The 72,089-nt window shown below is 33.9% G+C and overlaps 3 protein-coding genes across 5 annotated transcripts; 1 reads left to right on the top strand and 2 right to left on the bottom strand.

Annotated features, from left to right (window-relative positions):
* Positions 1 to 23,831: 23,831 nt before the first annotated feature.
* On the bottom strand, positions 23,832 to 28,554 carry LOC127868504 (uncharacterized). 2 transcript variants are annotated; one of them, XM_052410334.1, is made up of 5 exons: positions 28,487 to 28,554; positions 26,546 to 26,698; positions 25,994 to 26,112; positions 25,652 to 25,727; positions 23,832 to 25,103 (listed from the first exon to the last, which is right to left on the bottom strand). In XM_052410334.1, the coding sequence occupies exons 2-5, from the start codon at positions 26,616 to 26,618 to the stop codon at positions 24,799 to 24,801; spliced, it is 573 nt and encodes a 190-aa protein (XP_052266294.1). In that variant the 5' UTR covers positions 26,619 to 26,698; positions 28,487 to 28,554; the 3' UTR covers positions 23,832 to 24,798. The 2 variants fall into 2 exon arrangements, with proteins under 2 accessions (XP_052266294.1, XP_052266293.1); XM_052410333.1 differs by lacking the exon at positions 28,487 to 28,554 and adding an exon at positions 27,017 to 27,609.
* Positions 28,555 to 30,671: 2,117 nt separating this feature from the next.
* Positions 30,672 to 42,927, bottom strand: LOC127868502 (meprin A subunit alpha-like). Its single transcript, XM_052410331.1, has 11 exons — positions 42,787 to 42,927; positions 40,555 to 40,573; positions 39,906 to 39,985; positions 39,634 to 39,709; positions 39,292 to 39,427; positions 36,975 to 37,150; positions 36,463 to 36,550; positions 35,672 to 35,880; positions 32,832 to 32,969; positions 31,858 to 32,108; positions 30,672 to 30,811 (listed from the first exon to the last, which is right to left on the bottom strand). Exons 1-11 carry the CDS (start codon positions 42,847 to 42,849, stop codon positions 30,728 to 30,730), a joined length of 1,320 nt encoding a protein of 439 aa, XP_052266291.1. The 5' UTR covers positions 42,850 to 42,927; the 3' UTR covers positions 30,672 to 30,727.
* Positions 42,928 to 46,895: 3,968 nt separating this feature from the next.
* Positions 46,896 to 67,846, top strand: LOC127868501 (uncharacterized). Of its 2 annotated transcripts, none has more exons than XM_052410329.1 (20): positions 46,896 to 47,121; positions 50,342 to 50,449; positions 51,360 to 51,441; positions 51,787 to 51,838; positions 52,659 to 52,766; positions 54,558 to 54,606; positions 54,946 to 55,004; positions 55,142 to 55,177; positions 55,569 to 55,621; positions 57,061 to 57,121; positions 59,375 to 59,446; positions 59,829 to 59,885; positions 60,476 to 60,675; positions 61,292 to 61,337; positions 62,116 to 62,181; positions 63,230 to 63,289; positions 63,575 to 63,657; positions 64,504 to 64,570; positions 65,268 to 65,292; positions 65,708 to 67,846. In XM_052410329.1, the coding sequence occupies exons 4-20, from the start codon at positions 51,797 to 51,799 to the stop codon at positions 65,740 to 65,742; spliced, it is 1,119 nt and encodes a 372-aa protein (XP_052266289.1). In that variant the 5' UTR covers positions 46,896 to 47,121; positions 50,342 to 50,449; positions 51,360 to 51,441; positions 51,787 to 51,796; the 3' UTR covers positions 65,743 to 67,846. The 2 variants fall into 2 exon arrangements, with proteins under 2 accessions (XP_052266289.1, XP_052266288.1); XM_052410328.1 differs by having other exon boundaries at positions 46,897 to 47,230.
* The last annotated feature ends 4,243 nt before the right edge of the window (positions 67,847 to 72,089 follow it).

The following is a 72,089-nucleotide window of genomic DNA, read 5'->3' as shown; positions in this document are numbered from 1 at the left end:
TTGTGTAACAAAACAGCCACATCTATAGGTCAAATGTTAAACACATTCCAAAATAACCTTTGAAACGTTCAGGGATTTAATATTTGAACCCCTTACCTTTGAGGTTTATAAGAAGAAAAATTATGAAAAATTAATAACGAAAACTGCCCCTTCGCTGCATATCATTTTTAATGGTGATATATTTTTTAACAAACTGTCTTGAAGATAAAACAATACAAATACATTCTAAGGTGTTAACACGTTTTACTATAGACATATGAAAAAAACTGCCTTTACTAAGTACGGACGAAACTTAACGCACATGCATTAAACCCCGTTTTCCCAGAGCGAGGCTCATTTGCGTTCGTCAGATATAAGTTGCTTTTGTATGAAGTTTAAATACAAGTTTTACAATTTGATGCGGTAAGCTGTTTGATTTACCCAATATCGATTGTATTCAACTCTTAGAAATAGATTGATAGGGTTTAATTTTTTTATATCACATATCGTTTTGCAAAAAGATGTTCACTTGGTGACTAAGCAACACTTGTTACAGTTTGTTCATGCGACTGAATTGAATGATTATTAATATCGAATATATTTAATAATTTTGTTAATTGCTACATCGACCAGTTTTGTTCTGAATCAGATACGTTATACCATTGTTATGTGAAACAATCTTAATTGTATGTCTAATACATGCTCGAGCGCACAGAGACTACAGTAGAATGGATTGTGAACCACTTAAACACATGCGTGTTCATTAAATGAAACATTGTATACTTAGTTTGCGTCAAATCAAAACAAAATACAAATGAATGGCTTTTGATAAACAGCAAACAATTCTCGTATAGTTTCTGTATGCGATTCTTAAATGATGACATGTACTATAATTCTAGTTAAACGTACGATAAAATATTAACTCGTGGAAGAACGCTCTTATTCTGGAAACACGATTTTATTTTGAATACCGTGTCGGTAAAGACGAAGTCCATAATCTATTATAAATACAGGTATTAAAAAAGGACTATCCATCCCTAAACATGAATTACTTTCAAAATCAACACAAAAGGACAAGAGTAATATAATTCCATTTATTTCAACACAAAATTCAAAAAAATAAAGAACTGTTTGGCGTATTAAATAACAACATTGACATTCTAAAAACGGACCCGGTTATGAATAAAATAATTTCAGATCAGAAGATAATAAAATGTAAGCGACAGCCACCGAATTTAAAACGTCTGTTAACCAAATCTTACTGTTCATCTCAAGAACCAAGAGTATTAAAATGTAACGACCCTAGATGCGCCCATTGTGGTTATATTATTGCAGGGAAATTCTTTTGATTTTAATGGCAAAGTGTTCAAAATAAAAACTAATATGTCATGTGATATACAAAATGTGATTTATGTATTAGTATGCAATGGGTGCAAAAAAAAATATATAGGCCAAACTGGCGATAAACTTAGAAATAGACGATCCATGAACAACAAATGCGAGACCCCTCAACAAGACAGATGCCCTTAAGTAAACATTTAGATGAATGTTCACATTATGAACCAAAATTTACAATATTTCCATTTTATAAGCTATTTTCGAACAATATTTCAGCTAGGTTAGCCAAAGAACAACATTTTATACATGTATTTAAACCCCAATTAAATTTCATTTGAATATTTATTGACGTTATGACGTCATAATTGATATGACGTTATCTCCATGACATTTTGACGTTGTAATATACAATGTATTGTATTATACCCTAATGAGGAATATTTATAGGTAATTAGACGTTTCACTGTACAATACATAGATATATTTGGACGAGCACACAGTTTGACGTCATATTGGACGAGCCGTTAGGCGAGTCCAATATGACTTCAAACTGTGTGCGAGACCAAATATATCACGTATTGTACAGTTTAAACGTCTAATAAGCTTTTTATTCTATATCCCTTTCTTCAGCTCTTTGTTTTATTTTAATTTTGATTTTTAAATGCCTTAATTGCATCTATGCTTTTTTCAAGACAAGCGCACGTGTGAGTAGAGATGACACAAATGTTAAATTGAAGAAAATTCATTAAAAACGAGACGTACCAAAATAGCAACAGTTCGCTAAAACTGCTACAAAATTTTGTTGTGACAATACACAATCAAAATTAAGATTACCAAAGAACAACAACAACATGTATAAAAGCATAATAATTATTGCTTATAAGGGTAATTTAAAAAAGGAATAACGAGAATTCCTTTTCGAACTATTTAAATAATCTGCATTAAAATTAGTTTTTCATCAGTAATATTTTGTTACTGAATAAAAATATAACAACAACAATAAAAACAAAAACAAAAAATAACAAAGGCACAATCAATAAAAAAGTACATATCGATGGTCAGAATTTAAAATGCCGAACTTACAAAAACACAAGTTTTCAGGTGACGTATTTTTGTTAAATATTTCTTGCACAAAATCAAATAAATATTATTTTAACATTTTTAAAAGTGACTCATGATGGAGCGTGTTCGTATGGAATTAATTTGACGTTAAGTTAATAAATCTGCTGTAAAATGTATCTTCGTCATTTAGACTTGCATTAATGTGATGTTTCGGCAAATTGGACAGCTAATTGTAATAGATTTTGTTTCAATAGAATAAATTATTCCACTGTTTTCTATTAGATATAGAAAAGCAATGCGTGTTTTTCTGTTTTACACGGTGGCACAGAGGTGACAACCGCAATTCTTTATTTATATTGTGGCCTCAACTTAGTAACTTGTGGGAACAACCTATAAAGTTGTGGGAACAACATCATAAGTTGTGGATTCAACTTAAAAACTTGTGGAAACAACAAAGTACGTTGTCTCCACATCTTATTAAGTTGAGACCTCAACGTCATAACTTGTTCCCAAAACTTATTAAGTTGTGGCCTCAACTTAGTAATTTGTTCATTCAACTTATTAAGTTATTCCTTCAACTTAATAACTTGTGGGAACAACTTATTAAGTTGAGGCCTCAACTTAGTAATTTGTTCATTTACTTATTATGTTATTCCTTCAACTTAATAACTTGTGGGAACAACTTATTAAGTTATGGCCTCGGCTTAGAAACTTGTGGCGACAACTTCATAACTTGTTCCCACAACTTATAAGTTGTTGCCTTGACTAAATAACTAACTAAGTTGAAGCCACTACTTTATGTGTAACCGATCAGATCGGCCGTTTCGCCATAGAAAACCTGGTCAAAATCGGGCTTGAATCGGTGTGAATATGCGCCTGACCAACTGAGCTACATGTAGATGGCTCGACTACAATTATGACCCGTGCTTTGTGAAAAGGGAATTTAATACATGTGCGTAAAGTGTCGTCCCATATAAGCATGTGCAGTTTGCTCAGGCTCATCAGGGACAAAACTTTCCGCATTAACTGGATTTTTTATTAGAAGAGATTTTCAGTACACGAAAAAAACCATATAAGCGGAAAGTGTCGTCCCTGATTGGCCTGTGCGGACTGCAAATGTAAACAACACAAAAGAGGACGTCACTGGATGTATGAACCCATAAACGTGCGACATTGTTTCAATATTTGTATACAAATCAGTGCCGATACGAATATGCATTGCTGGTCAGATACCCATACAGCCAATTGTAGTGAAAGTACAAAAACATACATAAAATGTAAAACAAAAACTTGCGTCATTAAGAAACGGTTGCCCCTACCGTCCACATTCCACTTTTTTTCTAAAAGTTTTTCACAAACAAGTAGATTTATGGCCGATTTTGTTTTATGATGTAAATGTGAATTTGACACATACAGTGTACACGCAAAACTCCGTCTCATGGTGGTAGCTAGTGGTACGTTATTTTAAATTGCACTACGATTGTCATCATTAAGTCCGGAAAGGCCTCTTAGTATGAACTTAATTTAGCTATGAGGATATACTTATGCAGCGGACGGGATCTATTTGATAAACTGCGAGGACCGTCAAAGATCATTCGTGTGAAGTTTAGTAAATATCTATTCAGCGCTTAAGAAGGCCACGAAATTTGAAGCAATCATTGTTGATGACAGAAGAACACGATGGCCTCTTCTTGACGACGGACTCCGAACAACCATCCAACTGGAATGCATTAATTCAGAGATATTTATACAAGATTCATGGTTTAACAAAACCACAAATATACGACATTTCTTAATTAAACGAGTCAGGGCCGATAAGGTATGTGTACCATAGACTTGTTTCCAGCAATATACAAATGTACATATTAACCCATTTAAATTGAATCTACAACATCACACCGAAAATGTAAAAAACAAGGGTCCTTTAGACACCGGTAATACCACATTCCATTTTGCTCTCACAAATGTATTAATGAAAAAAATAAGCTGTTTTATGGTGACGACAGACGCCGAAAAACCATCCACCGAATCAATTGAGTCGTAGTATATGGGTTCTATGCCATATTTATCCAGCTAAGCTCACGACAGATGTAAGCATTCGCACAAATTGGTCAGGGGCTACCTCGACAGTGACTACCCCGTCCCCGAAACCTTGCGTAACGTTTTAAAGGGCAGGTAGCTCCTGACCAAACTGGGCGAATGCGCAATTTCACATGACGCGGTTAAAATAATATCACCATTAATGCTCAGATGAGCGAATGAAAACTGCAATGAAGTCGAAAATCGTGATAGAAAGCCCAAGATGAAATTGAGATACGAAATGTTCACACTGAAGTCAACCGCAAACACAATTGCCGTAGGTAGAACGATAATTAAGATATTAAAGTCTTATCATGATTGTTTGGGTCACTGTTTAACGCCATTTATATCAGCCAGAGATATCATCTTGTTCAATTTGTAACTCTACGTTTATGACAATGATGCGAAAGAATTCGATAAATATAAGTTAGTGATACATAAATAGCAACTCAATTTTCACGTAGGTAAAGCGGTATAATTGTTTTTATAAATATCATGAACGACCCGTTATTTATACTACTTCAGTACAAAATATACTACTCATCAGTAACACTAATCATTGCAACATCTTAATATCTTTACATTAAAACTTGCATTGACCAACTTTGGATAAAAAAACGTGCAGGGTGCCACAGTATACGGGGCCAGTTGGGGAAGGGTTACTGCCACTAAATGAGACGCGTTCTAAAAAAACTGGACATAATGCATGTGCATAAAGTGTCGTCCCAGATTAGCCTGTGCAGTCCACACAGGCTAATCAGGGGCGACTCTTTCCGCCTAAATTGGATTTTTGCTAAGAAGAGACGTCTTTTAAACGAAATATTTCATAAAAGTGTCGTCCCAGATTAGCCTGTGCAGTTTGCAAGGCTAATCAGGGTAGTCTGTGCAGTTTGCACAGGCTAATCAGGGACAACACTTTCCGCACATGCATTATGCCCAGTTTTCTCACAATACGACTCAAATAGATAAAGAGTTTCTTTTCAATAACTTTAATAGGGAAGGAAATATTTTGATGAACATCGATGTTTCTTTTCAATAACTTCAATAGGAAAGGAAATAATTTGATGAACATCGATGTTTCTTTTCAATAACTTCAATAGGAAAGGAAATAATTTGATGAACATCGATGCGTTTGTTTGTGTAGGTAGCTAACACGCAAAACAAATGTTGGATTGCATTTGAGATCAGTACGGTCAAAAGCACTGTTACTGAAAAGTGAAAAAGGAATTTATTTAAATACGTTTTGTAAGGTTGGCGGTATTTTGCATTGATGCTGTGTTGAGCTAGTGTAAATGCATACGTAGCAAAATATTCTACTTGGAGGCTGTTGGGTAAAGGTAACAGTTTCCAAAATAAAAAAAATAGTTATATATGTGCCGAGAAAATTTCGTTTGTGTTTCGTTCGCTATTATCAATTATCAAAAGAACAATTTAAAACTAATATAAACTTGGATTGATAAATAAGAGAGGTGCATATAAGAGAACAACTGAAAAAGTCCCTGTCAGCAAATCAACGGTGATGAACAGATAAAAAAACACACTTCAAGCGTAAAGATAGGTACGTGATAATTAAACCGTTGTCTTTGTAATATCTTCATGTTGATGCAAATGTTTCACAGTTATACCCCGAGGTATGGATCTGAAAAACGATATTAACGCACGGCGCAACACGAATCCTTATAAAAGCCCACAATTTGCGTGTTCGGTACGCACATTACCCTGGAAGCCGCTAGTGCACAAAAGACGCAATTAACCGGTAAGTTTATAGAAATTACTTGTTTATTAATCAGTTAAGCTATACGTTTATTGGAACAATTAACTGTTAGAATAGATAAATTAAATACGGCATAATACAAACGCTCATTCGAAAAATCACTAATTTAACTATTTGCAATATACTGAGTATATAAAATACAATAGTCTTTTAAATTTGAAAAAAAACTATGCATATTGTTAATAATTTATGTATTATCAAACATTTGAAATATCCTAGTTCAAAAAGGGAAATATCTATATTTTATGTCAGTACAGCACTACTCCGTTTATAGTGTTGTTTTTTTTTTGTTTAAATGTGTGTATTAATAAACAACTTCTAATTTCCGTATACGTATAAAATGACGCGACAGTTCTGCATGATGTTTAGTACAGTCGATTGGTGTATAGCGGATTTTAGTGAGTAACGAGGTTAAACGTTTTATGCAAAATACTTTTATCTATGTTTAGATTTATTGTTTTCTATGAATTAAATACAAAAAGCCTATCATTGTTAAGTCGATTCATGTTTTTGTTGACGTGTGTCAATGTTTACAACTGTTTCTTTTTTTCGAAAGCAAAACAAGGTCACGTTATGTACACACCGTTTTTGTGACAACATGAAAAGTGCAGACGAATGGTTTCTTGAATTTTGCAGATTTTGTTTGGTAAACATAATGTTCATTGATGTAATATATTTTAGTATTATGTGTCCTTTACAAAAGTAAGAATGCTCAGAAACCAAATTGATGCGTACCATATAAAATAAGCATGAAAGCTGCAACTCGGGATTTAATGAATAACGGACATGTGGTGACCCATATTCAGGAATGTGGGGATTGTCTCAAAATAAATATAAACTCAATTGAAGTTGTCCTATACCCATGTGGTTAGCGTGTGGCTATGATATTAATTAGTGAAAAAATCATTTTTAATGAAAAATAATCAAATTATAACGAAAAATCGATTTCTCGGAAAACAAATGTTTCACTATCAAATCTATATATAACAAGGTATTCAACTCAAAATGACCCGAGTATAGGGTTCATCGCTTTGAACAGCCATTACTTCATCAATTATGCAGCGATTTCCATGAACTTGGTCTTATTAAACGCAGAAATGAATTTTCTTTCTGGAAATGTACATATATTGCAATTATTTTTTACAATTATTGTGTCAAATTTCAAGAAATCACACGATACACATGTAATCCGATAAAGACCTAAGCGATCCGGTAATGGCTGAATCAGTGTACCATGAAATTCGCGGTGTAAACAAATAATATTTTTTCGGAAATTTAAAACCGCTGGCATGTTTCAAAAGGAAAGACATGTGTCTATCTAGGTTTAATGGTTTAATTACTGAATGCATGGTGTTGACGTTGAAATGAGACTCGAAGTCCTTAGCTATCCGTTATACAACAATCGACTGTCCATGCACATTTACAGGGTGCATTATCAACGGGGTTTTCAGGGGTTTACACAAGGGCTGGACGAAATGTAATCACACCGTAAAGAACTTTATTTTTGCAAATATCTCAAGTTATTGAAATACATTTGTGAAATTATTTGGTGCATACAAGACAGTTTGTCTTGCAGTTTGTGCCAATGTCTTAAGGTATAAGAATAAATCATTGAATATACGTCTGAAATCGTTGAAAAAAGTATACGTTCCGTGAAACATAACGGTGTTGTTCAAATCGAATTTTGAACAAGAACACATACTTATTAAATAAAGTAATTCTGACCTACTTCACATTGCCATAAGCAGCATATAAAGCTGTCTTTTATGCACTTCTTAAATTCTCAAGAAAAATTGTTTTAAGAAGTTATTTGAAATAAAACACCATTCACCGTCGTGTTAAAATCCATTAAAGTTAAAAGATAGAACTCGACAAAGTCACGTGATCCTGCACCCTAGTTTTAATATATGCTTTTGATGAAGGTTTTAAAAATACAATTCGTCTTTAAAGCATGTTGTAATGCATTTTTCAATAATAATTATACATTGGATTAAACATTCGTATAAAATACTAACAACCAATCGTTCGGTATTTAATAATTCGAATCCTATACGATATTGAATATTATCCTTTTTTTTAAATTTTCTTCATTGGCATTTAAACAAAATACATGTGCACGTATAAAATTGCTTCGAGTCGATGTAATATACTTTAAGGGGCTTTGATTCTGAAAAGCATTTCAGGAGAAGTAACATGGCAGCCATAAGTTGCAAGATTCTAGCCCTCACAGCTCTGGTCACCATGGTGCAAGCATCATCCTTAAGTAGCTTTACGCTTGGAGGAAAAGAACCCATGGATTCCAACGACCTCGAGGTTGACGAAATAGCGAATTTCGCTGCCAACGACATTGGGTCCGAGTATTCAGTGGAAAGCGTCTTGAAAGCCCAAAAGCAGGTGGATATTTGAAATATTCCATTACATGTCAAGTAAAATGATTTAGTTCGCATGTGTCGCGTTCATGTTAGTGAGCTATATTTAAAAACATTCCTTCTTGTATTTTCAATTTAAATGAACAGATTTATATAGGTGTACATATATTTCATTGTTCTTTATCAAATGTAAGACAGTAACTATAACAATCCTCTATGAAAACACTATATGTTTTGAGTAGATGAAAGCGAAAAAAACAACAACATACAATTACATATTACATATAATTAAGGAACAATTGTTAATTTGGCGCCCAAATTTATATTTCATTATCTAAAGGTAATCAACAATTGAAACTGCAACGCTTGTTTTTTCACAGCTTGTGAATGGAATCAATTATTTCCTGACAATCAGAATTTCCAAATCTGAGTCTATCCAGGTAAGTTCCAATTTCAAATACTTATAACCTAGTAATTAGTGTACCTAAGATGCATGTTATATTTTTTTAAAGCCATAATTCCGATTTTAACTTTAAACACAATGAAAGTACGATATGTATATTGTCACTAGAGATTATTTTAAATACAGTACATGTATATTCGTACAAAAATGTTAAAGCACTCTGAGATGCATTTATTATATGGTTCGAGTTTTTTTATATATGATAAGAAAATTAACTAATTTCAAGGCAAACTTTCGTGATTGGCTCTAAGGTTGTCATCGGTCATTGTTTTTCAGTTGACCTCGCAAGTTCGATTCCCTTTCGAAAATTAAGGATCTTATAAGTGTTGAAGTTATATGTTCCTTTTTTCTTAGATTCTTAATTGTATCTTTATATTTTTCAAAACATTTTATTTCGAGAATGCAAATGAATACATATACATTTATAAGAAATAACACAAGAATGTTATGCAAATAGAAATGAACAAAATAACCTATGCAGCACATCAAAGGTTTTCTATGCAATGCTTATACTTGTGTGTTGAAAATTTTACATTTACATTTACATTTATATATTTACATATTTACATTTAAGGAATTTCAAATAAAAAAAATGACATTTTTGCAGTGTGTATTGAAAAAAACACACACGGATATTTAAATTGTACTATCAGATGAAAAAGGCATAGAGAAAAACATTAATAGCTTCATATAATTATATATACATTTTTCAGTGTGTTTAGTCAAACAATGAGATATATATATATATATATATATATATATATATATATATATATATATATATATATATATATATATATATATATATATATATATATATATATATATATATATATATATATATTTAAAAAATACGTCTTACAATTACCAAAAAATACTAACATATTCATCAAATTCAAATTTTGTGTTTATGACACAATTGCATTCAAAACGTTCCATTCACTGTCAAATGATTCTAAATTATTTTTTGAAATGGATATTTTTCTCAAGTTATAATATTCATACTTAATGTATTTATTGGCTCCAGTTATGCTTGGAATGCATTTACTCATTTTGTACTTGTATAAGCATAGCATTATTAACAAAATAACATTATGTATGACACTATCATACTTTTTTTAATATCTAAGAAGAAACAGTGTGATATTGATGAAAGGAAACGATTGTCTTGGAAACATTTCATTAATAATATCTTTAGATATCTGACATTCCCAGAATAAATGTTCTCAACATTTATCACCGTGTTTTACAACAAGAACATAATGGATCTTTATACAGTTGTGACGAATATACTCTTGTCCTAATTGAGTTATTCTAGTCTTCAGAATTTCTGGAAGTTTTTGTATTTATAGTGCAAACTTAACCCATTTATGCCTAGCGTCTAGAAAAAATGCCTTGGCAAATAGCGTAGATGCGCATGATGCGGCGTATCATTTGGGTCTGCGCTGTTGGCTTAAAGGAATTTCTGTAAGAAATATTCTAAATATAGAAATAAAGATACTAGACATCCCTAATTTTGGAAATAAATTGATCTAATTAAGAAGAATGGGGGAGTCCACTTGGCATAAATGGGTTAAAATTATTTTATTTTCAATTGCATTTATAGGCGAGGACCTGTGACGTCTTGGTATTCAACCCACCCGGAACGGAAAGCTATAGTCTGACTTCCTTCTCATGCTATTAGATGTATTAGATCTGCCTTTCTGGGGTCGTATTCCAGAAACATCTTAAGTCATTTCTTAAATATTTTCACTAAAGTTCCAAGTTATAATGTTTTGTATTTCCTTACTAAATAAAGACATGCATGTTTTTTTGGTATTCCTCAAATAACACTGACAAAATGATGTTTGTTTGATGTAATGTTCGATGCCTAACTATTGCTGTATGAAATGAAACACTTAACAAAAATTCCCAATTTAAGGATAAAAATAAAATTTAACTTAAGATGCTTCTGGAATACCATCCCTGATCGCCATTTGAAATCATTTAAACAACCATTTATGATAAAAATTTACCTTATATAATGCATGTTTTTTTCTTAAAATGATCACATACTTAACCGACAAATCTCTTGACACGTACTATTGTTCTTGTATACTTCTTCTAACATTTTTTATCTATGTTTCATCATATTATGTATTTTTTCTGAATATTGAATACACCAATAAAATGAACGTACAATGTATTAATTTGCGAGTTATTTATGAACCGCGATGGTTACCGTGTACGCTTGTGTATATTAGTACTATTTAGAATGCCAGTTTAAAGGCAAACGCGCGCCTGTTACTTTATCAAATCTTATTTAACCGACTTTGAAAGTGTCGTTTTTAATAAATATATTTTATTTCTATTTGAAAAGTAATACTTGTTTTTAAATCAGTGTTGGTTTTCATGGTATTGAAAGTTGCGAACACAATAATAAAAAGTGTTTTTAAGTGTGTGTTTCACGTGCTCTTTGGTCGGTCTTAATGTAAGGTAAATGGTCATAAATACAGGGCGTTGGAATGATGCAACTTTGGGTTCATTTTTGTTTGTATTTGAAGTTTTTAATGAGAACGCAAACAGCAATGTTCTTACTATATTGAATTAGAACAGTTTAAATTATGTTTTGTTGCGAAAATGTTCTGCAAGATAAACAAAAGGAACTCAACCTGTAACAGCCGGAGAGAATATTTGAGCCGCGTTCTGATAAAACTGGGCTTAATGCATGGGCGTAAAGTGTCATCCCAGATTAGCCTGTGCAGTCCGCACAGGCTAATCAGGGATGACACTTTCCGATATAATAGTATTTTTAGTTTCAAGAAAGTCTTTTCTTACCGAAAATAAAGTTTAGGCGGAAAGTGTCGTCCCTGATTAGCCCGTGCGGACTGCACAGGCTAATCTGGGACGACACTTTACGCACATGCATTATGCCCAGTTTTTTAAGAACGTCACTCAAGTGTACTCTAGTTCTGCATGGTAGCACTGGAGAAAAAATAAGTCTTTTCTCACCAATTAGTTTCACTCTTTTGTATTGAAGCCCATTCGACAGCTGTATAAACAATAATAATATCGACTTCAGCTGCAGCATGTATAACCTTACATTTTATGATTTTAAAACTGGTACCAAGAAGATTGACGAAGTTCTGTTTGTTTGCAGAGTTTGTTACAAATGGTCGTTCTTTGAACTTAAACAGAACTCTCGTCCCCATACTACCATAACTCCGAAGTTGATTTTTTTCAAAAATCATGGGCGTATAGCCACAAAACCAATGTATTTTATGTAGAAGGGATCCTCCATACAGTACCATATCATCATATGGGTCGTGTTTTAGAAAACTGGGCATAATGCTTGTGCGTAAAGTGTCGTCCCAGATTAGCCTGTGCAGTCCGCACAGGCTAATCAGGGACGACACTTTCCGCTTGTATGACATTTTTCGTTAAAATGAAGTCTCTTCTTAGCAAAAATCCAATTAAGGCGGAAAGTTTCGTCCCTGATTAGCCTGTGCGGACTGCACTGGCTAATCTGGGACGACACTTTACGCACATGCATTATGCCCTGTTTTCTCAGAACGCGATTCATCTAATTAAGGCATAGCAACACAGTAAACCAGCGCATCATATGGCTTCTGCGAGTGAGGCCTTTGTGGCTTCTCTCATGCATCCAGTGGGTTAAGATATTGTTACAGAAGCTAGACACGCATCATGGTTGAAGACATTACCCATATCGTCGGCTTGTCTTGTTGCCGCTACTAACAGGTTTTGATATGGAAGCTGTGGGCTTACATGTAGAATTTCGTTTCCAGCTTACAGCATAGAATGCGTTTTTCAATGTCATTATGCTAATTAACTTAACATTTGTTAACAGTAGATATAACTTTATTGTGAAGTCCCCAACATAATTCTTTAAGATTTTGTCGATTCGATTGTGTCTTCTTTAGTGTTAAAATATTTTTTTTTCAAACAGATATTTCTGATATTGACTGGAAGTCGCCTGGAAAATCTCAAACCTAAACGATATACGCTCCTGAAATTATTCTGTGCATTTTTTCGCAAACCATCTTCACTGCTGAATCGTTTGACAATTACAATACATAAGCTGAAAGTTAGCAAAGCATAGCATTTCCCAATAGTGCTGACGTCTATTTTGATCTACTCAATAAAAAAAAAAAATAGAACAACTAAATATCGCATATTATCCTATAAATAACGATACTGTCTGAAATATAAGTTGCGTGTGACTAGTATGTACCGGGTTAGACTTTTTTCACTTAACGTGTATACCAGGTTAAAGGGATTGAATAGTTTATACCATTTCGTATCACTGTGCCAATCCGGCCAGTATGCATTTGCAACCTAACTGCGGTGACAATTGCAAAGTAAAAAATATATATGAGACTGGTCGTGGGCATCGCCGTTGCTGCATAATCCTTAGAACAGTATTATCAGATAACAAACACGTTTCAAATGACAATAATACAATTGTCACTAGAGTGACTGTATGTATGGTAGGGACTCTTATCTCCATCCCACAAAATAACCCACACCGTCGTGAAAATGAGTCGAAATCGAGTATCCCGATTGAATATTATTCGCGTTATTAAGCAGATGTGAAAATTAAGCCTGAGTAGTTTAAGCGATAAGCCTAAGAAGTAAAAGAATATCGAATGACGTAGAGTGTTGACGAGCACCAGGTCATTTCGTTGAAAACCTGTTTAAATAATAGTCGGAACCCACAACCTTTTAAAATCGGTATGTTGTCCTAGTATGTTTATAATTAAGCGTTTACGGAATACATTTGTTTCGACGACATAATACTATTTCAGTTAGCTAAAGATGACATCAGCTTATTTATTTCAAGAGCAAACAACACCAGTATTGTTCTTATGTCTGCTTATAAACAGTATAAGTTAAAGTCCCTATCCTGAGCGCACAATTGTAATAAGCAACGCAAAAAAAGTTGCCGACAGCGTAGTAATTAACAAAAAAAAAGATGATTGCAACATAATTTTAAACAACGGAAAACAATCCAAATGGTCATCGACACAATACGAAGGTCCCAAAGGTATGGAAACGTATATGGTACACCCTGATACTGTGATGATGTCAACATTCTATGACGGCATGATATGAAAAAGGTGTCATGTCGCCAAAAATAACCCATCGTGTCGACTATAACTACAATGGCAAGTCATTTTCAAAAGAGCATGACGCCTAAAATTATAATGATTTTTCGACATAAGATAAGTTGTCAAGACATAAACAACTCGCATGTTGACATAAGAGCCTAAATCTCTGCCGATATTTAAACCTTTAACCGTATTGTAAATTTATCTATTTCTGTGTTGTTTACTGTATGACGCCGTATAATATCTTGATACTTGCAAGTAACATAATGTTGACATGGCGATATAACTGAAGGAGTCGATATAATTTATGTGGACAAAGGTCGTTGTTTAAAAAATTATGGAAGCGTATATGGCGCCCAAATAATATGGTCATGCCGGATTAGTTTATACCGGCTTACTGTGAAATAACATTTTTAGTTCAGTTTTTATTGTGCTATATTGTTATGTTTATTTTTGCTCATTTTTAGTTCAGTTTATATCGCAAATTTTCTATTGAGCGTACTAAAGTACTTTCAGTACGATTCATCCATACACTAGTACTGTATGGCTTTTACATAGATAGTGACACTTTTGTTCACTTCTTTCAGATAAACCAAATTGAGGGACACTTTTTTAAGTTAAAACATGATAGGTCTGTTGTTAATCTTGATTTTGTTATCCCCCGCCATAGGCGGAGGGATATTGTTTTTGCGTTGTCCATCCGTCCGTCTTTCCGGCACTTTTGTGTCCGGAGCCATATCTTTGAAGTGCTGTGGCGGATTTTATTGAAACGTGGTATGAGTATATATATGGATAAGAGGATGATGCACGCCAAACAGCATTGTACACCATCTGTTAATAATGGAGTTATGGCCCTTTATATCTTGAAAACAGTGCTTTTTAATATAAGCTTAGAGCTTTATCTCCATTAACACATGAGTCAGAGGCATGCAACTTGCCATAGTTAATCTCAATCATCTGGGGGTGTTCACATTCAACACCCATAATCCTAGGGTCTAAGGTCAAGGTGACACATTGAGGTCAAAGGTCACAAATTTGATTCATTATTAGGTCATTCATTTACTATGCATCAAGGGATTTTGTAATAACTGCATTTTATTGTCTGCAAACCCATCAAATGAGTTATAAAAATAATTGAGAAAAGGCACAACCCTTCACTTATTGAAGTCAGCCTTTGTCATTTAAATGTTCTGAATTATTTGCACACGAGTTTAACTCGTCTTTCTTTTCATATCATTCCCTCAGGTGAGAGACCTAGGGCCTCTTTGCCCTCTTGTTTGTGTTACTTGTTTTGTTGTTTAAGGAGATATCACTTTCGGAAATAGTCAAAAGTGGTTGAAGTAATGTCAAATAATAATTCCTCATATTAGCATTCTATGTTAAATTTGGAACAATATGCAGAACTAAAATAACATATACTTAAATGATACATGAACCAGTTGTAATGAAATCTTTCAAAAAGAGTAAAAAAGTTGTTTGTATAGGTCCCTGGCTATAGCGATATGCGATAATATCTAACGGCGGACGCGAGTCACGTGACATTGATTTTGGAGATGCCGGTGTACCAGTAGATTCTTCTCTGTTCCAGCTACTGTCGGCCATTTTGTTTTAAAGCAATCGATTATGGGCAAAGTCGGTCGCCGCAAACAGACATATTGAATATTTTTTTGTGTAAATAAAAATAAGTTTTTATTTTCTTTGTTGATAATGCTTCAGGTTTTGGTAGTTATTATTCTTATGTATTATTAATTTATCGGAATTTGAAAGAGAACAATGGATTTGTTCATTTTCGATAATTTTTGAAAAATTGAAAGGCCCAAACGATTTTTTCTAAAAACTTCTTCCTTTCTCATCACAGATTGATTAAGTAAGATGGTTATGCTAGGTGAGTCTCGTCTACTTTTTATAAATCATACCTAGATTAACATCTCAGAGATAAGATGTTAATCTAGGTATGATTTATAAAAAGTAGACGAAAATAAGGCATTTTAAAGGATTTTGTCTTTGTACAATTTTATACTGTTATTTCATTCAATCATTTTCACACCTGTCGCCAAAGTGGTTTGTTTCTTTTTGAAAAACTTTTCTATTTCTCATCCCAAATCGTTGAAGTATGATTTTTATGCTAGGAGAGATGTTAATCTAAGTATAAATTACAAAAACGTAGAAGAAAATGTTCAATTTAAAGGATTTGGCCTTATACAATGTTGGTACAATTTTAAGCTCTTTTCCTCTGTTGTACACGATTGCTGTCAAACGTGTTTTTGTTCTTTTTGATAAACTTTTTCATTTTTCATCCCAAACAGATAAAGTCAGATTTGTATGCTTGTTGATATGTTTATCTAGGTTTGAATTAAACAAACTGGAGGAAAATGTTCCTTTTAAAGGATTTTGGCCTTGTACAAAGTTGGTGCAATTTTTAGCTCTTATACCCTATTGTACACACCTGTCGTCAAACGTGCTTTGGTTCATTGTGAAAACCTTTGTCATTTTTCATACAAACATAACATCTTCTTCAGTTCGCTAATTGATCCGACAATTAACACGCGCGTGAAATGTTTGGGGTTTTTTTTCTTTTCGCGAAATCCTAGTCCATGACACTTAGAGCTTTTATTTATTACCAAAATAAAAATACTTGGTTACAAACACAACTTTAATAACCTATAACTCATGAATAAGATCTAAATGAAAAATAGAGAATAAACAAATTGAACAAATCCACAGAATCAATATTGAAATAAGACTAACTGAAACCGTTTTTGGATCGAACGATCATAGCATTTATTATACTGAAATGTTGTTTTTATCAGAGACCTAGATCTATGTGTCCACATATATCTATCCGTTTTGAAATAATATTATTTTATAAGGTTTTAAATGTTTGAATTAATGTGTACAAGACAATTTTATCAGCAAAAGCCTTTCAAATAAATTATTCAACGGCATTCTCGCCGCGATTTGGAAATTCTTATAGCGCTATTACTTTAACGATCGCGGCATTATAAATTCTTATTTTAGGTAAATACAATCGAGTTTTTGTAGAAGCATAATTACTCATGTTTCTATGAAACTTTATTTTATAATAATCGGATCATTATTGACCAGTCGCCTTTCTATAGCGCCGTAACATTTTCGCATAACTTTGCTCGATAATCGTAGCCGTTGCTACTGGACACGTCGCTATCTTATCGCAATCGTGATACATTGGCTATCTTCGGACTCCCCCGATTGATTTATGGAATAAATCGTCTGCTGATCCTAAGTGTTCTTATCAGTTTCTCGACCACGTGACCCCGCCGCGAGATAGCCCGATAAGGCGCGAAGTTTCCAATCTGTGTATTCTATAGGTCACAATATACCAAAAGATTTCCTTAACAAATTCAATGTAAAAGCAATAACTTTAACACAAAATAAAGTCAAACTTTTGCGCGTAGACACCCATATAACCATACCTTTTCAGTATGCAATATATTATGCATAAGAAAATCAAGTACACAAAGTAGAAGCGATAACAGTTTTATCAAAACCAAGTTATTTAAATTGTACTTAAATCAGAAGTAGTTATAACATTATTTAATGCCGAGCATTAAAAGCAAGCAGTAGGAGATCCATGGTATGATTCGAGTGAAGAATCTTTGCTGAGAAGCGGCACATTTTATGACCAGGTTCAAGCTCTTAGGCATGTAACGAAATTACACATTGTTCGTGGAAAACATACAGTAACAAACAAAGTTCATTTCACTTTTCATCGTGATTTATTTCTGTTGAATATTGTCTAAAACAACGCTGGCTAATGTACGTGTAATTCAATTTTACAGTACGGCGAACACTACGGCCGCCACGACAAGAAAACGTGACTGCTCTACTTTATTGTCTTTTTAGAACCATGAAAAATCAAACTGACCAAACAGGCTGTATACATTTTTGATTTGCCATTATTAATATGTCGGTTGACCGACTCTCTTATGTTCCGATTTAATGAGCGGTCGGCAGGTGCTTTACAGAAATTATCTTATATGAACATGTCAACGAATATTTTTGATGGCTTTTCAAGATAAGTATATTCGGACTGTGTTTCATTACTAATCTTGTTTGACATCTTAAAGTATATACCTATAGGCAGTCACGTTTTAATTTGCATTATGTTCCGATTTAATGAAGCGGTCGGCAGGTGTTTGACAGAAATTATCTGTGTTTCATAACTAATCTTGTTTGACATCTTAAAGTATATACCTATAGGCAGTCACGTTTTAATTTGCACCGTGATAACCGTGGTACGTTTTAATGTAAACTTAATGACTTTCTCTTATCATTTGGTAAATATTTAAATTAATATTCTATAATGTTATTTAAACCATTATTTTCTCTATAATTAAACATATATTACATTATATTCTTTATAATTAAACATCTATAAATAATCTCCACAATTCCAGAATCCTATTAATAAAATTATGGTTGTTGTGATAAAAGATTTATTAAAAATTTTCTACGATTATTAATTTATAAATAGCAAGTATGTTACACGCATGAAGTCACTAAGATCAGTTCCAATGTATCATTCCTTTACTAAGGACAGTTACAAGAGTTACAGAATGTGTATAAACTTAGATGAGCTATGACATATTTCCACGACGAGAGTCAGCTTCTAAAGTAAGAATATTTGAGCCTTGTTTAGAAAAAATTGGGCAAAATGCATGTGCGACGACACTTTCCGCTTTTATGGTATTTTTAGTTTCAAGGAAATCCCTCCTTACCGAAAATAAAGTTTAGGCGGAAAGTGTTGTCACTGATTAGCCTGTGCGGACTGCACAGGCTTATCTGTGATGACACTTTACGCAAATGCATTAAGCCCAGTTTCTCAGAACAAGGCTTATATTAAGATGAGAATTTGTACAATCCCCTAAAAGTGCCAGGTTCTTAAGCGTTAATATAAACTCTGCGGTTTTATTGATTTGTAAAGTTAATTTAAAGTGTGTTTCTAATAATTACATATTTCTGTTTCATGTACATTGCACTTTTTCGTTGAGTGTTCTAATCGTTAAACATGCGATAATACTATTCTGCAGAAGTCTGCAATAAACAAAGGCATTTGTTCTTTTGATTGTTTTTGTTTTGTTTTTCATTTGTAAGATTTTTTACCGTTTTCAACAGTATTTCATTCCTATTTAGGATAACATTTACACAACTGAACCGTGTCCTGGTCCAAAATGTTCACCTGTAATGTGTGCACATACGTATTTCAGTGGCTATCCTAATTGTATCAGATTTATGCCTAGTGGACTTTCCCATCCTACTAAATTGGATCGATTTATTCCCAAAATTAGGGATGTCTGGTATATTTATTTCTATATAATTAGAATATTTCTTACAGAAATTCCTTTTAGCAAACAGCGCAGACCCTGATGAGACGCCGCGTCATGCGGCGTCTCATCTTGGTCTACGCTGTTTGCAAAGGCCTTTTTTCTAGACGCTAGGCATAAATGGGTTAAGGTAAGATAAAATTTCAAATTGGCCGTCTAAGAGATTGCCTGATAAATGATGACATATTTTATAATGTCGGGCGGAGAGCGAACCCGAACCTGCTTAGAACTGCACGAAAGTAAAGACCTTTTTGCCACAGACTTTCACAGTATCACGGCCGTGTTTAAATTTGTATCCCTGACAATAACACGTTACTATATTATATAGTGACCGGTTTGAAGGGGTTGTTATCGGTTTGCAAAGGTTGATAATTTACGCGTATCAAATAATCTTTTATTCGCGCCTGATTTTTGTTATGTATCACTTCTGGTAAATCTTGTAACAACTTTATTTTTCAGAACATGTTTCTTGTTTATTATTGAACAAATCATAACTTTTTTGAATGACACGAATTTAAACATTTTTAAGACTGAAACGGTGTGCTTCCTATAGTCATATAGATGATTTATAACTTGCGATTCTCTCACGTCAATTACATATTCGAATAGGATGCTTGGGGTTTGTGAATAAAATGTATCAAAAAAAATAATTGCACATCTGCTTGGACATTAAAACGAGAACCTTTTTTAAAATTACGGTACACGTGATTTACTCGACCATATGCTTAGTTAAGGGCTCTTTTCTTTCAGTAAGCTATTTTGTATACGACATGGAATATTTATAAGATTCATGAAAGACAGTTTCAAATGACCTACAAAGATTAAACTAATTACCGGCTAAGTATATTAACAGTTTCTTATTTTACAAAACATTTTCCCCTAAGCCAATGTCAAATTCAAATTTACTCGCCACGGTTGAACTGGATGGTGTTTCCTTTATCATAAATCACGTTCTATCTTTAAAGATTACTTTGATTTTGTACGACCATGAATACAATTGCTATCTCAATCTTACATTAATTGTTCAGGTTCAATCGGAAATATGGTTCATTCCGGTAAAAGATGCTACTGCGATACAAAATCGGCCATCGGTCACCCACAAAAGCAGCTTATCAAGAAATACCATCGCATTGGTTTGATCTTAATGGTCACGTAAATAGTCATTTAAATACACTTATTGCATCTGGTTCATTTCGGATAAAGATGCTACTGCGTTTCAAAATCGGTCAACTGAATAATAACCCACTAGGGATAAGAATAAGGGCAGCGTATTATCGCCCGAAAACTACAGGCCCATTACGATTTTGAGTTGTTTAGGTAAATTGTTTACGGCTATTGTTAATGAACGCCTATTATTATATCTTGAAGAAAATGAACTGTTACTAAAAAATCAGGCAGGTTTTAGGAAACAACATAGCACCCTTGATAATATTTTTATATTACAGCTGTTGTCTGATTATTGCAAGCATAAAAAGACCAAGCTATTTTGTGCATTCATAGACTTTCAGAAGGCATTTGATTCAGTTTGGCGAGTAGGTCTATGGACTAAACTAGTAAAATACAATGTATATGGAAAACTTTTCAATGATATAAAAAATATGTACCATGATATCAAGTCCTGTATTCAGTTACACGATAAAACAACCGAATATTTTGCATGTGGCAGAGGCGTTAGGCAAGGTGAAAACTTATCGCCTGTGTTATTTTCGTTGTACCTAAACGATCTAGAACAATATATGTTAAGTCGTAATAATTGCAGTTTAAATATTGAAGACTTAGATCTAGAAATTTACTTGCAACTGATAGTTGTGTTGTATGCTGACGATACAGTACTCTTTGCGAAGACAGAACATGAATTGATCTCATTGCTAGAAAGTTTTTCTATGTATTGTGACATCTGGAAATTAGACATAAATGTTGATAAAACTAAAGTCCTTGTATTTGGTGATAGACCCAGAAGGGCTAGAAACATAACTGTTAGAAATCAGCAGCTAGAAGTTGTTGATAGTTTTAAATATCTTGGAGTTCTTTTTTCCAAAAATAGAAGTTTTTCAATGTCAAAACTGCATGTAATACAACAAGCTAGAAAAGCCTTATTTAGTCTATATGTTATGATCAGAAACCTTAACTTACCACTGGATTGTCAGCTGAAGTTATTTGATAATACTGTTGTACCGATTTTACTCTATGCTTGTGAGATATGGGGCTATGGTGATTTAAGAAGCATTGAGAAAATACATAGAGATTTCCTAAAACATATAATACATGTTACGAAAAGCACCCCACATGTCATGTTATATGGGGATTTAGGGTGGTTTCCATTAAGTATATTGATTAAGAAGAAAACTATTGGTTTCTGGTTCAAGTTAATTAATAATAATACTCTCTCTGCCATGTTGTATAAGATATTATTAAACGATTCATACGTTAATGATAACTCATATCCTTGGTTTAAAAATATCAAAAATATACTTGATGAGTGTGGCCTAAGCTATATTTGGTACGACCAATTCTTCTTAGGTAGTAAAGAAACTTTGCAACATATGGTAGAAGAATCCCTAAAACGCAATATATACAGACTTGGACTAGTACAGTTAATGAATCGCCTAAATGCTATAATTACAGAATATACAAAACCGAACATAACTTTGAACCTTTCTATATGGATTTACCTGAAAATTACTTACAATCTTTTGTCAACTTTAGACTATGTAATAATTATTACCAATTGAAAAGGGTCGTTGGCTTGGTTTATATAGAAATGAAAGAAAATGTCATCTTTGTAATATGAATGATGTTGGAGACGAATATCATTATATGCTTAAGTGTACTTATTTTGATAGAGATAGGAATAGTCTGTTATCATTTGTAATTTTTAACTCCTGTAATATGCATACCTTTAAGAGTATTATGTGTGAGAAAGACATAGACAAGCTTGTTAGTATTTGTAAATATATCAAAAAAGTTCTAAAATCATTCAATAATAATCACCCACCTGGCAATTCTTAATTAGTTGTTCCTCCCTTGTTTCATTTTTTATAATAGCAATTTAACTTATTTATAACCATACTAATTATCAGAGTTAGAAAATTATCCATAGCTTTAACATACCTAAGTAATTAGTATATATAATTCACTACATTGACCTATACAGCCTGGTCATTCAGTAGTTTGTATACACTTATTAGTACCTCTTATCACATATGTAATGTGCTGAGTGTATGAATAAACTGTTAAACTGGATATACAAAAGTAGCTTAACAAGAAATACCATCGTATCGGTTTGATCCTAGTTCGTAAATGGTCATTTAAATACACTAATTGCATATAATAGCGTGTCTCTATTTAACAACATATCACAAATGCCCGCTGTAATATGTTTACACTACCCTTTGATATTTCGCGTATATTTATTAGGTAGATCCGATTCTAAAATAGTAGAAAAAACTAAATGTTTGATGAAAAAATAACTAAATACATAAACGCCTACGACATTCATGATATGCCTTTAACGTGGGTTTTTGATGTTAAAGATATGCAAACACAAGTAATGAAGATTACAATTAAGCTTGTACGGATGTTGTTAATACATACATCAAGTCCGAAAATGCTTTTTTAAGACTTTTAGATAAGGAACCGAAATAATGAATGCAGACAATTGTATATATTAATACATACATATTATATATATATATATATATATATAGATATATATATATATATAGTATATATATATATATATATATATATATATATATATATATATATATATATATATATACACATATATATGTATATATATACATATATATGTATATATATATATATATATATATATATAATATATATATATATATATATATATATATATATATATATATATATATATATATATATATATATATATATATATATATGTGTGGCTGGGAACGAGATTTTGACCCATCTGGTCAAAAATGACTTTTTCAGTTAAGCATATATTATGAAAGTGCTACATCTGAAAAATCAAAATCTGAAATTTAAGCATTGAATTCCTAAAATTGACGAAGTTATGTCATTTTTTGTATTGCATGTCAGAAACACTGATTTGCGCGATTTTGTACGAAATGACGTTTCAATACAACGAAATGACGTTGTAATTCTACCAGTATTAGTTCATTTTATGCTGATCAGTTTTTGTTGATAATCACTCAATTGTATGTGTATGGTGATGACAGTCATTAACTATGACTTACATAATTAATTGTATTATTATAAAACATTAAACGCTCATTGTTGCCATGGAAACAGACACTGTTCTTTTTTCAAATGTATTGTCATTTTAAAGAATTTAAGACACAGAATAACAACACATCAACAAAATATCTTCTGGACAGATATTAAACATTACCAACATGTTTATAGTAAAATCAATGTATGAACATTTTCTGAAAATAGGGGTGTATTCAGAAATTGAACATATTGTATAGCAACGAACTTGAAACTAAAATGAAAAAAAAACTGACATTTTGAATTTTTGTTAAGCATCTATACTGCCATACATGGTTTATTTAGCAATTGTATTTTATTCAAAGATTGATACACAATTAATTAGATTTTTTTAAATTAAGTTAACAGTTGCTATGGAAACAGTAAATTATCAATTTCATTTGTACCTGTTATCAACAATGAAATTGACCATAAGTGTAGATAGAAAATATTATCAACCCATTTCATATATAGAGGTCCAAAAACATGATTTTCAAATAAAAGAAAATTACAGCAATAAGCACATCAATATTCAATGGTAAACGTCACCATAGATTAAACTTTACACAACAAAATATGTTCGTTTACTTGTAAAATATAATAGATACATAATATGAACACATATGTTTACATCACACATTTTGATGTCAATACAAACTACAACAGTTTAAGTTATCTTTGAACACATGCCAGTCATATTATACAATGTAATAATCATACTGTACAGAATATTTTATAGTGAAATCACTATGATTGAGTTGTTAATTAATTATAAATCTCAGTTCAGGTTATATATGCCCATAAACTATTTTTGATTATTGATTGCTATGTCACTTTCAATAAAAGAAACACACTATTAATAAGATAATCAGCTAATTGTCTTACAAATAACAATACCATGTAAATGTCATAGTCATGAATACTAATCAGAAAACAGTTTATCATAAGTATAATGCAAGAACAACAATTTGAGAAAATGAACAATTGTTAATAGGATAACAAGCTCTCACATTTTTTACTTTGGAATAGATGGTTTGGGACACACAATGTCTCTGGCAACTTCATTGATAAAGAACGGTGCAATTTTCTCGTAAAGATACCACTGCCTCAGATGATCTAGAGGGGGGATAACCTTAACTGTTGGAAGGCAGCCTGCCTCGGGTCTTGCCTTTAGAAGATTGAATCTAACTTCCTCCGAGTCACAGAACTCTCGACAAATGAGAACCCCTGGCTCATCCGCAGTGCAACGAAAGTGGTAGTATTTTGAGAGGTTTGTATGTCCCGGTAGCATCATACTCAAGGAAACAGACTCATGCAGACCTGCAATGATATTCCAAAAAAACAGTAACAATTTTATAATCTTTTTCTTCAGGTTACAACCTCGAAAGATTCATTTCAATATGCTTTATACATTTTGTAATTGATAGAAACAAGCGACCAAAGTTCTTATCATATAGTATAACAAGAGCACCGCCTAGACAGCTCATCTATTTGTCAAAGTATGAATCAAATCTGATCATAAATAAAGAAGTTATGGCAATTTTAGTAAAATCTTTCCAAAATGAAATGGGGGGATTCTTGGGTGGGATGGTTGGACAGTCTTTCAAAAATAAAATAATACAAATAAATATTTGTTTTTTTAAAGGATTTTGCAACAACATAAAATGTTTTAATTGGGGGGGGGGGGTATAGTTGGGGTGTGGTCATTTATTAGATGATTAGTGCTGCAAGTATGAAAGCAATAGCTTTGATACTTTAGAAATAAAGTGAACCTAAACACAAACCTTTTCAAATGTCTCTACACACTACACATTATTATACTTTTTAAATGGTTATATTTTAAAGAAAGACAATGACCGTTTTATTACCTGTCAACACTCTCCACATGCAATAGCCCAGAATGGTGTTGTTTTTATTCTGCCCAACAGCATTGTCAAAGTGAATCTGCGAATAAACATTTCTTGTTTAAAATAATTAATATATATTTAAATGGAGATTATTGCTACACCTATGAAAACATTTATGAATTAATGGAAACAGAATTATGTTATGTCCAGCAACAAAATGAAATAATTACAAATTACAAAAACATAGATTAAAGTAACAATTATTACAAAAGCAACTATGTATAAATTTACTTAATCTTTCCAATGAAAAGAAAGACAAAACATTATTTTGTTAATCTCAGAGTATGTATAGCAATAAATTACCTCTGCGTGTTTTTCTCCAGCGCCAAAGTGAGAAAAATAGTGGTGCACCAAACTTGTGACACAATCGCCACCTTTCCCAGGCATTTCTGACTCGTCAATCATATAGAATCTCTGTATTCCTGTAATATTGTTTTATGTACATAAAAATAATTTTTACAAATAAAAACTATAAAAAGACTATATTTTAATACGCCATGCATACAAGATTTCCACTTAATGTTTGTGCAAAACACTTGTATTGTTTAATTACAATATACACAAGGCTTGTCAGCTAAGGATGACATATGCCTCCTTTTTCCACATTTTTCTAAACCTAAACGCAAAGTGTTTTTGCACTTTTTCGAAACCTAAACGCAAAGTGTGACGGAATTTCAGACAGACAGACAGACGGACAGTGCGATCACTATATGCCCACCTTCGGGGGCATAAAAACAACAACTAAATAATGCAGTATATTAACAAATGTTTTTCTTATAGTAGTGCAATGTAGTTACAATTAGTTATTATTACATATTGTGTAGATATATAAAACTGATAATTACAATAACATACCTGTTCCTTCAGCGCACATCCCAAACACATGGCACTTTCTTGGTGTCGCAAAGTAGATTGGCCCCACTTGCATGGCGTGATGAGGGTAGTGTACACACTGGGCAAAATCCCATGAGTAGTGAAGTGTGGCATCTAGTGAACATGGTTCTGCACCTGTTAACAAAATGAACCAAATTGTATTAAGTGAATCAATTTATTTAGACATTTTTTATTATATATACATATTTTTATAATTGTTTACCAACATGTACAGCTAGATGCACCATATAAATGAATGTTCAACATTTAAGCTATAGCATGTTCATGGCAAAATGCATATAATGCTGCGGTTCATCTTCCAGGACAAAGCACAAATGTACCTCATATGAGGTACCTTATTTGTATAACATATTTTTGAATAGTTAATTTACAATTTATGAATTTATAATGGAAATAAAATTTGTTTATTAAAAAATCCTCATTTTTCAAGACCTTCAGTGACATCTGTAGTACTGCACACAGCTTTACTACAAAGAACCTGGTTCTTGAAAAGTTGGCGTTGCCGGTTGGCCTTTTGAACATGACATGTATAGTCACTTAGTACATTGTGCCTTTCTTCGTCTGACAGATGAGCATTGGTTTTTAATTTGCCCATGAATTTTTGACATTTTACACACAAATCTGTCGCTGGTGTAGCTACTGCAATGTGGGGGCATAATGAATTCCATTTGTTTCTAAATGTTTTTAAAGACACAACTCTATAGTTTGCTTCCTTTGCACTCTTCATGTATAAGTCATAAATGTCAGTTACATTTTTTTCACATGGAAGAAGCAAAACTGTCTGCTTTGGACAATTAGGCAGTCGTCCGGGCAAAGGTAATGCATTTTTATTTGCATATTCTTCAATGAATTTTTTTATTCTTGTAGTATCGTCGAATGAAAGTGCATGGGCAGGTGTTGTTTTGCAATTACCATGTTCATTGACACTCAGGCCATACATGTCATAAGACTTACTCATTCTTTTCAACGTTGACTGAGAAATTGCAAATGCAAAACAGAAAGTTTTCTTACAAATTTGCTGACCATGGAAACAATATTTCTGAGACAGTCTCGTTCGCAACTTTTTAGATTTTTTGTTTTCAGATGTAAAAGTACTATTTTTTCTTTGGGTACAAAGTTGGGATTTAACTACAAGTTCTTTTTCTCTTGAAGACAGTTCCTGGCATTGGGTCCTATTTTCTAGCAGATTATCAACACCAACTATTGTTGAACATGGTTTACTTCCATTAAAGACACTACACTGGCATGTTTCACGCGTGAAATTTGAAATAATTTCTGCTTCTTTTTGATCTTTTTTTCTTATGTCATTCTGTTTGTGATCCATTTGTATTTGGTCAGACTCGGATTCGCCACAATTAATGTGGTCATCATAAAGTAAGCAATCAACCTGATCACATGTATCACCATCATAATCATCAAAATGATCATCAACATCTTCAAATGAAATACTTGCATGATTTCCCAAATCTACATCACAAGTTTCAACCTGTACAAAATTGGATTGGAAAACTGTCAAGTTATCATTTGATTTTGCAAAAGATTCATGGCCAATGTGGTATAACTCATCAACTTGTGCAAGTTCACTTAAAAATACGTCATCAGTCTGTCTCAATTCGTATGGAATTGTAGATTCTTGGGAATAAATTTCACTAGTTTGGCTCATCATTCTTATGAAAACTTCACATAACATAAACTATCATTGTATCAAAACCAAACGACATTTTTTGACAACTTCCGGGTGAAAATTCCAATTATCGCATATAATCATGAATCGTACAGCCAAACTAATTTTAACAGTGGTAATAAACACTAGACGTGGTTAAATTTATATGGGATACATCCTTTGCCGACTAATTTCACATTATTTGACGGAAAAACAACAAAAAAGAAAGAAAAACTAACCTTTTTGTAAGCAGGAAGTTTATCCATTAATTGATGCAGTCACACGGTGCCGTAGTGTACGATGGGTTATTAATCAGCTATGGTTAAACTATACTAATGTTTTCGTATAAAAACCGTAACATAATCACTGATTGGGTAATTCATAGATTGTTTCGGAAAATAAATAAAAAAAATTAGATATTTATCGCAGTAAAAACGTGTGAAAATTGCGCTAAAAAGTTGTCACGACTTTGCAACGTTATTTCTCGTTAACGACGTCAGCGCCGAAAGGGTCAAAGTCTCGTTCCCAGCCACATATATATATATATAATAAAAGTAAAAACACGTGTCTGGGATTTTAAATATATATTGATTTAGCCAACGCGTTTCGCATAGCTCATCAGGGCATAATACAATATATTTCAACGTCAAAATGTCATGGAGATAACGTCATATCAATAATGACGTCATAACGTCAATAAATATTAAATGAAATTTAATTTGGGTTTAAATACATGTATAAAATGTTGTTCTTTTGCTAACCTAGCTGAAATATTGTTTGAAAATAGCTTATAAAATGGAAATATTTTAAATTTTGGTTCATTATGTGAACATTCATCGAAATGTTTACTTAAAGGCATCTGTCTTGTTGAGGGGTCTCGCATTTGTTGTTCATGGACAGATCGCCTATTTCTAAGTTTATCGCCAGTTTGGCCTATATAATATTGTTTGCATCCATTGCATACTAATACATAAATCACATTTTGTATATCACATGACATATTAGTTTTTATTTTGAACATTTTGCCATTAAAATCAAAAGAATTCCCTTCAATAATATAACCACACAGGGCGCATCTAGGGTCATTACATTTGGATACTCTTGGTTCTTGAGATGAAAAGTAAGATTTGGTTAACAGACGTTTTAAATTAGGTGGCTGTCGCTTACATTTTATTATCTTCTGATTTGAAATTATTTTCTTCATAACCGGGTCTGTTTGTAAAATGTCAATGTTGTTTTTTAATACGCCAAACAGTTCTTTATTTTTTGGATTTTGTGTTGAAATAAATGGAATTATATTACTCTTGTCTTTTTGTGTTGATTTTGAAAGTAATTCATGTTTAGGGATGGAAAGTGCTTTTTTAATACCTGTATTTATAATAGATTGTGGATATTTTCTTTGAATAAGGGAATTCCATTTATTTCAACACAAAATCCAAAAAATAAAGAACTGTTTGGCGTATTAAAAAACAACATTGACATTTTACAAACAGACCCGGTTATGAAGAAAATAATTTCAAATCAGAAGATAATAAAATGTAAGCGACAGCCACCTAATTTAAAACGTCTGTTAACCAAATCTTACTTTTCATCTCAAGAACCAAGAGTATCCAAATGTAATGACCCTAGATGCGCCCTGTGTGGTTATATTATTGAAGGGAATTCTTTTGATTTTAATGGCAAAATGTTCAAAATAAAAACTAATATGTCATGTGATATACAAAATGTGATTTATGTATTAGTATGCAATGGATGCAAACAATATTATATAGGCCAAACTGGCGATAAACTTAGAAATAGGCGATCTGTCCATGAACAACAAATGCGAGACCCCTCAACAAGACAGATGCCTTTAAGTAAACATTTAGATGAATGTTCACATAATGAACCAAAATTTAAAATATTTCCATTTTATAAGCTATTTTCAAACAATATTTCAGCTAGGTTAGCAAAAGAACAACATTTTATACATGTATTTAAACCCAAATTAAATTTCATTTAATATTTATTGACGTTATGACGTCATTATTGATATGACGTTATCTCCATGACATTTTGACGTTGAAATATATTGTATTATGCCCTGATGAGCTATGCGAAACGCGTTGGCTAAATCAATATATATTTAAAATCCCAGACACGTGTTTTTACTTTTATTATATAATATTCACAATCTGGATTATTACATTTTACTTATATAACTATATATATATATATATATATATATATATATATATATATATATATATATATATATATATATATATATATATATATATATATATATATATATATATATATGCACAACTCGCATGTAGTAAGCATTTGTGGACCGATCTTTTTCTGTCAGTCAGTACGAAGGATCACAAAAGCCCAGACGGGCAATTCATCCTAAAGTCAGCTTAACACACAAAAACACATATGAAGTTTGTTTGAACTTTATTGGACATGAGTACATAAGGATCCATGCAGTCACGTGATTAGCAGTTTCCGGGATGGATGGTGATGTCATCGATGGCGATATCGCCCAATTGGTTGGTGGCTGTGTGCCCCTCGAACTCGAACTGTAACGGTAGTCATACGCTTAAAAAAGATTGGTCTAAGGAAGTTTCGTTTCCTCCATGGGTTTATACGTTCCCTGTATCGATATATTATCAATATTATTTGATTGTTTTTTACTCAGCTGACTTATCAATAATTTACTGCACTTTTTCCGTTACATCATTATATTAAAACCCGCCGATAAGGAATGGTGCGCCGTAGCCAAAGCGGGAGTTAATACACAGGAATATAATATACGAGATTTGTAAATGAAAGGAGGGGTAAAATAAAGCAGTTTTTTTTAAATACCACTTAAGGTTCAAATGAGGAGCTTAAGCAATATAAAAGGCAGTCATGAAATTATAACATTATTTTTGGTTGAAATAACCAACATCAACTTCAAACATCATACGCACTTGATTAAAAGTCGGTACACGGGGTCGCCGTGGCGTAGTGGATATGGTGTCCGCCTAGCGACCGAGAGGTCATGGGTTTGATCCCCATTGTGATAACGTTCTAAAGATCTTCCCCATAGACACCAAAAACTGGTTATAGTCCCGGGAAATGGACTCGAGAACGTTTGAAAGAAGCCTACGGATTTCGATGCAATCGAGCTTAAATAAATTAAATTTAAACCAAAAGTCGGTACGGCAGACATGACAAGGTTAAGTTTCTAAATCAAACGGTAGTCATGGGATTGAAACCATCATATAATTCAGAGACAATGACAAAATAACAATGTATCTGTGTGTGTATTTCGACGTGTATGCGATCCAGCCGCGCCTAATTAACTTACTGACTTTCGAAAGTAGAGACATTTCTTTTAATGAAAGCTTAACTTTTTGCTACAAGAAATTCACATTATATGTGGTTTTGTTCGAGTTAGGAAACTGGATTATCCGAAGGAAATCCCACTACCCGGTTCGGAGATAACAATCCATCTCACATAACGGTAAGCGGCAGTCTGGATTGAACACATGTCGACGAGGTAAAAAGCGAGTTTACCAACCGCTGCGCTAAACGGACAGCAACATTTAAGTATCCTATAATACTAATACATTTTACATACGTTGAAATAACCGGTAGTATGCACTTTGGCGTTCAACCGGATGTGAGCCCACGAGGTGCCATGTTCACCACTCCAGCTCTGCAAGTGAATAATCTGTGCCCCAGCCTTGACGTTGAGGTACAGGGAACCTATGCCAGCACCATGCATATGATAATAGAAGTCGACGCAGTAGTCACCGCCCGGATACAGCTTCGAGTCGAGGCGGGCAACCTTATTGGCGTGGCCGGTTGCCTCCAAGTACAAGTAGTAGTCTGAAAGATGTAAAAAAAAGACCTTCGTCATACAATAAAAGACTTATTTTGGAATTTACTTTATTTTTTTTTACATTTAAACTAATTTGAGGGAATAAAGAGTGTTGACCTATGTAGAATTCTCTAAAATCGCATGCCCTATCAACACTAATTGTTTGCATGAAGCAACGATTGGTACAGTTGTTTGTTATAAGGAAACATTGGTATCAAGCATGTACGGATTCGGCGTTTTTTTTGGCAGCGAATACCGGAATAATCCTACTGAAATCGCATCCGTCAATTTGATCGTGAAAGTCCCAGACAATAATTCACATTGTTTTGTTTTTGAAACGTGGTGGACCTGTTTTTGCAAGCAAACAATGCTCTTTTTAGTCAGCAGTTTTTCAATTAGGTTGGGACCATTTTGAATAGCTAATAACTAGATGAAAAGATGATGTATTCCATTGTAAGTGTGACATCCGATGATGCCATTTCCGAAAATTTATACAGCTAAAACAATTATCAAGTATCAGTAAATACAATATTTGCAATCATGTTCAACTTTTAAAACTTGATTTAAGTCTAAAGAGAACGCACACGTGTAAAGCCAGCCTCCGCGCTGAAACTTTATTGGTTCCAAACATGGCTCAAGAAACAATAAGAAAATGTTACTCGTAAACAGTTACAGAGAAGGTACTAGAAAAGTATGCGAGAAGTGTAACAGTGCGTTTTGAGACAACATACGTGTTGCTGAGCCGGTATTGTCGGCCGTTGGACCGGTTCCAGCAGACGGCGTAGAGCCATGGTAACGTGTCCAGTCCATCGTGTCCGCGCGCGAATTTGTCCATGTGCAAAGACCAGTATCGAATGTGCAGACGTCAGCTGTGGAGTAAATAGAGTACATTAAAAGCCATGCAAGTTATTCTTATTTGAAGTCACACTGCTGTAAAGAAAATATGCAGAAAAATATTTTCTTATATCCCTAAATCGAGAGCAACGTTTGTCGCAGTATAAATTAGCAGAATGTTTATTTTAATAGTTTTTCACGCGCTTCTGTATATCATCGATTAATCGCCACCATCTTGCATCGAAAAGGTAGATTTTGTTTATTACGCAGATTCAAGCGTATTTAAAATATGCGATATAGCCCTAAACCTGTTGTATTTTTTTCTGGACACACTCTTGACGATATTGTCACCTGATAAAAAATAAGCAGGAAATAAGTTCCGTCCTGAACGGCAAGACACTAAGAATTGGTCACTCGTGTTTTCTTCCAGAACTACATTTCCCAAGATAGAGTAAAAATTATCATTATTTAATATGATTTAATATTTATTAGAAAAAGTTTTTATCTTAAGAAGGACGGTTTTTTCGGATCATTTGTATCATGGTAAATTGCATTTTTGTGTGTTAAACATGGCATGTTATCATGTGTCTTTTGATTCTTATACCTGATGAATCTAAGTTCAGTCGAATTAGGCAGATTAATCTATTGAAAGACTTGATTATAATTAGATATGTATTGTTAGGACAGTAATAGCCGACTGCATTACGCAGATGTTGTATACGAGTTTTAAGAGAACCGTATAATTTATTTTTTTGCATTGTGTCCATTGAGTTAACTTAAAATAATAAATGAAAAATTAAATAATGTATCAAATATCATAGCAAAAAGAGTCTCATATTAAAATAAACAAGTCGAAGGTCGATTTAAGTACATTGGACATTTAAAGTTGCGTTTGAATCCTTAATGAAAGTATGCTGTCGTGGAGAAAAGTCCTTTTCTTCATTTTAACAATATGACATATTAATGCATTAAGATTGAGATTGTAAACGTTGAAGTTATAAACAAGCGTTCGGCAAATTAAAATACATGATCAAATTTCCCCGTAAATCTTCAGTGGACTTTTAATAGCCACCCCAACGAAGTGACCACACTTTGTCCTAAAGGTTCCATGTAAAAGGGTTTAGGGACCGTATTTAATTAGCAAGCCACACGTTACACTAATCTTCTATTTAAATGAAAATAGTATTAAATTATATGTCTGACACAATATGTGTATAATATATGAACGCTTACACATTTTTTTCAGATTACACAGGCACATCGTACGTTAGTTTAAACCATATTTTTAAGCTGTTTAAACTACCCTGTTGACGAAAATAATGAAACCTGTCCCATATGTGACAAAAAATTGGCACAAAGCACGACCTTGCTCAGCACAAGACAGTTGATCAATAAACGACAATAGTAATTTCTTTGATTTTTTTTATAATCATAATGCAATAGCATAAATCGTTTGTTTAAACGTTGATATTCATTACAACGTTCCGCACATAATTCATTACTGCGAATTTTGGAAGACACTGAAATGACAACTGATGAGTCTATGCCGCGAATACTAGTTTATGCCATCCATTTGGTCCGAGTCGATTATACTAAATAAATGTGTAGCTGTCATAGGACATCGTTTGGTTAGACCGAAATACGAAAGATGATAATACAAATAATAACTGTCATCACAACTTCTCTACTTTTTACTGTTAAAACACCAATTCATATTTACGAGTCAACAATTAAATTACATTATAGCGAGAAGTTACTTAGACACTTCTGCATAATATACAGGCAACACACCAATAATCGAATCGTTACCATCAAGAAGTTGTTTTCATTCAATCAATATTGTTATTAACTTAGAGAATGATCACTTATAAGGCACACTTGTATATCAGGGTTATTGACAAATATATGTTAAAAAATACCCCGCTGTTTACCATGGAACTTATCTCTCGTTTTGAAAGTGTGTGAATCTGTTGCACAAAGCGCCGATTGACAATATAGGCATGACTATGCGCAGAAACCCTTAGAGAAAGTGCTGCGGTACATTTCATACTTTACATAAGCATGAAATCAAAGAATAAACAAATATATTATTTTCCCATCCAGTTTTGCGGTGATTTATTGACAAAGTTGCTACTCCACATTGATTTCTTTTCACGATATTTATAGTAAAGAATATAGAATATTCCATTAGCACTAACGTACTTAAATTAACTCCTTACGAACGATGTTCTTTTCAGTGACATACATGTCATTTACTTTTACTTGAACCGATGCCTCTTTAAAATGCTGTAGTACTTTTATAAATTATGTTTAGCAGTAAGAAAAGCGATGATAATAAAAGAAAAACTGTTATAAACAGCACATGTCTTCCTTTAGTTCAAATTCAGCCCAAAGGAAAACAACAATATATAGTCTATATTTCGAATTAGCGATGTAGGCAAATCTATTTAGGCTGCTGATTTTGACTGCAAAAACAATTTTATTTTGCTGTATGCATATAATTTTCAGACAAACTTCAAACATTTCATATATTAAAAAAATATATTAATAAAATTGATCTCTTACTTGATGTCATGTCAGCATGTTTATTGTTTCTGCATGAGTACATTGTATTTCATATTTAACAGTACTTAGATACTTGGCCTCATTATTTTGCATAGACTGTTACCATTGAGTTTAACAAGTCATTATGACTCGAAAACATATATTTGTTTAAAGCAATACAAAAGACACTCACATCCGGTGGGCGGCGCTGGTGTTGTGGTTGGAGGGGCGGTAACGAAGGGGCTGGAGGTGCTTCCATGAGGGTCAGCGGCAACGCAGTCGTACAAGAGTTGAATCTCTTTAATGTCAGTGGCACTCAAAGCTTCTCGCTGACCAATGGTCACTCCAGGCCGCTTAGGCTCAATGGTCATTTTATGGGGGTCAATAGCGAAGGCATAGGCGCTGTAAGTTAGAAAGCAGTTGAATCGGCTGTCATAACGCATGTTCAAAATGATCTTTAGTATAAATCGTGCAAGGGTTGATCGTGTACAATGCCCCGGTGTATAGTGTGTATTCTGTGTGTCGATAGTATGTTCGGGTAATAGAATATATTCAGTAAGTCGATAGTGAACATTACGTGGTTTGATAGTAATCATACAGTTTTCATAAAACAAATAATTTTATATATGTTTGATTTTTAGTTTATCTTTAAAGAAAAAGTCTTATATTATGTAAATAATGGTAGAAATAAAATATATAGTCCATGAAAACATAACAAGATAACGACATACGTGAATGTCAGTCTCATTGTTTCTTTCTTTCGACATATATAGTTTTTAATTCTAGATCAGAATGCTTTTCACTGATTTTAATTTGCATGAAATAAGCATTAGCGACACGATCGAAGTATTTTAAAAAGATGAATTACATGGGACGTTTGCAAAAAACTGTTACTAGTGCATCAAAATCATAATTTCAGAGAAGTTTAAAAGGGATATAAAAACATTACTTAATACCGATTTAGTCTGTTTACTTGTTCCTGACCTGTAGTGCATGATGCTGCCGTAGTCATATGGCTGTCCCAGCAAATCGATGTATCCCGTCGGGTACTTGTTGAAGTTGCCCTCGTGACCTGCAATCCATATCGTTTACATGTTAACCCATTTATGCCTAGTGGACTCTCCCATCCTTCTAAATTGGATCAACTTATTTTCAAAATAAGGGATGTCTAGTATATTTATTTCTATATTTATAATATGTCTTACATAAATTCCTTTAAGCAAACAGCGCAGACCCTTATGAGACGCAGTATTATGCGGCGTCTCATCTGGTTCTACGCTGTTTGCTAAGGCCTTTTTTCTAGACGCTAGGCATAAATTGGTTAAGAGCCCCAATGATTATGTCAATTCCGGTTAATTGTTCATAATATATCTTAATAAGAAGGAATTCTCGTGTACTTACGACCACTGCTGTATATACAACATGTATATGTGTGCGTGATGGTATCCACAAACATATGTATGAATACTGTTCACTAAAATTACACTCCAGTCTACCTTTCTGAATGTTTTCCAAGTGGATAGTGACGTAGGTGTCTCGGTCGGTTCTGCTCTGCTCGTGCCAGAAGCCAAGTGCGTGCAGAAGCTCATGCATGACGGTGCCTTTTCGCTCGCACCCGGGGCCGATCGTCACGTCCGACTGACGACCGATGTAGCCAACGGGTGTGTGGCAGCTGAAAACAAAGAGCGAGTTTACATATCCAAAGGCTTATATAAAATAACGTGCAGTTAATCTAATGTTTCGAGATTAACAGCCCACCACTAGCTCTGAGAATGACACATTTTCAGAATGATATATTTGGAAGTATTTCACTTTCAAAACAGTTCTTATAGGTTCATGTATTTATATATATATATATATATATATATATATATATATATATATATATATATATATATATATATATATATATATATATATATATATATATATATATATAACCCGAAAACATGTATGTTGTCAAAGACATGACCTGTTTACCTAATATTGAAATAAAACTACTTGACCCAAAATCAGCCCTTGCCTTGATTCATATCAAGACACATTATTACTATGTTCCATTAAGATTTTGCCATGAATTTGCCATGAATTTTGGCTTCTATAGGTGTATATAATTTCAAAAATATAAACTGACCCACTTAAAGTAGTAGCTAGCTTTTTTACGCTCTGCTCGTAAGCAATGCCCATTGTTTCTTATTGCATTTGCATTGAATAATTAAGGGTCAACAGATAAACGAATTGCATTTATAAAAAAGACTATGTCGTTAACCGAAATTCATTTAAAAGTAAGCGTTTTACTCAGAAAAACATGCACAAATTAAAAATATTAACATGGATTAAATGCATAAATAAACAATAAATGAAAAGAAGGAATCCATTTAGCTAAGTCAAAACATAACTTTTTAAATTTCATACTGTTCGATAAAATATCGACTATTATTTAAATGACATGTCTGCTTATAACATGTGTAAAGTCGAATCATACGACCCTGCAGTTTGCTCAATGATAACATTTTATCAAACCCAAAACAGTAAATTAAAGAAAATATATTGTCATAAATAAAAATTATTCTTATTGTTCATATTTTCATGACTATTAATATAAATGGAATCATTTTGCAACATATGCAAAATGAACAAAAAGGAGTATTATATGCGTTGCGTTTAAAATGTTAATACTATGTTCTATGAGAACAGCACGTGGTATGGAGTATTGCCTTAATGTCCTTGCAACATATGCGGTTGTACAATAAAACAATTATCTAATGTGACTAACATCCTTACGTTATAGGGGCCACTACGGCATTATAATGAATACTAGGTCGGTGCCGAATAAAGTTGTTTCACGCTAAAGATGCAGTTGTTTAGTGTCTTTTTTCATTTTTTCTTAAAAATCGGGGACGTAGAGGTATGATAAACAGAAAAACAGGTTAGTCACTGATCTTTTTGTAATGTATTAGGCTCAACACGATTAAAATAATGAAACAATGTTTGCTTAAAATATCTTTGGGATTTTCCGTCTAGTTCGATTTTCCTATTCTATTTTTAAAGAAATAATTTACGACTAAGAAAATTGATGGGATAAATCGAATACTAGGTCGGTGCCGAATAAAGCAAAGTTTATCTTGTCCGGCACGAAAATCTGAACCACTCGCCAAGGCTCGTGGTTCAGGTTTTCTAAGCCTCGCAAAATAAACTTTACTTTATTCGGCACCGACCTATAGTATTCTCTATTTTCTGTTTAGCATACCTGTACGTCCTCGATTTTTAAGAAATAATGAAAAAAACACACTAAACAACTGCATCTTTAGCGTGAAAGAACATGCATTGTGTCGTATGACGTGTTTATAATGACATCACGAGTACGCGCACTTAATATTTGCAAATAATGTTGTTTTTTTGCTTTTTGAGTTGCATTATGTGTTAAAAATATATTACATCTTGGTATCAAATTGTTTGTTTTGTTGAATCTGATTCGATTTTACTAAAAATGATTACTTTATAGTTGATTCCGAGTAATATGACCATTCTCCAAAGCGCGTGACAGCTATATTTCAGCACTGCCGAAATAAAGGAAAATTTATTCCACAGTGGTTTATTTCGACAATGCACGTCTGATGATGGTATAAAAATGATTTAATGAATCTTTTAAGGTCACTAAAGATGAGAATGAAATGTAACATTCCTATCTTCTCGCGGGCTTATACTTCATATGGGTTAAAGGTAGACGAACTATGTATCAAATCTCTGCGCGGAGATTAGAAGCCGGTGTTCATAAGATTGGAGATGGGTTTGGGAGATTGCAAAACGTACCCGTTTCCGGTGACGAACTTAACGTAGCCGGGCTCGCCAGCATGTGGCTTGAAGTGGATGCACGTCTTGCCGTTGACCTTGGTCTTCTCTTCAATCTCCGCCATAGCCTGTTTGAAGATGTTCTGAACAGTCGCGGCTGGGGGTTATAAAGAATCTTCATTACATCTTAACTTAAAAGTCCACTGTTAATATACGGCATAGCCTGTTTAAAGATATTTTGAATGGCCGCAACTGCAATTTAGAAAGATAATTTGTAAAATATTGACGTACATGTTTTATTTGATGCTTATTTATTTAAATAACTTATGTTAAAGATCTTAATGGGTAATGAACACCACTTACGATATGTGGAGGAAATCTCGTACGGCACAACACCGTGAGCCCAGCGTCTGTTGCGATCATTGATGGCGTTGCGGTGCTGAAAGAAATATGGACGGGAATTAAAAGTTTATTTCTAAATACATTATTAAAAGCAAATCATATTAAATATCCTTGAATATTGAGATAAGTTTTGTCGTGCAATATATGTTCTCAAGTGTAAATATTTCATATTTTTAAGAGCTTTATGGTGTATCAAGAGTAAGTTTGGGCAATCATCACTGTGGAACACTTACCAGGGGATTCTCGCCCGGCAACAGGTCAATATCACCTTCGAACAATCCTGACACTTCTTCCGGGTTTATATCCGCGTTCTCTGTACGAAGAAAAAAAGAATTGCACACTTAACCGTCCATTCACCTTGATGAATTGATTTATTTATCAATATTTTTTCATATTTAATTGTAAATTGATATGTTTCTAAATGTGTTCAACGACTCGTTGATAATGGTATGGTAGCGTATTATATTGCCATGGGGAATCGTGGATTAAACATGTATGATACAATCCATTGCAACATCACAGTTATGTAACGGTTCGATATGAAAGATCTTGGTACTGGAGGATATATTATCTTAAATTATATAAATTAATGTTACCCTCGATATATATATATATTTATATGTACATATATGTTAATATAATACATTTCAGATATATTATTCACAAGTTGTGTGTATATAGCCATATGACTATCCTCGATATCTATCTTTACATATGTGTTAATATAATGCTTTTAATATACATTACTCACAAGTAATGTGTATATTGCCATCTATTCATCCGTCTATCTATTGAAAAAATATTACTTGTTTTATATGGCATGACATATCAAAGAATGTATAATTGATTCACACATTATGCACACATGTTATGTTTACTTACCAGCATATGCCACAGGTACCTGTCAATAAACGAAATGTTGGGTGTTTATTGTTATGTAAAAGTAACAAATCTGTAACGTGTATTTGTGTTTGCAGGCCAGATTAAGATCTATTAATTTACTATTTCATATTAAGAGTGAAACAAAGGTTGCGTTGATTAAGATATTTTTGTTATATATTGTCACACTTCATGCAGCGTGTTATCTCGAATGGAACGTTTTGATTGTTTTCCTGTATATAAATATAAATACGAATGTACTTCAAACAATACAAAAACAAGACAAACGAAACCCCAGCTGCATCACAGACACTTCCATCACCCCCCTCTGCTACTCCTCTTCCCTATCTGCTTCTCTCTCCCAAAACCCTCTAAATTGCCCATTGTTATACGAAATTTCAAAACAAACAAGTGAGTTAAACAAATAATTTACTTATATATATAGTAAAACAAATTCGATCAACTATTTTTTTTTATATTGTGTGTGTTAATGGACAATTTTGAAGTTTGGCAATTCGGGTAGCAGCTTGGGGTGTGGGGGGGGGGGGGGCGGGAGGAGCAACTAATACCAAGTGCCTGTGAGCTGCATCAGTAGGAAACGATTCGCATGTGATCATATGAGCCTTGTTCTGAGAAAATTGGGCAAAATGCATGTGCGTAAAGTGTCGTCCAAGATTAGCCTGTGCAGTCCGCACAGGCTAATCAGGGACGCCACTTTCCGCTTTAATGGTATTTTTCGTTTAAAGGAAGTTCCTTTTTACCGAAAATCTAGTTTAAGCGGAAAGTGTCGTCCCTGATTAGCCTGTGCGGACTGCACAGGCTAATCTGGGATGACACTTTACGCACATGCAATAAGCCCAGTTTTTTTCAGATCGCGGCTCGTATCAAGGCTCTCTATTCTAGGCATGGGACCAATTATCCAACATTAAGACGCGATTTTCGAAATAACGCAAAGATGCATGAACGACAAAATCGAGGGGAAATTGTAAGCATGGCATTTGGGTTTATAAAACAAAAAATGAACATTTAGTAAATATCTTTGTAACGTCATTCAATGGTTCGTTATCTGCTGCATGTAATGAACACCGTGAGCAAACGTTATTGACTTCGTTTACTTTTATACTATGTTTTACAAAACCAATCGATGTTTTTAGGTAACATTTTGAATGTTTTTTTTGTATTGTTTCGTATCGCAAATCAGGTTTTGAGTTCACCTACGAATCGAAATGCCTTTATATTGGTAATGGTGTATTAAAAAGAGTGAATCGGTCTTGATCTTTAACATGCTGGTTTGTAAAATCGAATAGTAGATACTGTGTAAAGAAAATAAATAAAAAAAGCAATACAATGCTATTATGCGCATAAGTGCTAGACATGACGTATGTCATAGATTGTTTAACTCTTATTTAAATGACCTGACTTGTATAATATCACATAAAATAGCTTTGTTCTAAATGGATGACGACAAATGTAAAATAAGCAAACTAAGCACACTTGAAAGCAATTTCAATCACCTAGATGGCATCACATTACATAACATTAACAGAAACAAACTTTGAAGCGGCTTTACGAAGATTAATTTGTATTAACAAACACAAACATATATACTTGAAGCAGTATGTGATATCTCAAACAAATTTTACCATATAAATACTGCGATTAAACAGCTTATGTTAAATAGTACAAAATGAAGCAGTATGGCCTAGCGTTCACAAACTCAAAATACAAACGAGACAAATAAGTTGATTATTTTAATGAGGATGAATTGGAGATGGATGGCCGAGCTTGACGAAGTATTTGAGTCTAGCTCTGGGAAAATGGGGCTTATAGCATGTGTATAGTGTCGTCCCATATTAGGACATTCCTCATAAGCTTATCAGGGGCGACACTTTACCCTAATCTGGGTTTTGGCTGTGAAGAGGTGTCTTTGAAACGAAAAATACCATAAAGCGGAAAGAGTCGCCCATAGTGAGCCGGTGCAGACTGCCGAGGCTTATCTGGTAAGGCACTTCATGCATATGCATAAAACCCACTGTATTTGTTATAATCGATCCGAATATTGTTAAGAATAAAGAATAAGTGCAGGACTGTTAGTTTGTACAGACACAGACATTCAAACGAGGCGAAACGAAAGCAGCTTACTTTACTAAAAATTTAACTTGGGCAGGTTTACGGTTGATTAATACAAGGGTAAATAAACACAAAATGCATTTTCGTTCAACAAAACGTTTTTACCTCATTTTCCAAAGGCACAGCTAGAGCAAACCCAACACAAACGACTACCAGCAGTAGCATCATGACTGGTATCTGTGAGTCCCTATCTACAACTGATCTCTATGCCCCTTGCTGAATCATATCTATAGCCTTAAATGTTAGCCTTTATGTAATAGCGGACACCGTAAGTAGACATTTGAGTAAAGCGTTTTAGGCCACATTTCTTAATTGTTATACAATGAAAGCCAAACAATGACTATCCGTGATCGGTACTCATACGCAGATTTAAGCTTCTACATTCTATTGGAGCAATATGTATGATAGCGGAATATATATATATATATATATATATATATATATATATATATATATATATATATATATATATATATATATGTATATGTTGTTGTTGTTGTTGATGGCATTTTAGGTCAACAACGTTTGACTGCGCAAGCCACATACATGCCTGGTTTATAAATTTGTAGTGTTTTACTGCAACTTGCACAGGCATGACAGCCACCTGCCTCTTTCACATCTTCAAAATGCGGCATTATGCCTAAATGTAGTGTCCATGTTTCATAAAATCCTTTTAATGGTATACGAGATATCAAAAATATTTGATTTTCAAATGTGACATTGATCTTGAAACGGCGTGATTTAGTTTGCGCTTTTCAGAAAGACCTAATGGCCTAAACATCATATCAGACTATCATGGACTTTTAAGGACTTCGAAGATAGCAAGCGGTCAGGAACTATCTGTTCAAATTGTTGGACTTCAAATGTAACCTTGCCCGTGAAAATGTGTGATGACTAGTGTCTTCTTCTCATAGTCTTAATAACCAAACCATTCTAGTCAAATGCCATGGAAATTCTTGGGATGATGGTACATTAATAGGAAGTACGAATACGACATGACATACGAGGCTCAATCATGTGAAGTATAGCCTTGACCTTAAACCGGTGTGACTGACTTAAACCTACGGCACATCGTTGCATTGACCTAAGCAATATAGGGATTTGCATGAAAATCCGTAAAAAGGAAAATGAGCTATAGAGCGAACACGAACGTGTTAAGGACAAACTGACGGACGATGGGAATTCCTACTCTCCCCTACTGGTTTGCGGCGGTGGAATTGATAAAAATCATTATTCGTGAACTATGCAAAATCGTAATCTTCCATGTGTTATACATTGCCTCTCTGTATGTCTTTTTTCCTTTGTATGCTTATCAATATTTGTGTCGCGTGTTAACCACACGAATTAAATGCGATCAAATTTAATTTTACTCAATTAAATCAAGTCACGATCTACTCAAATATTGACGGCGTTACAGTTTCTAAAATTGTACTAGACTTTATCTGTCGTTAATTAGAATCTGTGTCGAACACGCAGCCCTGTTTTGACATTGGTTATGTGTGCTCTTCACGTACAGATACACTGTATTACACATACTATTATATTAATGATAAACCTAAAACGGGAACGAGTACTGATGTCCATACGCCGTGTCGTTTTAGGAGGGGAACTTCGGGGCCGTTAAGTCGTCTAATCTTTCGATCTTATCTCCTTTCTATTGTTTTCTGCGATACATAATTCTGTTTTCATGGTATTGAATGGAACTTCAAATATAGCAATAGAGGGCAATTATGTAGATGACATGCAGAATATAATGGAAACATCAATGTGCCAGTTAATTTTTCATGCGTCGAGCATGATTGCATTACTGTTGAATGGATTTAAACTTCGCGCATTTACTGCTAGAGGGAAATGAGAAAAAATGCCATATACAAATATCAAAATCGGTTTTAAGAGGGGAGGGGAATTCATTTCATATCTAAAAACATTTTTACTAAGCCGAAACCCGCTGCTATATTCACAAATCATGACACAGATGTGACGTGGGATTTCATGTCCATTTAAGAATGATAGGAGAAGGTGCTTTTTAGTTGTTCGCTTGCGAACAACTTATGTTAGTATGACACGTTGCAAGTCGTTCTGCTTTTAACTACGCTAAGCGTGATAACCACCGCATCTGCCGCATCCGCGCGAGAAAGAGTTGTATAATTTATGCAAGAGGTTTGAGTTCTTCAACTATATTCATTCACAAATGGAAACATAATGTGAATATCGTGTTAAATGAAATATTTTTGAACGGAGCGTATATAGAAAACAAAATCTATAAACAATATTTGTATTAAACGTGTCGCGGAAGAGAATGTTATTGAATGATTAAAAGTTAAAACAGTCCACTATCTGCTGCGTCTTAATGACGTAGTATTTTTGTTCAGCACAGGTCATTCATAATCTGAGGCTATTAATAGATGTGGGAAAATAAAACTTATGCTGATAAACAAGTATGGGAGGTTGCATAACCTCGTTCATAGTGAATTCTCCTATAGCGGGGTAAAATTTGATATGTCTGGGAAACGTTCTTTTGTTTTAAATATAGCGGCGATCTTTTGTATTCACGGGTGCTTACAACGCAAAAGTAGAAGGTTAAGTTTGTTTATATTCACAGTTCTCAATTTACACAACGTTGAACACGAGTTCACAAATTACTACAAGTATACTATAGACAACAACAAAAATACTTTATAATCGCTAAAACCGAATATAAAAAACAACTAAATATAACAAGAAACATCTTTTAAAAAGATAGTCAGCGTAAATGCTGACTTTGAAATAAAGTTTGAAATTTTAATTACGTTTCTTAATAATTAAATTGAAAACAAAATGTTAACTATTGTGTTTTTTTCACTTGTTAGTCGCATATTCACACGCAGTTTTCTTTCGACACATTTAAATAATTATTTCATAGCCGCGTCATGCGAAAATGGGTCTTATACGTTTCGACCAGCAATCTTAAGCTCAACCTGTGCATTTGCGCAGTTTGGTCAGAGGCGATACTGTTCGCTATAAAATCACTGAATATGTTATGGTCTCATTTTGTATCTCCTGACCAGACTGAGAGGGCTATATCTATATCTATATATATATTAATATATATCTCTCTCTATATATATATAAATATTTTATGGGCGCATAGGAAATAAGACCCATTTTCGCATGACAAGGGTCATTAAAAATCTTATTGCGAATTGTAAATGGCACATTTTAGCCCAATGCTTTTTGATACAAAATTGAATTCAAAATAGCAAACATGTAAATAAGGGCAGCCTATCCAGGTGTTCAGGAACGATTTCAAGACGTGCTGACCGAATACGGCAAACATTTGTGGTTGGATGATTAAACGATTTTCCTCTTATCGTGACACTATACTATTTCGGTTATGCTTGTTTTCTCATCTTGAAAGCAAAACTGTGTTTGTCGCTGGTCAATTATATATTCCCCGGATGATTTAGTGAACGAGTACTGACCCTGAAATTCTGAGAGATTGATTTTAACGCGTAATTGTAACTAGGCCACACCTTGTGTTGTTTGAACATACAGAGAGTAGTCCGGAATTCCTTACACTGAACAGTGCTACATCCTTTGCACTGATCACAGGCACGGTGATGTAGCCAAAGTTCAGAGGTTTTATCTCGAATCAGCCTATGAAATATTCGAATATATTCTTGAGTGTCTGCTGGCAATATGTTAAAGTCATTTAAGGTGAAAAGCTGGATAAAACAGCTATGCCGAAGAAGCGCATTAGTGTTCTATATCCATGTTAAGGTCAGAGTTGTTGACACCGTGTGAACTGCTAGGGTAACAAGTAATGCTTAAACAACAAAGTATGGGTCAACAGGGCTGTCTTTATGACAACCTTATTCGTGAGTAAAAAGTATTGCTTGCATATTGATTTTTTATTAGTTTTCATCAATTACGTTATTTTATATTTTTGAATGTGTATATAGTGTCAAAAATCAAAAGTTTTGTACATGGAATTTCCATAATGAAATAATATTCTTAGTGAGATAGATATTCGATATTCCAACAATATTCATTCAATATTATGGTGATAGCAAATTGTTTTTGTTTTCAGTTCTCATTACCATATTCATCATACTTTCTATACTTGCAGAACGTCAAAATAGGGCCATGTTGTTGTTATTTTGTCTAAGCTATCTCTATACAATAAATAGGATGATAACAAAATTGAACACACATCTCGACCCGTGCGTTAAGACACACTCTTCATAAATCTGAATGACTTGTGTTTTTCATTTCAAACTTGCGAATACTTTTGAAAAATGATTTGCGTCTTGAATAATGCAATAGAGAACAACGTGTGTGCCTTAAGCGCTTTGATTGAATAAGCGATTGTCGCCCAGAAGGTATTTGATACTCGGCCGGAACTTTAACTGCACAAGATGGCTGCGCCCTCGAAATGACGTTTACAACAACAACAACTTTGTATACTTCTCACATATTTCTTTTAAATGCATGGACTATTTGCATTTTTGTTTAAGTATTCAGATACAAATTATGTCAGTCACACATCCTCTGTTAAAGAAACTTAAAGGTATTTTTATTTAGTTTTTTAAGATAAAAATATGAGCTACATTTCTAACTTGATAGTAATTCGGATGTACAATTTCGATTTAACTGGTTCCCCGTTGAATATAACCGTTGACTATAATATACAACAGGTACAGGCTAATGTATCGGCGATTTTAATTGGATAACGCGAAGACCAATCGGAACGTTGTTTATTACTGTCGGGAATTCATGACGTTAACGTTTATCCGCTAACATGCACGCGACGTCATCTATACTATCGACGTCACTTTTCATGTTGTATATTAAACAATTTCTTATGAACGTCTAATAAAATGTCGAAACTAACGCAACTGTTTTCGTATTTCGCAGTTTTTTAAAACCATACGCATACATGCCATACGTCCCGATCTCGGCGGGACAGTCCCGCTTTTGGGCCCTTTGTCCCGCCGTCCCGCCATGAGACGATTTGTCCCGACATTCGTAAAAAACGATGTAAGGTGTATAGGTTCCCAATAAAATTCGCTATTCAAGCTCTGTTTCGCGAACACTTAACACCGCTAATCCCTTTATTGCCCTCCAATTAACAATCCGATTCTACTTATCGTGTGTACCAGTGTTGTTTATGACACCTTATCAGCGATTTATCGGCTAATTATTGATTTCATCAGGCATTCACACCATGGTGGTCTTCAAGATAGTGGTCGCTTATTGCTATCGATAGTTTTATTATAATGAAATAAATGTTGAAAATGTGTTTATTTTGTATTTGTTTGAAACGGTTTACAAAACAATTGTTTTGTAAAATTAACGCTACGTCATAATAGAGTCTTTTACATTCAATGTTTAGTTCCAATATAGCGGGATATTCCGAATGTGCAATATACCAAAATCGCAACAAACAGTCCAATAAGTGATACCCATCCTGTCTAGTGTAATTGTAATAAAAACAACGAGGTGGTATGCATGACAGTTTGACCCTACTCCAATTAAGCTAAAAACAACGAGGTGCTATGCATGACAGTTTGACCCTACTCCAATTAAGCCGCGGAAATTGACAAGTAACAAACTGCGCATGGACACATGCTTAAAAAAACATCGCAACAAACAGTAAAAGAGTTACCCATCTTGTCTTGTGTTATTGTAATAAAAACAACGTGTTGTTATTCATGACAGTTTGACACTACCCCAATACAGCGCCTGACAATTCACAATTCAGTTTAATCTGTGTATATAGGAAGAAAACAAAATACGGAAATGTGTACGGCCGCGCATTCCGTGTGTAACTGATGTAACTGTTCGGTAGATAGTGTACTGTAACCCGTACTTTCAGTCAACTGGATAGCCTCCCCTGCGTTAATGTTTGCCATTGAAATTAATATAATGAGTATTGTTGTCGTAATGTTCTAGATTTTGTACTCTTAAACAGATGAATATTATCTTCGTTGTTTGCTATTGTCTAATTTAATAAAACTGTTATTGTTATGTTTAAGATTTCATGCTTCATATCAGATGTTTTATGTCTTGAATAAAAGTATCAAGAGTTTTTGTTAGTACTATACTGACTATAGTAAACGTGGAATGATAGATCGTTTTAGGTGTCCTGCTTTTTGGTCAAATGTCCCGACAATTTTTTATGGAATGTCCCGCTTTGGACCTAAAAAATTATGGCATGTATGACCATACGATCATCATACGCAATAATAACGAGCTTTTATTCTTACCTGTCAGCTGTCAAAAAGTTCGGGAAATGTTTTGTTTCCGGTTTGGAAATGGTACACGGATTACTTCCCCTGAACCTCGTATAATCTCGCGATATGTTAACCGGTCCAAATTTGGACCGGTAAAATTAGCCTGTACCGATCCCTATATAGAGAGTAACGATAGATAAGGGGAGGTAACCAATCTAAATTTCGATATGAAATACTTTATACATCTAAACCTCTGCACGTGCTTCACTTTTTCAGCGTGGATTGTATATAATTTGTTTTTGGTAAAATTGAACTCAGCTTGGGATATATTTTTTATATACTTGTTAAAAAGATTATGAATCATTAGAGTTTACTATTCTAAATCCCAGTACAGTCAATTTACCATTACCGGATCAGTAGCGTAATTAAGTTGTTCTGGTGAAAAGCAATAAATATTTTGAGACTTCTTTTACACCAGTTTGATTAAATATTACCTTTGCTTACTGATTCAGCACATAGTCTTATTTTTAGGCGCAGGCAAAATGTATTTGCGATACCTTTTTTCGCCAGAGAATTCATGCATTAACGGATCAGTTGTAGCCATAACGGATGACATGACAAGGTGGCATCTAACACGTTATTTGAACTGTCAAAACATGAAATGTGTTGTTTACAATGACCAAGTTAGATTGCCAGTTATAAATTATATTCATTTTTTGTTTTTAAATGTGTTCTATATATGTGATATTGTATCCACACTTTATGCATGGTGTTCTTGTGTGAATTATCTGTTGAAAATCCTAAAAAGATCGAAAAATATATGGGCATCTTATAAACCATGTAAATTGTTTGAATCATATCTAATCATCGATATTGAACATAGAACATAAATAAATCATTAAGATTGAGATAATTTATTGTAAGAATCAACAATATTTGCATATATTTTGTTATAATATATTATCGATACGCAATTATCATGCTTGATCCGTTATTGCCCTCATTCTTCATTTCATTTAAGGTGTTGCAAAATCTTAAACACAAATCAAAACTGAAACGGACTTTTGCAGGCAGAAAGACTACTAAATGGCCTTTAAATTAATGCGTAAATATCTTACTTTCCAACAGAATTATAGCATGTGGCCACAAAAAATGTTCAACCTCGATTTGGAAACGAGACAGGAGTCAACAAAGTCATATATACATGTGAGCAAAACATACATATGTGAGCTGACAAAGAGCAGCTTTGATTACGACTCAATGAACGCTTTTTAAAGAACAGGCCTTGAAGATGCTGTGTGCAAAATATCACCTAAAAATGTCAACTATTTATCGCGATACGCAGTTTTGAACATCAAAGTGATCCGCTATGGATAATGATCCGGTAATAGTAACTTGACTGTATTTTGTGCCATCATTGACCAAAAATGTATATTGAATTACAGGTTTTATAATATCCCTGAGATCTAAAGATGAAACTGTGACAGACATAAACCAACTTCTGCAACCAGTTTGTGAAACTATTGAGTGGATATTCTTTTATGGATTGCAAGGTAACAATTTGCAAAATAAAAACATTCAAAAAGCCAGATTTCAATTTGAAATGATAAATCCCACAACAAGGTCACTAGTGGTTTTTCAGGTTCCATGGTACTGTTCTGAGGCTCCTTTTTGTGTTTTGCTTGTGATTCTAAAAGTCTCCAAATGCGAAAGATGCTGTTGTAATTTACACTGCTTATTGTTTTAATATATTCCTTGCCCACATAATATTATTATAATGTTAGGTTACTATATTTGCTATTTTAAGGGAAATTACTCCTAAATCTTTAACACATTTTTAGCTCGGCGTTTTTGGAGAAAACCCGAGGTATTGTCATAGCCAGCTCGTCGTCCGATGTCCGCCGTCCGCCGTTGGCGTCGTGCTAAAACCTTAACATTGGCTCAATCAAAGTGCTTCCACCTACAACTTTGAAATTTCATATGTAGATGCACCTTGATCAGTTCTTCACGCCACACCCATTTTTGGGTCACTAGGTCAAAGGTCAAGGTCACGGTGACCTCTAATATTAAACTTTAACATAGGCTCTAAAATCAAAGTGCTTCCACCTACAACTTTGAAACTTCATATGTAGATGCACCTTGATGAGTTCTACATGCCACACCCATTTTTGGGTCACTAGGTCAAAGGTCAAGGTCACTGTGACCTCTAATATAAAACTTTAACATAAACCTTAACATTTGCTCTAAAATCAAAGTGCTTCCACCTACAACTTTGAAACTTCATATGTAGATGCACCTTGATGAGTTCTACATGCCACATCCATTTTTGGGTCACTAGGTCAAAGGTCAAGGTCACTGTGACCTCTAAAAAAAAAGTTCTGACAAGCTTTCATTTATTCAAAACTGCACCCGCAGCCGAGCGTGGCACCCGTTATGCGGTGCTCAGCCTCTTGTTCTTTCCAGCCAGCACATCATGGTTTGGCCAACCAAAGACAGAGTACTGGGCATGGATTTCCAAAATTCAATCACTTCCGGACAAAAACAGGTATTAAAAATCATAATACAATTAATTTCATATCACAAAATGACTATGGGTCACCACTGTGTAACATTTGGAAGTGAATTATATTCACCCATGCATTTTTATAATGAACAGTTGGTATCCAACAGCTTTTGATAGCTTTTTGATGCATGCTTAGTATTGCTAAAAATGTCTTTACTTCTGCAGCAAAATTATGGTAGAATTTTTGCAAAAAGTTCGAGATATTTCAACTTCATATATTAAAACTTGATTTTGTTTAATGCATACTGTTTCATTGTTTTAAACCAAAGTTACATTATCTGCATATTTTATTATGTGTATAAAGAAAATCTTTTTTTCCCTTTTCAGATTAAATTCTATGCTTCTTATGACAATAGAAGCAGCGAAGAAAAATAATAAGGTGATCATTAGCTTATTGATTAAACAATATATTTACTTGATTTATTATTAGATAATATAGTATTAGAATTATTACATGTACTCAAACTTGAAGCTGCAATAATTTTTGTTCATGTGATTTGTGACATGTGAAAACATATTTTTATCAGGTAGCTCACATGTAATCAGTTACCAAAATAAGTATTAAGGTATTGCTAAGCAAGCCTGCAAAGGTTTAACCCTTTAAGCGCTGGAACCGAATTTTGAAGGCCTTTGCAAACAGTTTGGATCCAGATGAGATGCCACAGAACGTGGCGTCTCATCAGGATCCAAACTGTTTGCTATTCTGATAGTATTCTTTGAAAAAAATTGAAGAAAATGCTAATTTTAGAAATTTCGGCAGACAACATTTTAGCAGACGACAATTTCCCAGCATGCAATCATTTAATATTAATTTCATAGACAAAATCAGAGTAAACCTGGTTTTCAATTTACCAGGCAGTTAACATCTGTTATTCATGTGCCACTTTTGCCATGCGGCATCTGGAAATACAACCAAATGCTGTTATTACATTTCCATAAAATTTCAAGGGATTAAGTTCATACCAAAATGTTGAGGACCAAACAGATTTGTTTGCAACCCTATAATCATTTGGATCCAGTTTCACGCACCTTTATTGATATAAACGGAAATGTTTATCTAGTGAATTGTTAACATGGACATTTTTCAGTAAGTTTTCACCCGTTTACTCCAAAATATTTTCTGCATCCCTTGAACACAACAGGTAATTATTTGTTGTGTTCCAGGCAAAATCCGAAAAACTGCACGATATTCATTTCAGACTCACCATGACATTGGAAGAGGCAGATGTTTCATACGATCGGCACTGAATAAGAAGCTCTTGACCATACTTGTACAGCTACTGAAAAGTTATCCAGATTTTAGAAGAGTGAGTTTGCAGTGTATTAATATTTTCAATTTATGTTTCCTATGTAAATATTGACAAATATAAGTACATGTAATAGAACAAGTAAAAACATTAATAATTATTGTTTTATATAAATTGTAATATTCTGTTTCAAGATTTACAAAAAGTTTTTCAGTTGACTTTGAAATGCCTATATTTATGAGTGTTTGTTAAATTATACCTCTGAGTGCGCAGTAAAGGGGCAACCTTGTGCTGTAATTTCTATGGATGTCTATTTGTCTGTCTTTCTGTCTGTGCATAGCCTTATACAAAATCTTCTCCTACAATTTTCAACGTACATTGTACTACATCAACACTTCCAGCATTTATTCTCATGAAATGAACTTGTTTGTATTTAAATTTTTTGTTTGTGGCAAATTTAAAAAAAGAGAGGTTTTCAACTTGAATTTTAATTTGTATTTAATTGGTATTTTTTAAAACTATAAGATTGATAAACTTGAAACTTAATAGATAGGTAGTTCTCATTGAGGGAGTGTGCATTGCAAAAGATCTATAACGCTTACTTCCATATTTGTAGAGTTATTACCCTTTGTTTATTTTTTACTTCAATTTTGTTTTAAACATATCTTGAAAACTTAAAGAAATATAACATTGATTCTTAGTTAAGAGGTAGTTCTCATAAAGTAGATGTAAAGTGTAAAAGAACTCAAACTTTTGCTTCTATATTTTTATATTATTTTTAAAGATTGTATAACAGATTTTGGCATGTATTGAAGCTTGTCATAAAATGCTTTATATTGATAAATTTAGACATTTGAACTAAAAATCTCCAGTAAAAAAACAAGAATACAAATTTTAAAAAAGGAAAAAAAGTAACCCTCAACAGGGCTTGAACCACTGACCCCTGGAGTCCTGGAGTAAAAAGTCTCCTGCCTAGACCACTCGACCATCCATGCTTAAGCTTTGAGAGGATGTATTTTTTACCTATGTAAGCAATCCTCTTAGTATCCCCCAAAAAAAGACAACAACAGAACTTTCCAAATTATTCAATCGGTTCGTGTCAGACAATGCTTGATAATTTTCAGGTTTTCAAATCATCAATAGATGCATATAATAGATATTTAAGAGCATGGTAAATGGTCAGTATTACTATTTCCTCAAAAATATCATAACTAAAACGAAAATTTGCGAATCTGAAACAACTTTTTAAAATTTTTGTCAATTTACCAAAACGTGAAATCTGTTGGACGGCCCCTTTAATGTTTTTATATTCAAATGTTTTTCTTAAGTAAATCTAGAAAATTATAAGACGTTAAAATTTCAAACTTGTTTGGTAGGTTTACCTCATGAGAGGATGTGAAGTACACAAGAACCATGATTCTTACATCAATATTTGAAGAGTTATACTCGTTGATTAGGTTTGATACCTACATTTTGTGCATAGCATATCTTGAGAAATAAAAAAGGTATTAACTTGAAATGTAATATGTAGGTAGATCTTAATTAGGGTATGTTCAATGGCTATTATTATTATTATTATGCATACACAAATTTACTCCAGCGTTTATAATTTTACAGCTATTACCTTTGTGAAGATTCATTCTGAAAATATTGCCAGGGCATATCTTTACTATAATATAAGTTATCTAAATGAAACTTTATAGATAGGAAACTTGCATAGTTATGAAACCGGTTTATAAAACTGAGCTTCCAATGGGCTCTGACAAAGTGGCGTGCAAGATGCGTGTCAGGCATGAGTGTGACAGCTATAGTTTGTCTAGTTATTGTTTAAAGGTTATTATTTCTTTGCAGATTTGGTATACAGACTGTGACTCAATACTAGGAAACGAGATTTTGAGTGGTAAGTGGTAGCCCAAGCTATGGAATGTGTCTTCAGTTGTACGTATGTATCAAACCATAGTAGGAAAATCATTTCTTGAAAGTGCGAACTTGAATGGTAAGTGTGAGTCAATACTTCTTTGTAAGAAATAGAATTCCTGTCTGAATTCATATTTGAAAATGGCGTTCTGAGTTAAAACTGTAACAGAAGACATGTTTACGCAATGTGAGTTAAGAGATTATTGAATCATTATGTAAATATTGTGTATCGTATTTCAGTATACCATTATGAGATCTCTGTTGTCAACATTTAAAGATAGTGAATAACATCTTGAAATAGGTATGAATTGTGCTCTTTCAGAGATCCTGCTATCACTATTATTGGAGTTGCAAGCTGTAGAATTTAAACTTCAGTTGAAGGTAAATTTGACAAGTTTTGAAACATGTTTGTAATTTTCATGTTTTAGATCAGATATTTTCAGATGCTTACCAAGTGGGTGATCCCTTTTTTATTTCATTAATTTCCAATAATAATGTTTCTTAACATTTCTTTTCAGAATTCAAGTTTTTTGGATGTAACATGGGAGCTTCCTGTAAGTTATTAGTTAAAACATGCTTGTGCAAGTAAAACTTAAGCTGTCTTAAAACACTTGAATACTTTTAATTAAAATGTGTACGAAAAGAATAATTTATTTCTGCATCACTGATAATATTATTGAAAACCAATATGCATATCTTCTTTTATAGTTATATAACCCCTTTGCTTTTTTCTTTGATCAACAGTTACATCACAATATATTATGTTAATTTCATGATTTTTTGCATAAAGATACAAGTCATGCAAGCACATAAACTAATACAATGTAAAATAAATACTTACATTTTATAAGCTCATCTGCATCAACACAAAATACTTATTTACTTATCTTCATTCGGGTTAAGTTTCTTTTTATCTGGGTACTGTGCTTGTTTTCACAATTTCAGGTTTATAAGCAGTATGAACTTGTGCCTTCACAAGATCTAGGACTAGATATAAGGTGAGTGTTGCATTTCATTTAGACCACTTGGATTCCCCAGATTTTCTATATGAAATGATGCACCGCCCAAGATCTTGTATACCATCAGAGGTTCAGCCTATTTAGCTCACCTGAGCACAACGTGCTCATGGTTAGCTTTTGTGATCGCTTTTTGTCTGTCTTGCGTCGTGCGCAGTCAACATTTGCCTTGTTAACTCTCTAGAGGCCACATTTATTGTCCAATCTTCATGAAATTTGGTCAGAAGATTCGTCTCAATGATATCTTGAATGAGTTTGAAAATGGTTACGTTTGCTTGAAAAACATGGCTACCAAGGGGCTAGGCATTTTTCCTTATATGGCTATATATGGCTATAGTAAAATCTTGTTAACACTCTAGAGGCCACACTTATTGTCTGATCTTCATGAAACTTGGTCAGAAGATTCATCCCAATAATATCTTGGACGCTTTGAAAATGATGCTGGTTGGTTGAGAAACATGGCTGCCAGGCGGCGGGGCATTTTTCCTTATATGGCTTTAGTTAAACCTTGTTAACACTCTAGAGGTCACATTTATTTTCCGATCTTCATGAAACTTGCTCAGAAGATTTGTCCCAATGATATCTTAGATGAGTTTGAAATGTAACCTTTGCTTGAAAAACATGGCTGCCAAGGGGCGGGGCATTTTTACTTATATGCTTACATGTATATATGGCTATAGTAAAATCTTGTTAACACTCTAGAGGCCACATATATTGTCCAATCTTCATGAAACTTGGTCAGAAGATTTATCCCAATAATATCTTGGACGAGTTAAAAAATGATGCCCTTTGGTTAAAAAACATGGCCGCCAGGGGGCGGGGCATTTTTCCTTATTTGGCTTTAGTAAAACCTTGTTAACACTCTAGAGGCCACATTTATTGTCCAATCTTCATGAAATATAGTCAGAAGATTTGTCTTATTGATAGCTTGGATGACTTCGAAAATGGTAACGTTTGCTTGAAAAACATGGCTGCCAAGGGGCGGGGCATTTTTCCTTATATGGCTATGGTAAAATCTTGTTAACACTCTAGAGGCCACATTTATAGTCCCATCTTCATGAAACTCGGCCAGAAGATTCATCCCAATAATATCTTGGACGAGTTCAAAAATGATGCCGTTTGGTTGAAAAAACATTGCCACCACTGGGGCGGGGCATTTTTCCTTATATGGCTATAGTAAATCCTTTTTAACACTCTAGAGGTCACATTTATTTTCCGATCATCATGAAACTTGCTCAGAAGATTTGTCCCAATGATATCTTGGATGAGTTCGAAAATGGTTTTGGTTGTTTGAAAAACATGGCCACCAGAGACGGGGCATTTTTCCTTATATGGCTATATATGGCTTAAGTAAAACCTTGTTAACACTATAGAGGCCACATTTATTGCACAATCTTAATGAATTTTGAATTAATTTGCAGACGTGTGCATGGATACCCTCTGGTTACTCAGGTTGATCCTAACAGCGTAGCAGGGGAAGATGTAAGCATTGAAATACTTGGGTTTGCTTCCTGCTTTTGTTTTGACCAATTGTGATAATAAATATCGTCGGTTCATGTGATTGACTTTTACCGTATCAGCCTTACCCTTTCAAGTTTAACATTAATTCACACTCTAGTTGCTCAATATTCTACGTTTAAATAATTAAGATTTTTGTGAATTTTTATTTATATAATTTTATCTGTCAAACATGCAACGAAGTTAACTAATTTCTAAGTTTGACTCTTAGCATTGCGATGCTCTCTATATAGCTGAGGAAACTATGCTGAGGAAACTATTTGTTCAAATATTATGACACATGTTACACTGTACACATTATGACAGGCATTTAGCTGTAAGAATTATCACACACATCAAACTGGACACACTATGTCTCACATTTAACTGTAAGCATTATCACACACATCAAACTGTGCACATTATTACATGCATTTAACAGTACGCATTATGACACACATAAAAATGTACACATTATGTCACACATTTAAATGTAAGCATTATCCCACACATCAAACTGTACACATTATATCACACATTTATCTGTAAGCATTATCACACACATCAACATGTACACATTATGTCACACATTTATCTGTAAGCATAATGACACACATCAAAATGTACACATTATGACATGCATTTAACTGTAAGCATTATCACACACATCAACATGCACACATTATGTCACACATTTAACTGTAAGCATTATCACACACATCAAAATGTACACATTATGCCACACATTTAACTGTAAGCATTATCACACACATCAACATGTTCACATTATGTTACACATTTAACTGTAAGCATGATGACACACATCAACATGTACACATTATGTCACACATTTAACTGTAAGCATTATCACACACATCAACATGTACACATTATGTCACACATTTAACTGTAAGCATTATGACACACATCAACATGTACATTTTATGTCACACATTTAACTGTAAGCATTATGACACCCATCAACATGTACACATCATGTCACACATTTAACTGTAAGCATTATCACACACATCAACATGTACACATTATGTCACACATTTAACTGTAAGCATTATGACACACATCAACATGTACATTTTATGTCACACATTTTACTGTAAGCATTATCACACACATCAACATGTACACATTACGACATGCATTTTACTGTAAGCATTATGACAAACATCAAAATGTACACATTATGTCACACATTTAACTGTAAGCATTATGACACCCATCCACATGTACACATTACAAAACACTTTTAACTGTAAGCATTATGACACACATCAAACTGTACACATTACGACACGCATTTATCAGTAAGCATTATGACACCCATCAACATGTATACACATTATGACACACATTTAACTGTAAGTTTTATGGCACACATCAAACTGTAAACATTATGTCATGCATTTAACTGTAAGCATTATCCCACACATCAAACTGTACACATTATAACATGCATTTAAATGTAAGCATTATGACACACATCAAAATGTACACATTATGACACACATTTATCTGTAAGCATTGTCACACACATCAAACTATAATAATTATGACACGCATTAACTGTAAGCATTATGACACATATTAAAATGTACACATTATGACGCATTATACTGTACATATAGCATTGTTAAATTCGTTATGGCAGTTTAAAGAATGCAAGCAATATGCTATTAGCAATTTGTAACCATTACTGCTACTGTAACAGCTTTTCAAAGCTGTTGACCCTGTAGGAATCTTTAAATAATACAGGCCAGCAATATAGTTAACTGCATGTTTTATGAAGAGCATTGTCAAATAAATCTGTAAGGCCATATATATAATGTACCGTTACACTTTCTTGAATGTTTTGTAAATCTTTGCTCTAGGCAGGGACCTATACAAACAATGTTTGTATGGGTCTCTGCACTAGGTTTGCCTATTGCCAGGATAAAGTGACTGAAATCTTTTTGTAAGTTTATTTATGTACAATGAATATTTTAATACTTTCTGGAAATTTTGGCGAATCTTTGTTTGCAAATTGCCAGGATGGTCAGTTATACATATTTTATGGTTAAACTTTCATTCATTACTTTAATCCATTAATGCTTGATCTACCTTGCCATTTTTATGCGGATTTTGAAATACAAGTTTCGCTAATTACATCAATTATGCACCAATAATGGCAAGACCTTCTTAAATGTTTGTGTATCCTTACACTGTTTCGAATATTGCCAGGGTAAAGTGTTGGTGGGCGATGTACTGGACGAGATGTGCGGAGAATGTCTGCGTGGAGTCGGCAAGAGTGGAGTAAGTTGAGGTCAAATATGTTTATTTTCGCAAGTGTGTTTTCTTATTAATACTGCGCAACTTTAAACTGCTTTAAGCCCCCTAATATTTTGGGCTTTGCTTGTTCCAATTCAGTGACTCAAACTTTGATCAGTGCATGTTAAGTGTTGGTTGGCATACATAGTCCTGCATTGTAAAGGCAACTTTCCACTGTCATTAAATTAAACAACTAGCAGGCTGTTGTAATAATTTTCCCCTGATTATGTTTCTATTTTTAGATTATCATGGAAGTGAGAGCGCCATTACTAAAAATGCATAGCTTGTTTGAGTTTGTAATGATGGGTTATGTCTGTGTAATTATGAATTTATTAGTGTTGCTGAATTATATTTTCTCTCATTGCAGGTTTATTTTATTTACAACCAGTATGAAAACAAGCCCATTCAAATGTCTGTTATGAAGGTATAATTGTGTATTATTTGTCATTATTTTTGTAAATGACCACAAGTTCCAATTTGGCAGAACATTTTTTTCTTAGATTTTAATTTTGTTAAGATTTTATGGTAGAATGTGCATGCAGGAAGTACATAAAAATGTGCCATGATTTTGCAAGGTTATCGTTGTAGCTCCATTCATTTTTCTAAAAAACGTATGATATAATACGTTTAATATCAACAGATTTACATTAACATACCACTGAACTAATACTGAATTTATATGTGAAATAATTAAATAATAATGTCGAGCGTTCACCTGTGTTAAGTTGGCCATGCAGGGGCCTGAATTGGAAATCTGTCATATGATATGACACTTTAAAACTAAACGTTGGTACAAAAAATGTATCTGATATTTAATGAGTGAATTTTTGGTGTATGAAGACCTCTAAAATCGCAATATTTATGTCATAAAAAATCATGGAATACTTTTTATTAATTGAAAGCGAACATTTCATGTTTGCTTCTTGGAAAGGGGAAAGATTTTTGTCAACACACATTCTTGCTGACATGTACATGTATCTGTTGCTATAATCTTTTCTCTGCACTACGTGGCAGGGCAAAGGTAGGGACGGTAACGTCTACGGACCAATCGGAAGGCTCATGGACCTATGTGACCTTGGTGAACTCTCGCCGGCCACGCCAACTTCCCCAATAAGCCCCTCCCCTTGGGAGGAGAGCCACAGACAGCCGCCTCCTGAGGCGCTACTACCTGAGGAAATTGAGGACAGAATACCTGTGCACAATTCAGACGGAAGGTAATTGAACATAAAACGAAATTTGATAGGTGATGCGAGTTTTCCATTCAAGAGACTTGTGTTTAAAACCGGTAATTGTGTCTTTAAAATAATCATTGAGTGAAATTTATTGAAAATCGGTCAATTTTAACCTTAAAGTAATACAAACACTGGATGTAGTGGAAAAAATAAAGGAGTTAAATGGTATACATGTAGTATATAGTGGATAATAGTGGATTAAAGCTCACGATTGTATTGACAGTTTGTGTAGCCAATTAGAAAAAGTGTTTGGTTCGCTTCTACGCCAACACCAGTCGTACATTGTCAATGGTGGTTTACTTGTTGACCTAAGTAGCTTCTTTTGAAAGATCGCAAGTCGCATTTTAGTAATGGATATGGTGTTCGCCTTGCGACCAGAAGGCCTCGGGTTTTAGCCATTTTTCCCAGGAAACAGGCTTTTGATGAGTTTACAGTTTACTTTATATTATATTTATATTTAATTTTAAGTAAATGTATCAGCAGATAAAACTCCTCGAATTTTCTTCATTCAAAATGATCACTTGCATGCTTAACAACAAAATGTGCATTTTAGATGCGTTCCTTTTCTTGGTGAATTCTCTCGAAATTATTTTTGCAGTGCTGTTTATGAAACTGTTTACCTCGGAAAAGCCGCTCTAGGAAAGGTACTCACATTTATAATATATAATTCTTATAAAATAGACTGACTTTGGTATTGGCAAGAGTTTGGAAATAAATCTGCAATGCCTTATACGTAATTAATACATGTAATTGTCTCAACTTTTTATTTGATCATCTCATGCTTGATACTTATGTCAATTCATAATTTTATCTTATGCTACACCTTGTGTTATATGTTATATAATGGTCATCTTAAACGACTGTAACAAAGCGTTTTGAGCATTTCTATTGGCTACTTTTGTTTGACTGTCCTTTTATTACTTTATTTTGATGAATCCACGTTGCAACGTCAAGTGAATTCACACACTGTAAAATTCTTTCTGATTATAACATGACTTTAACGTTAATATTAACACTTTGCTAATTAAAAGGCATGTTAAAAATCGGATACTCGTTGACATTTCATAGAATGATTTATTAAACTCACCCTGGGAATTCTTTAGTAATCGGTCCTTTCTGATTCCTTAACTCATTAAATAAAATATGGCATGAAATGAAAACTCATGTCAGATCCTATATTTGTTGTAACAGCCATGAAGAAGTTAGAAATTTGTATATTCAATAGACTAGTCATATAAATCAAGTTCCTGAAAGGCTAGTTTTTCAGCTGCTGGTATGCAACGAAAGTGAATGCTTTCTAAGTAATAAACATTTTACAATTGTGTTTTCTTGCGCTATATTTATACCATGGCATTAAATACTTTCCTAAGAAGTAAACATGTCTCATCAATAAAAAAATTGTTTTGTCCATTTTATCGATAGGATGGTCGAGTGGACCTTGTGGAGTTCGGGGTAGCCAATGTGCTTTCTCAGAGGAATGAATCTCAGGTAATCTGCTTCATCATTTTCAGCTTCGATGATGTTCACTTGGTATAGTTAATGGACATCTTAGATTTGTTTAAGGATTTTGAAGCTTTTCTGTACAGATCTGATTTGGCAATATACTGTAATTGACGATAAGAAAAAAATGAAAAAACAGTCAATTATCAATTTTCTTACGTTTTCACTAGGGTTGGAATTGTTGGGCTTGTTGATTAAATGGACCTTTTCACAGTAGTTTTTTTGCATGTTTTGAATTTTTTTATCAAATGCTTTTAAATTGATATCCGTTATATGTTAGCATCGGAACTGAAAAGCTCCTGTATAAAACAAAAAAAAATAACGAAACAAAATATGGTATCCACATCTGGGCTCGAACCACTGACCCTTGGAGTACATGTTTAGCGCTTAAACCACTCAGCCATCCGTCTTGATACAGTTCATGATGTATTTTATACTTTATATAGGCAATCCAGGATGTGTCACAAAATATGACGATAACATAAGAACTCGCCAAAATCGTTTCGGATTTTTAATGCGTTGTAACCTTCAGGTTGTTAAATCGTTAAAAGATGCATATTTAGGATATTTTATAGCATAGTTAATGTTAAGTAGTATTGTTTCATCGCAAATCACATATCTTCAACGAAAATGTGCAAATCTGAAACATTTTTTTATCAGTTTTGTCAATTTACCAATGTGTGAAAAGGCCCCTTTACAATTTATAATTGGCTCTATAACATCCAGGCAATGACCATTTAGGGGACCAATTATCCACATTTGTCAATGGTTCTTCAAACGTTAAACTGCACGGGTGTATTAGTAGTGTTCATATATTCATTATTCATTCAGAAATACGAAAGTTTAGTTTGAAATAGTTATGTTTTGTTGGTTTTAGGTTTTATCATTGATGATTAAAAATGATCAACTTTTCTGAACGAGTCGGGAAATATGGTCATAAAACTCGGTACATGCTTGATACATCCCTGTCCGATGCAATAAGTTACAGTGTTGACAGTCGTATAACATAACATGTTTTTTAATTGATCTTTTTCAGACTGTTCTTCTGGAGCTAGGTGAAAAAGATGTCACAGTCACGAATAAGGCATCAGGACAGGTATTTTGATTGATATTTGTATTGACTGTTTTAGAGGATTGATTTTTGCTGTTGTTTGTTTGTTTGTTTTGACAAAGACCTATAGGTCTTTGGTTTTGAGATTATTTGATGAATTAATGCACAAGATATGGAAATGTTTGTATACAATTTTTGTTGGTAATATAATTATTTTAATTATTCCAAATACTTTTGTCCTGCAGGTTAATACATTTTATGACTGTTTTGTACCACTCTGAACTGAATTCAACTGATGTAAGCATTCTAATGTCCATAACCCATATTCAGGTGGTTGTTCAGCATTTATTCACCGAGATATCCGCCTGTGGTCGCCGCACGGACACCATGAAGTACTACGCATTTATAGCTGGGTAAGGAAGCAAGACAGGGACCCTTGGCTGAAAAACTGCAATAACTTATTTTGTAATCTGGGGAATAGTTAATAAATACGAAAGAATTAACCTCTGGTCCTTACAGTCAATAAATAATTATATATTTATTGTTGGTTGATTCCTAATTGTATTCAACGGCGGTGTTCTGCAGAATTACAAATTTGGCATGAATTATTAGTTGCACTCACATACAAAACTATACCTTAAGTGCTTTAATCGAAGCTATTTAACCTTCGGTTTAATGTAACTTGGTTCAATTCTCCACAGCGGAAAACTGCTTGATTAGGCCATAAAAAAACAAAAGTATTTCGCTTGGATTATCAAATGTTATAGCTGTAAATTACCACCATACCTTTAAGAGTTATAAGCTATCAATCTAGTACATAAATAAGCAACCCGCTTTTTAGTCCCCTACCTCTGTAACCGGAGGGAACTAGGTTTAGCCAGTAACTGTCCGAATCTGGATTCTGTGATAAATCAAAACAGTACTTTATTTAGATTGACGAATTTTGGTATGCGGTTAAAAGGACGTAATGGGAAGATGCTTGTTATTTCATGTTTGCGTCGGACAAAAATTGTGTTTGATAAAGTTACAGAAATAATTGAAAACTAAAATCTGTATCCTTCCATGACTACAAAGTACCATGTTAATAAAGTATGAAGATCATGTTCTTACCCCGACAACATTATTGGCCCGGTAGAGAACTGCTGTTTTGTATGTGACAACGCTTTTGTTTAATATAGAAACATGATGATAAATGGTTTCATCGAACATTTCTGTGTTTTTTTTCTGAGGTCTCAATAAATTGCTGATGTCTGTTTCAGTGAAACATACTGCAGTTTAGCCGAGCGATTCATGTGTCACGTGTTTGAAGCAAAGTCGGAAGAAGAGGTATAATAAGGGTGCACTTACTAATGATGTTAATTAAACATACGCAGTTAATTCGATATGTCTATTTAATAGGATAACCATTGATAATATTGAGACTTTTATGCAAACTTCAATAATTCAAATTTAAATGTCTACCCCATGTTGTTCCATGTTCGGTTGTCAATGTCAATTATGATAATGTATTAGGATTGAAAAGTGGCAAAAATGTCCTTTAGATTTTGATGCTGCAAAAGCATGAAATAATGATTATTGTGTAACTTGTTCAAGTGTTGTAATAACTTTAACGTTTACCAAAATAGAGATGGAAGCTGTCTTCAAACTGTTAAATCCACACACATCTTTAACGACTCTTTAATAAATATATAAGATATGTCAGTGAACATTTCAGACGCAAGTGGCAAGCATCAATTTTTGTTCACAATAAGAAATTCTATACCATATCTGAGTATTGATAATACGTTTGAAACACTTAAATAAAAAGACCAATACATTAACCAATATTAATCTAAGCCCCATTGGCACACTTCCCCTGAAAAAAGAACGTTTGGAACTAAGTTTAGTTTTACTAAGTTGATTTCTTTTTTGAACTCACAAAAGTTTAAATCTTTTGTAAACTGTCTGTCAGCAATAATAATGCTTAGTTTTAAGGTTAATTACATGTTGCTTATCTCCCTTTGTTGTCGTTTTTCATTCGCAGGCAAAGATGATTTTGCGGACCATAGGTATGTTCAAAAGTCTTGCAAGCACTCGAAAACATTTCTAACCCTTTCAGTGCGGGAACCGAATTTTGAAGGCCTTTGCAAACAGTTTGGATCCAGATGAGACGCCACAAAACGTGGCGTCTCATCAGGATCCAAACTGTTTGCTATTCTGATAATATTCTTTGAAAAAAAATCGAAGAAAATGCTAATTTTAGAAATTCAGCAGAAGACATTTTAGCAGACGACAAATTTCCCAGCATGCAAAGGGCTAATTATAATCAATTATCCATGATATTTGATGTGTTATATATTTTGACAAATTATATTGTTTTAATTGTAAATTCATATCCCGTGTATCTTGTGATAAAATGATCATGAGGTATTAGCGCACTGTCTCATAAAATTTGTTGAACATTTGTATCTTTCTTTATTTCAGCTCAAGGCTTTGAAAGAACGCATTTAATGACCTGATTCAAAACATAATGGAATACTAACGTCAGTCTGATCTATTAATAAAAGCAATCTGTTCCGGTTTATACAGCCGTCACTTTTATGTCAACAACCATCACTTTTGGTTTATGCAGCTATGTCTCCTGGTGACAGCAACAATCAATTCTTCCGTCAGAAACTGTCACTTCCCCCAATCAACATCTATGGCTAAAGTCGTTAGCATCCGTCACGTTTGTTAGCAGCCATCGCTTCTGCTTCTAGCATCCGTAACTTCTACAATCAGCAACAGTCAATATTGCTGCCGAAACCCAACATTTCCACTTAAACAGCCAGCAACGGTAGCTTCATCGAATCTCATTTCTGCTGTCAGCAAAGGCCACTTCCGGTCATATCAAGCTTCGATTCAACTGCCAGAAAGCTTCACACTGCTCATCTCCGCATACTTTTAATTTGAAGTTCATCGTATTGTGACAACCATTGCAGACAATGATCAGTTCCATTGTACACATCAATGGCCGCCATGTTGTTTTTTTACCGAATAGAAACTTGTCTTACTCTGTTGACCGAAGTTATTTCCGCTTTAGCAGCCATTAGATTGAATACAAATGTACGTAACTTTGGGTTTCGCTGACTTCGTACTGTTGCGAACATCATTATCGATTGACTTGCCATGCGCCGTGTTCAACAATTTCGTCATAAGGGCACAACAATGACGTCACGCCTTTCTTAATAGAACATTGTGAACCTCCTGAACGATATACCCGATATATTTGAATACAACGCTGTTTAGCTTGGCTGTTTTCGGAGAAACCCCGAGGTATTGTCATAGCCAGCTCATCCGACGTCCGAGTCTTGCTAAAACCTTAAGATTGGCTCTATAATCAAACTGCTTTCATCTACAACTTTGAAACTTCATATGTAGCTGCACCTTGATGAGTTCTACACGCCACACCCATTTTTGGGTCACTAGGTCAAAGGTCAAGGTCACTGTGACCTCTTGTATAAAAAAAAAAAATTATGACAAGCTTTCATTTATTCAAAACTGCACCCGCAGCCGAGCGTTGGCACCGGCTATGCGGTGCTCTTGTTTTATCGTTTGTTTTACTTAAAGTCATTCCTATTGCTTGAGCTGAATTCCAATATATATTTGTATGTATTCTTAGTTTTTTTCATTGCTATATAAATATTGTAAACATTTGTATTGCATTTAAACCTTATGTGGGCCCTAGTCTGCCGGCGAAATGTGAAATTATACCCAAGAGTCAAAACAAAACAAAAACTGAAACCGCAAATAATATTGCGTTTATATAAAATTGCGGTTCTTGAAAACTATTCTTTAAATCACGCCGTGAGTTCCTAACTGATAACGCCCAATTATACAGGTTGGCGATCTTATGCAGTCCTAGCCATCTTGTTCTTTGCATGTCCCCCACCACTATAGTGGGGGACATATTGTTTTTGCCCTGTCTGTTGGTTTGTTGGTTTGCGTCAAACTTTAACATTTGCCATAACTTTTGCAATATTGAAGATAGCAACTTGATATTTGGCATGCATGTGTATCTCATGGAGCTGAAAAGTGTGGTGAAAAGTCAAGGTCATCCTTCAAGGTCAAAGGTCAAAATTAAGGGTCAAAATCGCTCATACAATATACACTTTTGCAATATTAAAGATAGCAACTTGATATTTGGCATACATGTGTATTTCATGGAGCTGCACAATTTGAATGGTTAAAGGTCAAGGTCATCCTTCAAGGTCAAAGGTCAAATATATGTGGGGACATAGTGTTTCACAAACACATCTTGTTTAAAGTATTTTTTGCCACATTTGCTTGCGTATATATTATAAATGCATGTGTCGTAAGCAAACTCGAAGGTTAATTGCTGCACATGTTAGTCCACTATGAAACCAGAACTCTATTATGCATTACTTTTTTCTCGATATTTTGCCGATTATTAATGTTCGTCTGGGCACTTGTAGATTTGTATTTGCTTTTTAAGTGGATCTTATTAAGGTAAAGGGTATTTTAGTTCAATGTTAAGTATTTTTTAAATTTTTGCGTATTGGGATATAAAGTTAATGTGGTGTTTGTATTGTTTATTTGTGAAATAAAGTGTTGGTTTTGACAGACGTCGTTTGCCATGTTCGCCCCGTGAGTAAGAAAGTTCTTGTTCCTTAGTTGCAATGCCCAGTATTGACTGATCAGGAATACATACATGAGCTTTAATGTACCCGTTTGCTGAGCTCAAAATTCCTCGACATTTGTCGTCTGCTTTGAACCCACACACAGATTTGTCATAATCTAACCTCTCAGATCAAAACTTGTTACAAAAAAGGATCCCGTTTTTAGCTCACCTGTCACAAAGTGACACGGTGAGCTTATGTGATCGTGTGATGTCTGTTGTACGTGCATGCGTCCGTCCGTCAACAATTTGTTTGTGTAGACAGTAGAGGTCACAGTTTTCATCCAATCTTTATGAAATTTGGTCAGAATGTTTATCTTGATAAAATCTGGCTTGGGATTGTATTTGTGTCATCTGGGGTCAAAAACTAGGTCACTAGGTCAAATCATAGAAAAACCTTGTGTAAACAATAGAGGTCACAGTTTTCATCCAATCTTTATGAAATTTGGTCAGAATGTTTATCTTGATGAAATCTGGGTTGGGATCGTATTTGGGTCATCTGGGGTCAAAAACTAGGTCACTAGGTCAAATCATAGAAAAACCTTGTTTAGTTAACAATAGAGGTCACATTTTTCATCAGATCTTAATGAAATATGGTCAGAATGTTTATCTTGATGAAATCTGGGTTGGGATCGTATTTGGGTCATCTAGGGTCAGAAACTTTGTCACTAGGTCAAATCATAGAAATACTTTATGTAGACAGTAGAGGTCACAGTTTTCATCAGATCTTAATGAAATCTGGTCAGAATGTTTGTCTTGTTAAAATCTGGGTTGGGGTCGAATTTGGGTCATCTAGGGTCAAAAACAAGGTCTAAGTTTTAAAAAAACTTGTGTAGACAGTAGATGTCACAGTTTTCATCCAATCTTAATAAAATTTGGCCAGAATGCTAATCTTGATGAAATCTGGGTTTGGATTGTATTTGGGTCATCTGGGGTCAAAAACTAGGTCACTAGGTCAAATCATAGAAAAACCTTGTGTAGACAATAGAGGTCACAGTATCCATCAGATCTTTATGAAATTTTGTCAGAATGTTTATCTTGATGAAATCTGTATTGGGATTATATCTGGGTCATCTGGGGTTAGAAAACTAGGTCACTAGGTCAAATCATAGAAAAACCTTGTGTAGACAATAGAGGTTATAGTTTTCATCTGATCTTAATGAAATATGGTCAGAATGTTTATCTTGATAATATCTTATTTTGGATCGTATATGGATCATCTGGGGTCAAAAATTAGTCCACCGGGCCAGTTCTTGTAAAGAGGTCACAGTTTTCATCACATCTTAATGAAATTTTGTCAGAATGTATTGATTAATGAAATCTGGCTTGGGATTGTATATGGGTCATCTGAGGTCATAAAGTAGGTCATCTGGTCTTTTTAGCTATGGTCCTGAAATTTGGCCCAATTGTACTTCATGATACCGCTAGCCATAGTCTGATAGAATTTAAGTTGATGTAGCAAGGTTAGTCAGGTGAGCGATTCAGGGACATCATGGCTCTTGTTATTCTCTCCCCTCGTTGTTAAGTAAGATGGTATGCTGGAATAACGATGGACGTCAGTCTGAGTTTGTGTCTGTCAGTTCAGGCATACTTTCCGCTGGCTTTTTCCTAAACAATTTATTCTACACTATTTAAACTTACATTCATGTTTATGATATGAAGTTGTGCATAGGCGTTTTTATCGTCCATCGTTAAAAATAAAAGTTGTGCACCCCTTTAACTTTCTGTAAGAAAAATGCTACATTTTACGAAATGCGGCGTCGGGGGTATTCTTTGTCACACTTTTTAAAAACAAATTCTATCTAATACAGACTTAATATAAAAACACTATTTTAAAGACTGTCTTCTTTCAAACGCCAATTCTTAGGTTTGAACTGTAAGGCAAGTTATCTTTAGTATTCCATGCGGTGAAAAGATTTATATTGAATTGTTTGCATTTAAAAAAATCTCTTAAAGGAATACAGCTTTGTTATTGAGTATGTGGATGTAAGTCCACTGTAATGTTAGTTTGAAACATGCCACTATGGTCAAAACTGGCAATTCCCTTGGGTCACATTATTATTAAAGACTTTATACGCAATCCATCTTTTCTTCGTTAAAAAACTTAAGTGGGAGAGTTGTAGTGTTATCGGTTTTCGCTCTTATCTTGGTAATATTGTAGAATTCCACGATCTCAATGCGTCAATGTATTGAAAGATTATATAAATGATCCAAAACACGACCGTCCAAAGTTGAACACTTATTTTATTTAGTTTGCATTAGATCGAAAACGCAGGTTGAGGCTGATGGAGTGAATAATGCTTGTCTAGCGACCGATCGATGTTTATAACCCAACAACCATCCATCTTCGGGAGTGTAACATGATCTACACAAAAATACGATAAATAAAATGACATATTTACTTATAACGCGAACCTACACAAACAAAAAGTAGTTGAAATTTTATGACATAGTAAATGTTTTCCATTTTATGATTGATGGTGGCATTTCGTTATTGCTATTGTATGAAAAAGGTACTCTATTTTACTACTTGCTATCAATTAACAGTAATTTGACCGCCATGTAGAGCTGTAACGATTTAGTTTGATGCATCGGAAAACCGGTTCAATACCCCCGATTCGATTTCGATACCAATACGGCCAATTTCAATTCGATTTACTGCAATCCCGATTGATCCGCATTTTAAACCTTACTTCCCAAATGCGTCGTCTAAACGTTCTTGTAATTTGTAATACGTATTGTGATTGGTCAATAGCCAATATGGCATCCAATGTATGAATTAATAACATGCTGAGCATTACTTCAACCACGCCGAAAGACGCACCGTCAAAATTAAAATCAAAAGTATGGGAACATTTCGGATTTCGCGAAGGTTCTGATGCAAAGGCAACTAGCAAAACGTGTTTTGTTGACGTTAGTTACCCATATGGTTTGTTTACTAAACTGTGTGCATTCTGTTATGAAGTCAACTGGAAGTTGTTTATATACTTATATTTTTAGCTCATCTATTTTTTGAAAAAAAAAGAGCTATTGTCATCACCTTGGCGTCGGCGTCCGGTTAAGTTTTGCGTTTAGGTCCACTTTTCTCAGAAAGTATCAATGCTATTGCATTCAAACTTGGCACACTTACTTACTATCATGAGGGGACTGGGCAGGCAAAGTTAGATAACTCTGGCGTGCATTTTGACAAAATTATGTGCCCTTTTTATACTAAGAAAATTGAAAATTTTGGTTAAGTTTTGTGTTTAGGTCCATTTTATTCCTTAAGTATCAAAGCTATTGCTTTCATACTTGCAACACTTACTAACTATCATAAGGGGACTGTACAGGCAAAGTTATGTAACTCTGACTGGCATTTTGACAGAATTATGTGCCTTTTTTATACTTAGAAAATTGCAAATTTGTTTAAGTATTGTGTTTAGGTCCACTTTATTCCTACAGTATCATAGATATTGCTTTCATACTTGGAACACTCGCAAACTGTCATAAGGGTACAGTAAAAGGACAAGTTGCATAACTCTAGTTGTCATTTTTACGGAATTATGGCCCTTTTTTGACTTAGTAACTTTGAATATATGGTTAAATTTTGTGTTTCGATCCACTTTACTTCTAAAGTATCAAGGCTATTGCTTTCAAACTTCAAATACGTTCATGCTATCATGAGGTTACTGTACCTGGCAAGTTGAATTTTACCTTGACCTTTGAATGACCTTGACTCTTAAGGTCAAGTGATTAAATTTTGCTAAAATTGCCATTACTTCTTTATTTATGATTAGATTTGATTGATACTTTGACAAAACTACTCTTACCTGACATACCACAATGCACTCCACCCAAACCATCCCCCTGCCTTCCCCCCCCCCCCCCCCCCCCCCACTCCCCCACCCGAATTCCCCCCCCCCCCCTATTTTTTTTTGAAACGGTTAAAAAACACAAATATTTTTTTTTATCGTTTAAATACCGTCCAACCATCGCACCCAAGAATCCCCTCCCCCCCCCCCCCACCACCCCCCCCGACAAAAAATAATAATTTTTTTTGCATTTTATTTTCGCATTTTTTCGCATTTTTGGAAGATTATGTAATAAATGTCCAGACTCCCACACTATACACCCCTCTTCAATCCACCCCTCCCTCCTTTGTGATTGAAATTGAGAGTCCCTTCACCTTTAAAAAGAAAATAGATAAGC

Source organism: Dreissena polymorpha, chromosome 2 (assembly GCF_020536995.1).
Source record: "Dreissena polymorpha isolate Duluth1 chromosome 2, UMN_Dpol_1.0, whole genome shotgun sequence".
Taxonomy (NCBI): Eukaryota; Metazoa; Mollusca; class Bivalvia; order Myida; family Dreissenidae; genus Dreissena; species Dreissena polymorpha.
This window is presented reverse-complemented; position numbering and strand designations above follow the sequence as displayed.

Excerpts from the sequence above, each read along its gene's own strand:
- LOC127868504 (XM_052410333.1), bottom strand. The coding sequence starts at position 27,542 with ATGAGTAAGTCTTATGACATGTATGGCCTGAGTGTCAATGAACATGGT. Across the intron at positions 25,728-25,993 it reads CTGGAGAAAAACACGCAGAG|ATTCACTTTGACAATGCTGT; the intron begins GTAATTTATTGC and ends GTTTATTCGCAG. Across the intron at positions 25,104-25,651 it reads CATGTGGAGAGTGTTGACAG|GTCTGCATGAGTCTGTTTCC; the intron begins GTAATAAAACGG and ends ATATCATTGCAG.
- LOC127868502 (XM_052410331.1), bottom strand. The coding sequence starts at position 42,849 with ATGATGCTACTGCTGGTAGTCGTTTGTGTTGGGTTTGCTCTAGCTGTG. Across the intron at positions 39,710-39,905 it reads TGCCGGGCGAGAATCCCCTG|CACCGCAACGCCATCAATGA; the intron begins GTAAGTGTTCCA and ends TATTTCTTTCAG. Across the intron at positions 32,109-32,831 it reads CAATACCGGCTCAGCAACAC|ACTACTACTTGTACTTGGAG; the intron begins GTATGTTGTCTC and ends TACATCTTTCAG.
- LOC127868501 (XM_052410328.1), top strand. The coding sequence starts at position 47,152 with ATGGACTATTTGCATTTTTGTTTAAGTATTCAGATACAAATTATGTCA. Across the intron at positions 55,622-57,060 it reads GATCTAGGACTAGATATAAG|ACGTGTGCATGGATACCCTC; the intron begins GTGAGTGTTGCA and ends ATTAATTTGCAG. Across the intron at positions 64,571-65,267 it reads AAGCAAAGTCGGAAGAAGAG|GCAAAGATGATTTTGCGGAC; the intron begins GTATAATAAGGG and ends TTTCATTCGCAG.